A 72,089-nucleotide genomic window follows, 5' to 3' on the forward strand; every position below is an offset into this window, starting at 1 on the left:
AGAAACCGGGACTAGAAGAAATTTAATGGTAGGAGAAGACTGGTTTACCTAAGATCAGAAGGAAAAGTTAAATTGAAGAAGTTCTAGGAAGTTCAGAAAGTTCAAATTATTGAATGCTTGCAATTAGCTAGAAATTAAACAACAGTTCTGTAACGAGCACACCTGTGTAACAGAAAATTGAAATGGGAAGAAAAACCAAGTCTTGCATTAAAAACCACCAAAATATCCTGCCATAGCTCAAAGGTAATATTCAGGTTTAGCAAACTAAGAAATGAGACAGTAAAAAAAACAGTAAAAGCAGCAAGAAAATGTGAATGGGAAGATATACAACAATAGGCTTCTCCTTCAGCTGGTTTCACAAGGTAACAAATTCAACAGGCCTGTTTCGGTGATTAACATTCATTCCAGTGTGCAAATCAGAAGGGCAGGGACTCTGCTCTGTTAAGCACTACAATGCAGTTTCACTCCTCACAGTATCATTCAAACATTCCTATAAATAGGAATATATATCACAGATTAGAGACAAAGCTGCTTCCAACACATAAAACTAGTAACTATAAATAATAGTTCGCAGGACTATTTTACAGAGAGCTATTTGTCCGGAATTCTAGACCAAATAATCATCCTGGACAAAGAAAAGTGAGACTTTCGCAAACTGCTATCATTAATTAAAAAAAAAAAATTAAAATCCCCAAATTGGTGCTCACACAATAAGCAGAATGTTTTATTTTAGCAAATGATAAATGACATCATTTGAGTTGTCAAGCAGAAGCAGTGACCCTTACTTTACCTTTTTTCTGTCAACCTTCCCAGCTCTTCACTTAGAAACATGAAAGCAGTGAAGACTAATTTTTTTCTGCCTAAAAGGTGGGCAAATATTTAATTAGCAAATCTTAAAAGTCAGCTTGCTGAAAACAGAAATTATTGTAGAAAAGTGGGACAAAACCCTCGTGTTGTAAGAAGGCTGATGGAATTCCAAATCCGCTATGACTTAAAAAACCATTTTCATGCATGTAGATGAAATGTTTGATTAAAAAAAAAAAAAAAAGCTAAAATATATTACTGGCAAACACTTCTGCCTCCTTGTTGGCTGCATCTCAGAGACTCTAAGACTAGTCATTACTACAGCCCATGATCCTACTCAAAACAGCAGGAGATGGTGAAGCGCCATATCATCAGCAATTTAATATTATTAGGGAGAGTGAAAGCTCTTAATGACAAAATCATGCCACAGTTGCCCAGGAAAAACACCTCTACTAGACTAAGCAAGACAAGAAGCAAAGCACTTTGGATAAAAGTCCATTTGGTCATATGCTTTACCATTTTGGAAGCACCAAAATAATTGTCTTGCTGAGAAAACAAAAAATAACAATTTTTTCTCTTTTTTTCAGGTATCAAGTGCACACAAAACAGCAAAAGGAAAAAAATATTTCCAGCAAAGGGAAAAATAACCAGTTACTCTTCTGATTGCAGCTGATTGCCATGCAAGAAATTCACACCCTCCTAGACCAAGCTGCTAGGAGGAAGATAAGCTTGGTTTTCTGTTCACCTTAATTGTATACCATTTCCCACATCCACTCTCAAGCTACACTGCATGATGTTTCCAGCAGTTCAGAAAAAAAGTTCAACATACCTGGAAACCATTAATCATACTTCTGAGTTTATTAATCCTAAAATTCCATCTGTTATTCTACATGAAAAATGGCTAAGTATGGCTAACTTTAGTTCCCTTGTTTTGTATCTAAACAACACTGTCATGCTAGAAGGAAGGCTCAGGATTCCAGCCAAAAGTCTATTTTGAACTTGCTTAAAAGAGAAGTGCTCAAAGGCCAAAATTAGTCTGCGTGACAGAAGGAAGAATTCATTCACTGAAGGTGAAAGACAGAACTCTGAGGCATCTTTCAACTGAAGTGACAAAGTAAGTGAATAAAAATGGGTTTAGAGGGAGAAAACGTAAGAAAGATGTTTATGTCTTCACTCACAAGGAGCAAAGATTGTTCCAAGAGCTTCATTTAGATCCAAAGAGGAGAGAAAGGCTTCGTATTAAAATCAAGGTCACAATCATTTAGGGGACAGTGTCTCCACGAAAGACATGAAACACAATCTCTACCAGAACACATTATGCAATCATACTGCAAGACTGATTTAATTTATTGGTTAAATAATTCCCTACAACTTCCTATTTCTTCATCTCTCCAAAGTTCAACTTTCTGGCATATAGCTTTGGCACTGAAAAGCTCTGTTCAATCAAGTTCATAGTTACAGATGTATTCACACATTTTGAAGCACTAAGCTTTAATAACTCAATAATGCAGTAATATACTGGATATCATATTTGTAATTCTCATAATTAAGCCATTTTAAAACCATTGTTTTGTTGAGAGCCTTTTTAGTGTCTCACTTGAGGACAGGCATATGGCTTTGGAGGATTTTCAACTGTGGATGCTCTGCTGAAAGCTTCAAGCTGTAAAGATGAGAATGTCAAAGAAATAAGCATGAAACAAAAATACCAAACCAGTTTCCCAAATATGCAAGCCATAAGCAAACACTGAAACATATTCTAAAGGCAAATTAGGTCAGTAACATGCCATACCTTCTCACGGTTCTCAAGCAGCAAAACATTTCAGCAACTTAATGGTGGAGCCAAATTTCAGCCATCCACTAACTCACTTTAAAAAGAAACGGAAAAAAAAAAATCTCTTTTAGAAGTGGACATGAATATCTTCCCCTGTTACTTGCCAGTACATTTTCTAAACCTTAGGTGATAACTTTTAAAGTCATAACAGTAATATAAAATTGAGCAACCACATACAAAATCTAAAGCTTTGTGTAAGAATGCTTTCATTTTCCTTCACTAACAGTGAGTCTTGACAGCATTAGGAGTTGTTAAAGTATCTTGATTTGAGAATGAACATTTAAAGGTACTCCAGTTATGGAAAAAGAATTCCTAAGAATTTAAAAAGCAAACAAATAGAAGCTTTGTTTAAACACTAACACATGGAATTCTGTGTAAACTTTTAATAAATCCTACATTCAAATATTGATACTTTAAAACACATGTGCCAACTACTTCATGGGAGGGTAATACACAACCAGAGGAAAAATCACTGCCATACAACAATGCCTGGGAATCTTTATCAAAGGTTTGCTGACATTCATAAAATTGAATTAGCAATTCTTACCAGTAACTTCTGCACTAGGCAACTGTAGGCTAGAATTTGCCAACAGGAGACAAACCACTTTGCATGTCAGAGTGCGAATAAAGATACACCTAATTATTAGGGATTATGAGGTAAGCTCCCTATTTGCAATGTTTTCAAGCTTTTTTTTTTAAAATACACTTTGCACTTATCAAAATAACATGCCTACTACATACACTGTTTTAAAGAGCCTGAGATGAACAGCTACCAGAGAAACATCATCTGTGTTCCAATACAGTCAGTACCCTTCCTATACCTACTTTGCAGAACACCTGAAGCTTCAGAATTATGTATTACTAATACAAATATACTTAATCAAGGACCTAAACTTTAACTAGAGGTAGATAGTGGGAGGGAAAAAATACACTGAGCTAAAAAATCCACAAAACATTTGATAGTTTTTGTCTTCTGATTTTCAGGTAGGTGAGCAAAACATGTCGTTTTCACCGTCTGTAACAACAGACCTAACCATAAATTAAATACATTAACAAGCTCTCCGGTCATAAAAGAGTTTTTCCTCACTGTAATTTTAGCTTCAGGCATTTGGGTAGAGGATGGAAAAAACTCAACAATCTCACTTAATCCGCGGTGACACTTTATATAACCAGACAAAAGCATCATTGTTTCTTGCTTTAAATGCTCTATTAACTGCTTGGAAATTAGTACACTGCTTAGCTGAAAAACAAAACCTCCTGGGTTTGACTAAGTTTCACCTGCACCCCACCTCAAAGCCAAACCCGCTGAAACATAACAAAATATGAATTATGTTGCAGAAGCCTCTGGCACCACGGGTCGCACATCGCTGCCACCCCACCCCCGCTCAGACCGCTCTTGTCCGTTTCAGGTGTTTACCTACACTTGAGGCAGCACGGAGAAAACAGCGTGAAAATCAATAAGATGACAGCGCTCAGAAAATAAGCTCGGGCGAACGTGACTCTCTCACTGCTTGAAAGGAAACCAGCTGCAGTGGTCCGACCACTAATAATTTTAACTACTGAACACAGAGCCCCGATAGAATTCGGTTTAAGATCCACTAAAGACAAGGTCCTCCCAGAAGGCGGCGGAGCTGACCGCGAACGGCTCACGGGCCTTTCGCACCCTCAGGATTAAATCGCGGGAGAAGGAGCGGCCGATGCCGGGCCGGGCCGAACCGAGCTCGGCCGAGCGCCGGGGCCGCGCGTGCCCGCGCGCACGTACCGCCGCGCGCCTGCCAGCGCACGGGCAGCCCCCGGCCCCCGCCCCACCGGCGGGCTCCGAGCGACGCGGCCCGGCCCGGTTTCAAAGCAGACGCCCCCACACACCGCCCGGGCTCGGCTTCGCACTGTCCTCCAGCTGCCGTCCGAGCGGACCCCCGCGCAGGTGAACGGTGGGCGGCGCTGCCTTCCCTCATACCCTCCCCTCGCGGAGAGGCACGCCGAGGGCCCCCGCCCGGCCCCGCTTACCGACGCGGCCGGACGGCGCCCGCCGGGGCTCGGCCCCATCGCCCCCGCCGAGGGCCCCGGAGGGGGCGGGCCCGGGGGATTCCCGCCGGGGGCGGGGCCGGCGCGCGCCTGCGCTCCCGCCCCCTGGCGGCTCCTCCGCTGAGCAATCGCCTGGGGGGGCGGGGCTCCTCCGCCCCGGCCCCGCCCCCGGCGTCAGGCGCGCGCCCTGCGGTCCCCGCCCCTCGCCTGAGGGAAGCGACCCCTTCCCACTCCAGAGGCTGCTGTGCCCGTCGGTCCGGCTATGCCTGCAGCGGTTCCTCACGGATTCAGAAGGGGAAAACCTCGACAGAAGGAATGCGTGCTCCTTTGCTGAGGGGATGGGTGCATTTTAGCCAAGTACTGCGTGCGCTTCACGTCACCTTTTGTTCTGCAGAAAGAAAACACCAAGTAGGCGAAGAACCAGGCGAGAGCTTTGCAGTGCCGAGGGGAATGCAAGAGCTGCTTTCCTGCAGTTACATATCATCTGTTAGATTGCAAAAGACCTCTGAGATCATCGAGTCCAACCTGTGACCGAACACCATCCCGCCACTAGACCGACACTGAGTGCCACGTCCAGTCTTCCCTTAAACACCTCCGGGGTGGTGACTCCACCACCTCCTCGGGCATCCTATCCCAGCGTCTAATCACCCTTTCTGTGAAGAAATTCCTCCTAATGTCCAACCTAAACCTTCCCTGGCACAGCTTAAGACTATGTCTTAACGTTAATAATGCTCGATGTACACATTTACTGCATACATTTATACATCTATTTTTCTTCCAAGGTAGTTGGCGTCAAAATGCAGCTGATACAGGGACATGGACCCTTATAGCAAAAATGTCTATTGCTGCCAGTGTACGAGAACAAAGGGATGTTAACTGTTAGGGACTGGCGTTATTTGCATGCAATCTACTGCATTTCCAGGCAGAAAAGGTTAAAAAGAGAACTGCCAAGGTTCTGTAGTTCAGTGAAGCTTTAAATCAAGTTAACAGTCTCACAGCCCTTGGGGGATTTTCATAATTTCCATAATGTGCAGTGTGTTCTTCACTTCCCAATAGAAGCCAATCAGTTATGTAAGCAAATTGGCTGGACAATTATGCAAATGAAAAAATAAATTTCATCAATTCAACAGAAAAGCATGATGCTTGTTTCACCTGGAATTAATTTTAACTCACTGAGGAATAAACTGGGAGAGGTCATCAGCAAGTGTCAGTGCCAGATACCAGCTCCACTGCTTAGGGTACACATTTTCAAACAGAACACCCCCATCCTACCCCAGCACAGGAAGTAATTCCTGCTTTTTAGCTAAGACTCAACATTTATTGTGCCGGTGGGAGTCCTACTGTGACTTTATCTCGACACGATATTCCCTATCCATACCCAGGACACATCCCACTAGCTTAGCAAGAGCTGCACAGATTTCCAAATGGAAAGCTTGTTTTATACCAGATAAAATTACCACCTGAAAAAGTTTGTATTTAGACTTCTTGAGCCCTAACAGAGAACTTTAAACAGTCTTGCTTCTTAATTATAAGTTGCTACAAGTGGCAGATGGAACTGTTATGTCCTTGCTTCTTTGTTTCTGTTTTGGTCCTTTGTCTGTGGAAGGTCAAAAAATAGCATCAGTTTCTCCAATCCCATCACATAAAAAGAAGTTATGTAGGAGTCAAGACTGAAAATATAGAGCTGGATTTGCAAAAACAAAGCCTCCAATAAAACCACAAAGATGCAAGACTGGAGAATGCAATAGGACAAGAAATGTGAATAATGGCTTTTACTGTAGCTAAATTTCACTAAGCTGAGGAGTATGACATTGAGACATGAGTAATTAAACTTCTACTACTATAGCAGAGACATTTAATTTTACTATTTCTCCGCAAGTGAAACTCTCACGAACATCAATTTGAATTCTTCAGTGAACTGAGCACTGTAACCCTGGCTGTAGCCTCCACTTCCAGTTAAAGCTGGAAGCTGGCCATCTCCACAGCTGGGAGTTTCAACCCAATTTATTCACAAACATTTGCTACATTGTGTGCTCTGGTGTGGTGAAGAACTGCATAGTCTGACTGATTTCACACTTAACCTGCCCATGCCATGTATCATTCTCCAGTGGTTACAAGATACTAAACTCTCCACCTCTGCTGCTTGCCTATCTTGCTGCATATCTAAGAGGGTTCATTACAGGAATCTGAAGAGAATTAAATTATTCAATGAAAGTACAGACTCAAATATTTTGAATGTTTTATATAAATATTAATAAACTTTTATTAACAACTTAACAACTCCTCCAAAATGCTCTCTCTCCCTCCCCCACTGCTCTTTATAAAACACCATGAAACGATCAAGGTCCTATTTCCAGCTTCTCACCTCCATCCCACATTTTGAAACTCTCAAAATTATCAATATTGTGAAGTAAAATTGTGGTAGGTCTTCCAAACCACATTATTCTGTTTTAGTTACAAGAAACTGTCCATACCCAATAAAAATAATCCTTCCAAGAGCATAGTGTGTAATCAGTGAAAACTGAAGAAAGATTTTCAGAAGGAATTTCTCACACATCTAACAACATACTGAAGGAGCACACCAAGCTACTGAGCTACTGAGCACAGCACAGGGAAGGTTTTATTTGCACATTTTTCTGTCTCTCTCTGCAAACAGGTAAGCATACATTTTATTTCCTATATGAAAAATTATACCAAATAAGGTGCTTAATGTGAAACATATAAGTTCTTTCAGCTTAACTTATACTGGGAGAAAGCAAAAGTGTGGCTATTGTCTACTGAGGGGCTAGCTCTGCAAAACTGCATTGCCTCTGTTGTACTTAACTTTATTCTTCAGGATATTTTTTCCATCTTTGCAGGCTTGTTTCCATTCCACAGTGGAGTTTTGTCCTGTTTGGCACATGGAATTTCTGTTACCAAAATACCGAGAATGTTACTCAAGAAACCTTTCTGGTCCTCTGATACACATCAAAATGATGATATTTGCACTGTATTTCATGTGGACCCAGACAGAACAAAAATGTGAAATACAGGACTTAACAGCAACTTAAAGTTGTTTCAACTGCATACTGGGTTATCATGGTGATACAGGGAGAAACCCTGTATTGAAACAAACACCGGAAGCCTCGCTTGTAATAAAACTTCTGAGCAAGGATGTGGGAAGCTCGCTTTGCTTGTTAATATAAAACATGACTGAGATTGCATCCTATCAGCTGAAGATGATACTCAGGAGATGGAGCCAAAACATTGCAAAAATTTTACACGGTTCCAAGTTAAGCTTGAGGGTCAATGATTAACCTCTGTCTGAAAAATAAAGCAACATTTGGAGTTTTGTTCTGGGGAAGGTTGCTTACAGAGGAAAAAATTCCGCTGTCTCTAGAACATCCCAAGTTTTGAAGCCATACAAATTACAAAGAGAATTTTGTCCTTCTGTGTCTGTCAAACACACTATTAGCCACATTGGATACCTCTCACAGAAACATGGGATTTAGCTGAGGGTCAGATAGCCTCTGTCTAATTCCAATGAAGATTAAGACACAAAGGATCTTAGAAGAACTAATTATCAAAAATTTCTCTGTTTCTTACTACCAGTTTTAGTTTGTTGGAATCTTCTAAAATCACTTTTTTCACTAATGCTGGAGTGGTTGCAAGAGCATCAGTTCAGATCCCTCACCTGAAACCTGATTACTACTTACCCAGTCTTTCAGCTACTGAGAAGCAAAATCAGCAGAATCCAGTTGGATTTGATCAGGTGGATACCCTTATAAATGGCAGAACCATCTTCATGAATGTGAAGGGGCAGAACCCAAAGTTTGTTTGGATCAGTGCCAACTGTACACTAAGACTGAGGTGAATGGCTCCTAAAGAAATGCCATATAGTATCACTGGTAGTGGATTTACCATTTTTTACAAGGCAGGCAAGATGATCTCTACAAAAGAATGATACCCTGTGAGAAGACAACAGCCTCTGTCCTAGCATTTTTCTGTACAGGTGGCACAGGAGCAAAGTAGTAATCTTGGTGTTCATCAGATTCAATCCCCTCTCTTCCAGCAGCAACATCCTAACAGATTGGATGAGAAAAAGTATTGAAAAAGGTAAGGACCTGGCCCTGAGGAGGTCAGGAATCCAACAACTGATGATCAGATTCATGACATCAGATTAATGGCATAAAGCCCCAAGACTGGAGTGGCAACCTTCCCCAAAGAGAAAAACCCTGACACCAAAACCCTCCACACAACCATCCAGAACTAAGGTCATGATGGCTTTCATGATTTAGAGCTGCAAAGGACACCTGCAATAATGCTGCAGGAACTGGGAAGAGACTTACGCTACCCCAAAGCAGAGATATTTTTCAAACATTGAGGTCCTGTGCCACCATCTTAATCTCATTTATGATGGAACAACCTAAAAACTCATGAACTTTATACCCAAAAGAGCTTAAGAACAAAAGGCTTTAAAATGGATGGAGAGCAGGGCCACAAGAGCTGTATTATTGGCAAGTTTGTGAAGGTTGGTGCCAGAGAACTAAACTAACAACACTACAAAAGTGGCAAGTACATTAAGTATCAATTTTGTACTGCTGCTGTATTGTTTCACCATGAGAGATTTGCTGGTATTAAATGTTTGGTTCTTCTTACTCAGGCTGTAGAGTTTGACTCAAGCAATTCATGCTTTGAATGTGATTCAGGATTTTCAGGTGGAAAAAAGCAGAAATCCTGAAGATCCAGAAATGGTGGAACAAGCTTGCTAGAAGTCTCCATCTCATCATGAAGTTGGCAGAACCTAAAAGATGGGCAAACCCACCTCTCTCTAAGAGCACAATCAAGGGAGAAAGCAAGTTTTCCTTTCCAGTGGAAGTATCCATATATAGAAATGTGAAACCATACACAAGCTATTACCTATATCAAATAAATATCTAATTAAATTATCAACTAAACCTTCGGCTGTGAGCAACATGTAGGCTCTCAGTTCTGTGAAGAAAGGTATCCTAAGTCAGGCATGTCTCAAGGAATTTTGAAGTTATTTTATTCTCAGTGCTTTTTATTGGGCTTTTGGAGAAAAAAAATAAGATCTAAGGTGCGAACAGTTGGGACAGTGACCTCACAAGTTACTGTAAGGCAGACAACAGGAAACAGGTATTACTTCTACAGACTATGAATGAATGTGGAAAATGTCTCACTCAAGAACAGTAGATGCACTCAACCAATGCACTTACCTACACTTGTACCTATGCTTATACTACACTTACAGAATTACCTGCTGGGAGAAACAACCTAAGTGTTAATTCTTTGTAAGAATGGTGAATGTAGGTTCTGAGGCTGCAGCTTCTTCGTTATCTGGTGATGCCATTGTCAAACATCTATACAGGTCAGTGTGACAGTTTATAAAAAAACAATTACTCTTTCTGTGCTACTATCTTCATTATCATCAATATAGTATTTAAAACCATAACTTGAGTTTGAAACCTTGCTGTAAATCAGTAAGGCACAATCCGAACAGAGTGGAAACTATTCAGTAACTACTGAAACAGCCAGACCTTCTCAGCCCATTTCATATTCTCTTGAAGCCATTTGAAAGCAGATGAGTGCTCCAGGCTGTAAACTTCTTCCATATTAACGTTCATGGTCATATGCTTAAGAAAAAGCTTTGGATCAGATAAACGAGCTGCCTGGATCAGCCTCTCCACTGCCTCATGATAGGCATTGTTATTCTGAACTGTATCTTCATATCTGTAAGAGAATTTAAATGAATATAAAATTAGGTACCATACAGGCTCAGTGTCATTTACCTAACACTTTATACTGGCAAGAAAATTACAAAAACATTAAAAACATGCCTTGTATTTTTCACTGATAAATATGCTAATTTATAGACAAATTATATTATTGTTCTGAAGAATTAAAAAGTTATACAAAGTGTATTTTTAACATATTTAATTGCAATGAAAAGTAATAGGTTTTAATGTTGGTGTAAAGCAGCTCTGCAATATTCACAGTACATTTCAGGAAAAATGTCTCTGGGCTGGAAAACTCAGTAAAGGAATGCAAATCATTTAATAAACTGGATATAGCAGAAATTCATGTACATGCTTGAATCCATAAGGTTTACTCAGTTTTGGCATGTAAACACTTCTGGAACAAGGCTGTGCCTAAGTGACATGACTACATTTTTAGCAAGAGGAGAACCTCCTCTTTAAAAAAACAAACAGATATACAGTAGCATATACATGGAAACAAGAGATAAAAAAACTTCTCACTTATCTAATGAACAAAATGAAGAGATGTATTCTTTGAAAAAGATAAGGAAAACAAGATCTATTACTTACATGATGACATGAAATACAATCAAAATGGTACATATCTGACAAACTTACCTTTTCAGTATTATTTGAAGAGTCTGACTAGTATTCCTTGAACTTTGAATATCACTAGCATTTGAAACAAGAAATACTTCAATGGTCAACAGCATCTCAACTTCAGATAGGTATGATGGAATCTTCAGAACTTTGTGATAAAAATTTCCCTGCAGCTCTGGGTAGCAACCCAGTGATAAAGCATCTGAGAGTAAATGCAGAAACACAAGGAATTAGAATTACCAATACTAAAGATAGATCTGTTTTCTTCTGTGTGATTAAATGTGGAAAAACCCCAACCCCTTAATGGATTTTACTACTTCACCTATGAAATGGCCTGATTTGAGAACACAGCACACAGCATTCACACGTAAATTCACAGTTGTAATATGGTTAAATTTTCTTTTTCAATGAGTTTCATCAGCTATGATTAAAAAGTTCTGTCAGAAGTCTGGGGACACCAAGTGTGTGATAAAGTGCAATTTAGGCAGGTCAGACAGGTGTAAACCATGGTCAAAGTGAGGGAACATTTGAACAGCATCTCCCGCTTTGTTCCCATGTCTTCTGCCAAGTGATCCCAGCAACCCAATATATACAGCATTTCTAAAAAATAATAAAAAAAGAAAAAGAAAAAAAAAAGAAGATGAGGAAGAGCAGTCATTTCAATGTTAACAAAACCAAGTACCTATCCCAGAAAGGATGGACACTTAAAGCAGTCTGCTAACCTCAAAAATTCTAAGACAGAATCAAATAGTAAATAATGTGACAATATGGAGAGATTCTAAGCAGAGTGGCACACCTAGTATAATCTTAGCTCACAAATAGGGAGTTATAAACAATTACAGACTATTAGCTTTTTGTTGAAAGGAATTTTCTTATAGTTAGGATAAACTAATTAGCCAGACTTCTCAAATCTTAAATATTAATAATTTTACCACCACAGAGACGGTGGTACACTTCTAGACAGAATTGTCAGGAAATCTAATTTGCCTAGATGAAAAAGTGAACATGATGCACTTTTCAACCATTTCAGGGCTCACATATCTGAAATTCTGAAACTGAATGTAAAGAATTAATTTCATCACAATTACATTGATGTCATGCCAGGTAGTATGCACTGATTCTTATTTTCAGCTCACCATTTCCTAATAAATATTTTGGTTACAAATAAATTCCTGAGAGTGACACAGAAAGTACTGTTTTACTTTTTACTCATACTGAAATGTTATGAGCTCATTATCCAAAGAATGGAAGGGGAGGATATTGTTTAAGAAGTAACTTACTTTTGTAATAGGTCCTAGCTTTGGACCATAGAGAACTTCTTCCCAAAGCTGTGATTAATCCTCTAAGTAAAGCAAAATCAATAGCAATCTTTTTGGAAAGCATGAAGTCTACTGCAGAAGACGAGACCCCAAGGTTCTTGTTTTCAAAACAGGCATTTATCAGCTTGTTAAAAAGGCAGCTGTATTGAGAAGCATTTACAATATCTGAAATGAAATCAAGAATATTAACTAGTGAATTAATTCAAACGTAAATCTAGTTGAAGGATCATTTCTCAATCAGTACCTAAATCAGAACTCTTGCCTCTATCAGCAAGATGGAACAAGTTTGGGATAATATAAATACTTCATTCATCAAAAGTCTTTCCATACAGTAGTTCATTCATATTGTGAAGGAGAAGTGTTAAGGTTCAAGTAATAATTTGCTGCCAAAACCAATAGAATCAGATAAAAATACATTCACTTGCTCAAGCCTATAAATACAATCTTCACCTGATCTCTTAGAGTTAACATTTCCAGCAATAAAAATCCCCTTGGTTTTCTGCTTCTACTCTTACTCTGAACTGTCTCCTTACTGGCAGGACTGAGCAGCCTCGTTGTATTCACCTCATAACTCAAATAAGTAGATCCTTTCAGTACTCTCTAAAGTAGATGGACTTCCAACCAATCTCTCCTAACATATCTAAAAGCATACAGTGGTAGTAGACTGAGACTTACACTCAGGAATCAGTGGAGCCTAAGTAAAGTAGTTATCTCATTCTGAAGTACTCATTCAAAATTTGTCAGATAAATTGAGACTGAAAGAGCACTTGGTTCTTAACATGGTATGTAAGCAATGTTAGGTTAGCTCAGTTGAAGAAAAAAAGAAAACCTCATTAATTTGAAATTAAGATTAAATGAAATTAAAATATCCCTGTTTTATCACACTGTATAGACTGTGTATGATCCTTAAAAACTGTTGCCCTGTCTAACTGAGCAAAAGAGGACGGGTGTATGTGCACATCCAATGTGCATGCACAAGTGCAACAAGAGCTGCAGAGCACAACACATTTTAACTGACATTATACTCTTTGGAAATTAGAAACATTAGATGTATAAAACCATCTTACCTCTTCAACCAAGTTTAGCTAGAAAACACTACTGTTACACCACAGAATCACCTGTTATATTTTTAGCTCTTAACACAGTATCCTTATCTTTACTTACCAGAATGTTTCTGCAAACCCGGTAAGTTCTGCAGAACTTCAAATGCTTGCCTGTACAAACTCTTCCTCAAGTATTTATGCACTATTGCACATAACAGATTATGTCGATTGAGGATGTCCATTTTATTACAGGGCCACAACGGTGCATCTGTGATCCACTCTGACTCTGTGGCAAACAACAGTTCAGTGTTATATCTAGGAAATGGAACTTCTGTATGTTGAGACTTTGGGCCATTAAAAATTTACCGTAAACTGTACCATGACACAAACTTCAGAATTGGACAGAAAGTGCAGCTCAACTAATTAATAATTCATTCCTTATAACCAATACTCCTTAGACTGATTCTCTGAACCTTTACATTGTAAATCACCCCTTTTGTGAAATATAACTGCAGTAAAATAGACTATCAATGGCATATATAGATATGCATCTATGTATAGCTATGTAACTAAACAGCAAATTTACATCCTGAATATCACTTTACAGCATACATTCTGTTCTTTATACTTCTGAATTTCTTCTCTTTTCAGCAGAATTCCAAAAAGCCATATGTAATATTTGCAGAAATATGGTACTGTTTTAAAGCAATTATATTAAATGTGGATACTGTGAAGGGCAAAGGAACACTGCATTGACCCAAGCCAGAAATGTGACACTGAATGTCCCCTGGTTCAAAGGAAAACTACAAGGGATAGCGTCATTTTCCAAGCTGCACTCCTCCCTCATTATGGCAGATTTTCATGTTGACAACAGAACACTGTGAAAAACTTCTGAAAAATGAGGCATTGATTATTGTATTTCTTACACATATCAAGAGGAATACTAACCAGTAAGATGGATCACATTTTCTTTGCTGCCCCAGTATTATTAATGGTATTTGGTAATACAGATCAGCTTGTAACTTTTATCTGAAATTTGTCATAGAAGTGAATTGTTCAAATTTAAGTCAAAATTAAGGTAATTAGTAATGTAGTAAAGTAATCAGTAATTAGTAATGCAAGATAGGCTTACCTCTCAATACCCTTGTTGCTCCATCCAAATTTCCAGAATGAAGAAAGATTTCTGCAGCTTTATTAACAATCTGACATCTGGATGCTGACCTCCCTGCACCTACAAGTCCTTTCAAGAGTGTAAAATCTATCTGTAGCTCATGCAGTTTATCCAAAACCTTCCTTCCCTAGTGTAAGAGGGAAAAGGGAAAGGGGAAGGGTCAGAGAAAGCAACAGTATCAGTGAACACAGTGTGTATTTATATATAAAATAGAACAGATTTAGTTTAGTGACACAGATTCATAGGCATTGATGCAGTTATCCAAACTGAATCAGGGGTGAAGTACAGTAAAATGTCTAATGAAGAGTTTAGGTTTTTTTTACTATGTAGGCAAAAAAACTCTATCAACCTACTGTCAAAGTGCTCCCAATACACTATTACCTATAACATTGTTTCTATTTTATAATGTTCAATTTAGTATTTTTAATATACTTTGTAATTAATTTGTATTTACTTATTTTATTAATATTTTTGTGATTCCATTCAGCACTACACAATCTACAAAATTCTAAAAGATTATACAGAGAGTTTTCATTTTGCAACAGAGACGTAATTCTTAAACTGAAGTAATTACTCCAGCGTAAGTCAAAGAAAACAGTGATGATTGTATGCAGCAGGATAATAAACTGGAAGAAGTTGAGCCTATCTGGCCAACACTGTAACAACCAACAATTCCATCAGATTCCAGATTGATATTTAGACTGGTTTTCTACAGAAACTTCATATTGAAAACTTTTTGGTTGTCCCTTGCAATCAAAAATGGAAGAAAAGTAGCAGTCTCAAAGACAATTAAACTCTGAATCTAGAAGAGAGGATGATCGAGTCAAGGTGAGATATCAAAATCATGTCCCCCAGCAAGGCAGGGCCAGGCAGAATTCAGTATTTGTCTCACCTGGCTGCACCTTGCTAGTCAAGCAACAAAGACAAAACTTCAAACCAGATGTGTTTCAGCTCTTGCTTGCTTGGGTGCATTCAATGATGAAGTGGCTTATTAAAAACTGTGGTTGTGTGTAAGCATGCATTGTGGTGGTAGAACAAGGCCCATGGAGGCAGAAGGAAAGAGAGCTTTAGGAGAACAGGGAAGTTGAAAGAAAGTCACTTATTAAGAAGCTCATTTTTTAACAAAACGCTTTATGCATATTTACAGATACACTGTGGACTGGTATGTGCTCAGAATTGGACACTTTTGAAGGCCAATAGGCATCTGCAATCTTTTATTTCAGCATAACCCATAAAATATGCTAACATTAACTGCATTTAACATTTAAGCTGTAAAGAACCCATTCAACTGTAGATTTATGTGGCTTAAGGGGAAAATTACAAACCAGAAAAACTTAGGTGAAACTTGAAATCTAAGTGCAAACCAGAAATGAAATACAAAATTAAGGAGGATCTCCATCTACTCCACCCTTCTGGCAAAAGAAGGACCCACTAGGTAGTGGTCTTTATAGGAAGATGAAAAGTATGCAGCTGTAAGTAGAAAAATTATCCTTAAAGGAAGGGCACTCAATTAAAATGCAGTTGTGGAATGAGATCCTTAATTGGACTAGAATCTCTGTGACCAGTTCTCTGAAACATTAAAAAGCTGAGTGAAAAATAAACCATAGCAATGCCTTTCAAGAAAAGGATGAAACAGCTGCCAAAGGAGCACTGATGTTACAGAATTCTCTGCAAGTAAATATCCAGAAAGCAGTCTAGTGTTGCTTGAAGATCTGTCTCCATGCAAGACATACTCATGTTGCATGTTTTTTTGAAGTGCATCTGTTTTATAAACTTTTCTTACCTCTTACAAACAATATTCTCTTCAGGACGAGAAAGCATACATATTTTACCCCCAAGAGCCACCAAAGCTCTGCAATAAAGGAGTTTGATGTTCTACAAGGAAAAATTATATGAAAAGCACATTTCAAGTTTAGGGTAGTCTGACATACTCATAAAACAGCACAGGGCATGTCCTAAAGCCAAAATTGATTTGGGCAGAGCAGGAAGAGCAAATCCATTACTACCTTATTTTCAGGACTACCTTTTGGGCAAAAACGACATGGTATCAAGTAGATACCACAGGATTAGGGATTTATCTGATACATGTAACGGGGTGAAACTGGTAGAGAGAGGTAAGAATGACAGCTTCCTGAAGCAGAGATAAATTTGGGATCTGCCAGTTCTGATAAAAATAATTCAGAGCAGAACCTCATCCATACTCTGATATGGTCAACACAGGTTGTCTACAAAGCTGTTTGAGGATCTTGGTCAATAATCTCTTGAGAAGCAGGTTTGATACCTAACACACTCTCAAAGAAACAAAGATATTTTTCTCTAGACATGAAAGAAATCATAGCATTGTAAGAAGCATCTACTTTTAGTAGCTCATGTTGTACAAGAATAACACTACATATGCTTTTAACATCTTGCACCTCTGAAATTAGGACATGAAGATGAATCTGCTGGAAATACCACGTGTTGTGCAATCCAAGATCAAGCTCTCCCTTAAGATGGATCTGGAAAACAGCTAAAACATGTGAAGGCACAAACATTGTATTCTGAAGAAGACAGCCAAAACCCAAGCCAAACTAAACCCTTCAGTGGGCATGTGAGCACTACCACTCCTCAACGCCAAGAACTTAGATTCTCTCTTCTGTGGTCAGAAGTACTTAACTGTTCTAACTGCAAAGTACTGTCGAATAAAAATGCCTGAAAACTTCTAGTGCAGTATTGTTCAATTGCTAGTGGAAAGACCCTTCCTCCTTCCCTTTACTCTTCAGCAGTACCAAATTGTGCTGCAGCTTGAAAGGGACCTGCTGAAGGTCACTGCCATTCAACTCAAGAAGCCGATGCTACGAAACTAATGAATCATGAGAACAGGTATCCTGCCTCTAGACTGATGCCTTAAGATCAGACTAAGCACCTCTATCAAGTATCTCCTGGGACTTGGCTTGACCCTAGAAACAGACTGAACAGTACACAGGATTTTTACCTAACAGAATTCCTGAAGGTCATCCCTTAGAGACAATCGTACAAAAGACAACTTAAGTCCTCAAAGTGAACCAGAAAGGGTTCTGTGATGGTAATTTGCAAAAAAAGCCAAACCAAAACCTCAAGAGACAAAAGAGAGTATTTGCTTCTGTTCATAAAAGTGCATGCTCGAAATCATCTTGAATGGGATGAGAGGAACATCCACATACACCATAATTATTAGTTGAAAGGATCAGGCCCAAGTTCAGAATGTGATCACTGACCAAAACACACTCTAAAATCACTAGGCGTTTATATTACTTTGTATGCTATCACTTTTTATATTGCTTTCTATAAGAAATCTGGTTTGGTATGCCTTGGTTCCTTCCAGGATATAAAAGACAAATTTAACACTGAAATGGATCTTCCTGCTGTGAAATTATGACTAATACTGCCTGAGGCCTAAGTAAAACATCCAGTCAAAAATGTAGTCTCTTAGCCCTGGCCCTGTGTAATATTTGACAGCAAAAGTATGATTGTAAAGGTATTTCTTTGTGATGTCTGAGTTTTGCAAGATTCACAGAACTTAGATTCAGTGGAATAAGAGCATTTCCAGCAGTGTTCTGGGGAACAGGCAGTTCACCAAGTGCAGCCTTGCTACGCTGCTTTTCTGTCTTTCTGGTCTTACTCCATTTGAGGTCAGATGCAGAAACACCAGTGCAGCAAATTGCCCAAACTTCTCTAAATATCACTTGAGTTGGGAGGTCTCAGAATGCAGCATGATTGCCAGTAGGTGTGAGTAAGTGATGTTTCTGTAAAACAATCCCATCAGCACCTCACCCCAGAATTTCAGGAAGACCTGTCTCTTAGTTCAGATTCAACCTCAGCTCAGAAAAATCACAAGATGAACACGAGCAACCAGTTTCAAGGTTGCAACCCAAGATGGGCTCCACAGAAGACTACTGCTCAGAAAAGCACAATAAAATGCTTTGGTCCAGCTGGACAGTTAGGAAGTACTAAGATAGCAGAGAGGCAGGTAGCACACCAGTCATTCCATTAGAGAAACACAGTTTAATATCCAGAAGAGAAATTACTAATACTTTTTTTCTTCCAGTCAGGTTCCTGTAGCTCTGCATACCTTTATCCACTGCAGTACTTTGTGATACGAATACATTACACTTATCCCAGTCCTTCCAATGAAAAGTCTGTCTGCTTTATTATGGTGTGAATTTTTCACTACTGGAAAGAAAAAGAAAAAGGCTTTTAAGTTTTGGGTTTTTTTATTATTTTACATGTAAATGCAGATTTAAAGAAATTACACATTTCAAAAACACAATAATTGTGAAAATGCTAAATACAATTTCTAAAATACTTGCCATTGAAAGTAGCAACTTCCTCAGTCTTAACACCAGAAGTAGGGTAAATCACTGTAGTTTATTCAGACAATATTTCATAGCAGTCTAAGTCATCCACAAAATGCTTGGACATGTAATGGCATAATTTAGTAACACCATTATTTGTAAAATAAGAATTACATGTTTTGACACCAAAAAGAAATTTTGGTAATCGCAGAACTGAGTAATTACAATCTCTTTGGAAGCACTGTGAGACTTTCAGAACAGTGCTCTCAAAGCAGGGTAAGAGCACAACAATCCATTCAGATGTGGGAAGAAAATAATTTTTGCACAGTTCCAAAATAAAAATTAAGTAAAATACTTTAAAATATCGTGTTTGCTTCATATTGATCTCATATTTGTGATTCCTCTTTTTGTGTATGGTTTACAGTGAATTTAATATATTGGTGTAATAGCACATATATACAATATATAAATAAATAAACTGTGGGTGACTGCTCAAAAATTTTTTACTAGTGGAGGTGCCTATCAGCTGGGAGACCACCGCTCCAGGGAAGACAGACTAGGTTCCAAGCTCTGACAAAATCTCCTCCCGGTGTCACAACTGGAAGCTCTAACAGCTTTTTTATAATATAGAAGTCTGCAGTCAGAAAGGATATGTCACATATCTGGAATAAATATGCATTATGTTTTAGTAGATAACACAGGTTGAAAAATATCTAAGTAATCCTTTATAAAATGATTTAATATCCCACTGATACTTCACCAAGCCTCGGTAATCTGCAAACTTATTAGGGAGAATGATACAGATATGCAAATGAAAGGGCATAGGAAAGAAAGAGGCAAGAAAACCTGCCAGAACTATTAAAACATTAGGTTCTGGAGCACCACCAGCCCTTGCAGAAACCATTGGTTCTTTAGAGGAAAAAATAATTCTAAAAATCCAACTTACTTAAAAAAAAAGGTGCATATTATATATATGATATAACCTGTTCAAAGTATTTTAAAATACACAACTATTTACATATATGTATTTACAGCACTAAAGCTTATTTATGCTATTAACAGTGTGACACTTCACATGACAATACTTAAATACATTTGCCATTGTCCTGAGCATAGGTCATTTTTCTCGAAAGATCATGAATTCTGGGTTCTCTTTTTGATTTCACAAAACTCTACTGTTCTTCCTTCAGAATCTTCCTTGACTTTAAGTGTAAGCAACTGTGCATTTTACAACTACTGGAAAATAACTTTTACTGAACATTACAGTTGATTGTATTTGCACTACAAAAAATTCAGAATATCGTAACACAAAATTAACTAACAATTAGAAAACGATATTTATTTTTTATCTCTTTTAAAAACTCCACAAAGAACACTTCTTGCATCTCAATTTTACCTGTATCAGCAAAATCACAAAAAGGAACTCCTGGTCTGTCTGTTTCAGAATCTTTGGCTAGAATTTCAGCAATAGATACAAACAATTTCTGAAGATCATCAAAATGTTCACATCCAGTTCTTGCATTAAGATACAAAGCTCCTAGCTTGGTCCAGTCCCTTTTTTCCTTGCAATGCTGTAAAGAAGGCAAAGGATAAATATAAGCAAACTTGCTTCCAGACAACCAAACAGAAAATATACTGAAATTTGAGATATGTACTTGTGATAGACTTAAAGGAGAAAAAAAAAAAAGGAAATTAAATGCTACTGCCAAGAACCTTCATGTTCATATGGCAGTTACGTGTTGGCAAACTTGCATGGACTGCTAATTACTTTTATCCCTCAAGAAATTAAATTCATTTTTTTTATGTCATCACCCCAATCGAGAAATCTCAGAACTTATTAATCCTATTTAGGAACTGTCATTTATTAGGGTTTTTTTTCCATGATGCATGCTGAATTTATGGTTATCTTCTATATGAATTAGTCTTTTGCTTGCCAGATCACTTGATGACTTTGGTGTTAAAGGAGTAAAAAAATCAGTAGTGCTTTTTCCCTTTTTGTGGTTCAATCTCTGAATCTGCACAGGATGTGTGATAATATGTAAACTATATAATATTTATGCATAATGAGTAATCTGACCTTGAATATGAAAGACACAAATGTCCAAATAAAGAATGTTTTACAATATTTTCTTATTCTTTAAAATACTGCTTAATGTTGTCAATTACAGCTTTTGCAATTGTGTGTTTTTATATTAGATATGAATTCTATCTGCTAAATAATGTATTAAATAAATTTTTGGTGAGGAATGATGTACCACTACCAATCACAAGCACAACAAATGTAAAGCAGAGGAAATAACTGGTTAAAGTTACAAAATCTTTGAATTTATGCAAAACTACAAGTATGTAAATTAAAATACTGACATTAGAGAAAGGCCAAAGATAGTTTTCTCCTGCATTTAAGCCTTACCAAACATGTTTTTGCATAAAAGTATTTTATCAAAAGCTCACTATACTTAATAATAAAGCTCACTAATTAAAAAATATCTAGAAATTGCTATCTCATGCAGGTTTAAAAGAAATCATGAAGAATGCACATACTGTACCTGAATTTCAGCCACAGCCAAGTTGAAGTCAAAAATCCATGTCTTTTCAAAATACCTTTCCTCAAATCTTCCATATGAAAAAAAAATGAATACTTAAATTTTAACACATCCTACTGAACTAGCAGAAGGTGAACAACGAATTATCATATATGAACATTAAACTGATGTGATTTTTGATGCTATTTGCATCATATTTGCTATTCACATTACTCATACTGCACACTGAAAACACTCATTTAAAATCATGCCAAGGGAAGTTAGCACACGTATTAAATAATTGAGCAAAGATATTTTCACAGATGCTGTGTATTTGGTTTCCACTAAGAATCAAAGGTATATTTATGAATCACAAATTTAGTTTCTCAATGTGTGTGTGTGTGTGTGTGTGTGTATGATGCAGGTCATACAAAAATGAAAAAGGATCACAATCTTGTTCAAGAGATGGGGAAGTATCAGCAGTTTTTGAACAGATTTGACATTCTGCCCAGCAAATCCCAGCAGTACTCAAAAAATGACCCACTCCTCCCTAGCAGTATTGGCACAAACGTTTATGTAGTCACACTGTAAAGGAAACTAGAAAACTACTTCAGATTATAACTAATCCTAGAAGGGTTGTTTATTGCAGAAGTACTGTTTGCTTATGTGGGCCTAAGTGATATATTAAACCATGATGTTTCTAATTTGGCTAGCTATAAAAACTTCTGTCAAAGTTGGCAGTAGATTGTACAATGTACAGATGATTGATATGGAAAAAAATAGTAATTGTGGTTAGAATCTAAGTTTTAATTTAACCATGTTTGATCTTTGAAACATGGTAGATTGACAGAACTTTGAAATAAAATTAGGCATGATATGATAGTAATTTCATCCAACACATCTTTTAAATATTCCACATAAATATGTAAAAATAGATGCTGAAGAAGGAACTAGGCATCTATAGTTAGAAAACAGCTCCTTAAGGAGATACCTGGATTTTATGTTCAAAACAGTAGTCATTTCCCAACTAGAAACTTGCAATTGCTGAAGTAACTTAATAATGTAGTCAAAGTGTTCCAACTCAAGGAACATACCAGCACCAATGAGCTGCAATAACAAAGGTACAAAAAGTGAGCACACAAAAAGTTGTGATGACTCAACACATCTTCAGAGGAAAGTGGCAAACAACACATCACAGTGAGTATTAGTCAAAAATGAAGGAATAAATGAAAACATATACAACAAATTCAGATTTTAGTATTATTATTTACATAATATCTGTATTATTATTAAATAACTTTAGTATCATTATTTAGTATTATTTAAAACTTTTAGTATTATTTCAGTACTGTTTTTAAATTGATACATTAGAGTTTTAAAACAGGCAATGTTTTTCAGGAATTCCAACAAGCAGCAATAGTACAAAAACGAAACATACCTTACAGAAGGTATTGATTAATGTAGGCACAGCATTTCTTATATTCAAAGAAGCCACATGCTCAAAAACTTTCAGAAGAACATCTACAGCTGGCTAATATAGACAAAAAACCCACAATCAGTTTTGCAACTCAGTTCAATTAGAAAGGTAAGATATTTTATAATAGGGTATTCCGAATTACTCCCCTCACCCAAGATTTGAGTACCAGAGTGAAAACAAGCCTAGTACTATAAATGGCATAATATTCAAAAAACTAAAACTATGAAAATAAGATTTAAAAATAGTACAAAGTCACCTACCAGTATCTTGATTTGTACAATTACATTCAATATTTGGAATACTTCCTGCAACAAACAGTTGTTGAGCAATGAAACAAGAAGATCATTCAGCACTTCAGAAGCAAAATCCATACCAGGAGTAACTTCTTTGTAATACTGCACAAATATTTGAACTGAAAAAGCAATTAAACTGAGTATCACTTTGGGGTTAAATGATGATACCTATTTAAACAAGTTATTTCCTTATATTTTAGACAAAATGTAACAACGCTTAATTGTCCAAGATATTATGAGACAGGGATATGGAGAAATATGGATGAAAGGATCCAGTCTGAATACAGTGTTAACCTTACCAGAACCAGACTGACTGTTCTGAAATATATTGTATCATTGAGCTGAGCACTGTAAGCCCTGTAGGTTCCCAGAAAGTTTAGTTGATTTGGTGCAGCACAAGAAGAATGCACAAACCCAGGTCAGATTTGGTACATGCATCAAGGTATTAAGGCCTTTCCAGACAGGAAGCTCTAGGAAGGACTGTGTTAAAGTGGATAGTCTTACAACTTGTTCCAGTGCCACCCTTCCTTGATAAACTGGCCATGTACTGTGGCCTGCTAGTATCCAGCATTACCCACATGAAAACTCACATGTTCAGCACGGGAACATTGCAGCATACGGTGCAACTGAATTCCCCGTTCTCATTCTGCTACACTCTAGGAAGCTCTCAGAAACTTAAAGACTGCTCAGGACCAGTATAAAAGGAATCACTCTCCAGATGATTAAAAATTTAAAAAAAAAACAGAAGCCCTTTCTGACTGAACTCAAAAGGTCAGATGGATCTGAATGCAGTCCCTGAAGTGTATTAATCATAATTGTTTGCATATACGGTGTAAGGACTAAACTAAAGGTGTTGGGAGTGGGTGCAGTAGCAACACTTAATTTCAAGAGCTTCCATTCTCAAGTTTTTGGGTTCTTGACGTTTGGCCAGGGTGCTGAAAAGCATCTTAATAAAATTTGGGTTCTGTTAAACCTCCTTCCTGCCCTATTTACATATTTCTACTCCCAAGTCTAGTCATAGTCAGGTTAAGATCATTTTATGTGGAAGTATGATTTCTAAGAACCTCCTGAGGTAAGTGTGAATCTAAATTTCTAGCCTCATTGGGAAACTGAACAAAGAAAACCCAGGGATTGAATGTATTCCTTCATTTGAAGTAGAACTCTGTATTCACTGTTGAAGTGGCAACCGTTTCTCTCTTAACAGCCTATTTAATTTGCTTTAAATAAGCTAAGTAACAAAGATTCATCAACAGCAACTACTATACCATACCTGCACGTCTTAGGAGGCCTGATTCTTTGATACTAATGTATGTCCTAAGAATTGCCATGCAAATCTGTAAAAAAAGAAAAAAATTGCAGTAAAATGTAACTTCTGTTTGTGCCAAACAATAAAATTACTCACAAACATGAGTTGTATTACATAATGAGCTTTACACTGCTTCCATGTAAGCCATACATACTGATAAATTATGTAAGAAGGTAATGGGGTCTGTAGGCAAAGGCTCTGTCAAAAGGCCAGCAAATCAAACAGAAAAATAATGCAGATAAAATGTTTGGGAAAGAGGCTGCTAGGACCACAAATGTTTGCATATACTCATAGCACACAAACAAAAACAAACAAACAAGATAATTTGAAAATGCAGTTACTTCAGAATTAGTATAAATGTGGCAGACTGTAAACATAGAAAGGGAAGCAAAAATGTGAAAGTGAAACGTGGGAAGCAAAAATTACATGAATGTACCAACTAAGAAGGAAAAAAATCATCCAGAAATGAAGCTGGTAAGACCTATTGTCACAAAGAATAATTTAAAAGCATACAGAACAAAAAATTCAGAACTAACTTGACTTAAAGAGCTATTTCACCACGGACTGAATTGCCTAAAAAAAAAAAAAAGAAATCCACACCTACATATTTTAATGCTATTTAGTATTGGAATATTCTTGTCTTAACATCTTAAGCTTTCAGCTTTGTGATACACATTTTGCTCCATCTCTCCAGATGACGAAATAAAGACTATCGATATTATATCTTAGAACTGCAAGATAATGAAAGCCCTCACCCCCTTTCAGAAATTCTCTGTCCCTTCTGGAAATTTACAGTCTTTCTGCACAACAATGTAAATTGGTCATATGCAGTAAGATTTTCTGACATAGTTAAACATCAAAAGACAGAAAATGCCCTAAAATAGTATCCATGGTATTAAAGAACTGAATCAGGTTTATTTTCACATGCAACTTCAAAATGACACAGGATTCACTCATGAAGTTTGTTATATAGGAAATGAATTATTATCAAAGCAGAAGATACTGGTTTATGGCCAAGACATCTTTCTTATTTTAACCATTAACCTGTTTAGATCATCAAGCCAAAGAATACAAAAATTGTACATCTAACTATAAATAAAGCTTATTGTTTTTATTTGGAAGCAGTGTCTCAAAAAATCTCATGAAAAAATGTTGAGCTACACTCTAAGATAGGCCTTTCAAAAAATCATGTCAAAATTTGGATTAATATACGTGAAGTGTCGCTTCAGAACAGGTTAACTCACTTAATCCAAATCTATACTCCCAGGTGGCTGAGGGCATTTCCAGAATAAACTTTAGCACATGCTTACAGTATGGAAATTAGTTTTCTTTCTTTTGGAATCCGTTTTTCTCCTTCTTTGGCCTGACTCCCAAAAAAAGCCAAGATTGCATCTGGGGCTCTGACTGTTCCAAGCATTAGTGAAATCGCTTGGACAACCATTTATAGTATTATTCAATCATGGGACATGCTGTATGACATTAATAAAAGAAACTAAATGTGTTATTCATTTACACCTTCTAGAAAGCTTCAGTTGATTTAGTTCTTCCAACTTTGAAAGGTGTAACTGCACCCACAGACTATGTAAAAATGTGAGAATCTTCAAATTTTGAGTTAGCTGTAATAGATTTTGAATGAAGGTACATGAGAGATTATTCCTATTTTCAAAGGGCAGTATCAATCACACTATTGTATCAGTTGATTCCATGACTCATTTTACATGACAATTTAATAAAAAAACGTAATAAAGGCCTCTGGATCTTATACAATCAACCAACACTCCAGTGAAAACATGGTCCTACTACAATAACACAGAGGTGCATATTCTGAAGAACAAGCACCAGGAATTCACTAAATACTTCAGCATCTCCCAGTCAGTGTCCACTCTATTGCTTAATAAGGGAGAAACTCCCATACTGCAGCCTTTATCTCAGGGAGATCAAAACCAGGATCCTTCTTACAGGAAGTTTCTGTATACCATGGAAGCTTTGAGATGCACAATCCCTATTCAATGTGGCTGAAACTGACCAAAAGGTTCAAAGGTCATTTAGTGATGTTAGAGACAGTAATGAAAAAGCAGTGTAGAATCTCATTTCTTTAGAAAGCCACATTAAAAAAACAAAACCAAAATCCACCATGACAGAAGCATACATCCAAGGCCTTGAAGTTGTAAGAAAACACTAATGAAGGCAGAAATCCTCCTGTTTTATATCCTTTTTGTTTCTAGTTAAGAAGTTCATAGGATCAAGGAAAAGGAGAGTAAAAACTCACAGAAAGTAAAAATTTATTTAATGGATAGGAGTAAAAAAACATTAATGAATAAGGTTCACAAAGCTAAAATAAAATCACAAAGAGAAATACAGCTTGCATAACAACATGTTTTGAAACCACTTATTTAACCATAAAATGATTGCCTGTTCTACACTCTGAAGTGTCATTTGAGCAAAACAATTCACTGTAATTAGCTCACTGTCACTTTCCCTGAGGACCACCGAGACAAGTCCAGCATCACCTCCTTTACCCTCTTCTCCATCACATATTGTTAATGCATGCAATGCATATTGTTGATGTCCACCCTCCCTTTAAATACTTTGGCAAGTATTTGAAACAGTCTTTTGTTCACTTTACCTAGTACAAAACAGATTTCACTGCTTGAAAACAAAAGGCATCTTTTTAAAAAAAAGCAAAAACTGGTAACTGGTACAACTTGCTGAGCTCAAGTGTATGCTGATTTTCAAAACATATGATGTTTTTATGAACTCAAGCACTACTGTGTTGTGTGATCAACTACAACTTAAAGTGTTAAATACTAGGAAGTTATGCCTTAAAACATCAACCAGTTACTTAATGATAAAGAAAAAATATAATTATGGGGAAAGATATCTCTCTTCAAAAACTCTGGTAACTATTATCACAGTTCTAAGCAAGTGAACTATCAGTCTGCATAACAGCTCTCCTGAAGAGATTTATTCCTCCTGTATAAGATTAGATGCCTTTATCACTTCTTTACCTGTTTTTAATTTATGTACTTTGGTGCCACCATGAGGTGCTTGACCTATTAGAATTTTTAAATGGACAGCTCTAAAAACATAAATACATACAAAAACAAAACTGAAATATACTTTCAGACTATCAAGAAAATTTGGCTAGGTTTGGTGGGTAGAACAGTTAAAGTGTGCTGGAGTGCTGCACCACAAGTAAAATCAAGTGGAATGGATTTTTAATAGTTTTAGGCAAATAATTCTTTAATGCGCCTAATATAATGAAGCACTACAAACTACAATAATTCAGATAAACTAGCTGAAAATTACAAATATTCACTACAGACTGCTAAAGATCCATTACACTTGAGAAGAAAGGAAAAATGTTCCATACAAAACTATTCTCAAATTATCTTAGTATTTTTAAGATGTCGTATAAATTTTCAAAGGGGTTAGAAAGCATTAACAAAAATATAAAGCAGCTTTTTTATATATATATATAAAGGAAAAGAGAAAACATTAAGAAAAATAAAACCAAATTACACTGATGGATTTTTTAAATTATGATGCAATATATTTAAGATATCAGGAAGATGGTCAAGTTCCTTTAGATGTTAACTTTTTTTAGCAATTATGTGCAACAGGGTAACTGCAAGTTATTTTTTACATTTTGATTCTGAATATTTTTTCCTTACTGACATCAATGATAAAATTGCACTCATACCAGTAAGATGGTAGGTAAGAAATAAATCTCGTAAGACCTGATGAGGGCAAGTTTAGGCATTTGTTATTGGTTACTTGCCTTGATGCTTTTGTTTGTTTCCAGTTAACTTACAAAACTTTCATACAGCTGATTTCAAAATCTTATTACATGTCAGTGCAATTAGCCTGCCTTGCACAGTTCTTGGAAGCATTAAACTCATAATGACTCTGTTAAATGGTTTGAAAACATATTTACTTTGCTGATCATTGGAAAATCATTCTTGCTTGCAAATACTATGAGAATTGTTGCTCCATTTAAGGAGATTAAGGAATCTTAGAACAAACACACCCACTGTTGCACAAAACATGGAGAAGGTAATATACCACAGATGTCTTTTGGTTTTAACAATACACATAAAGTCTTTGCAAAGGTTTGGTTAAAGTCTCTGATGTTCAGGATAGAAATGTCTCAGAATCTGCCCACTCTGCTACTCTGTATTTGTACAGCCTAATTGTTGATGTGTGTTCTCTTAAAGGATCTACTAGTTCAAAATCACACCATATTTAAAAAAAACTTTGGAAGACTTTGAGAGAAAGAATTTCTGAACAATTTTTTCATCCATCAATCTCTGATTATTCACTTCCCATATATAAATGAACAAAGGAGATGATGATTTGGTTTTAGAAAGTTCACACTTACAATCTTTTCTGTACTTCAATAAATCAATTTACCTTTTCATCCCCTTGTACTGGAACATGAGAGAACCAACACTTTGTTCTTTCACAGCCACGTGAAGTCATGAAATAGTATCTGCAGTATTTACGGGGCAAGTTAAGTGCATCAAGGATCTGCTGGACTGAATGAGAAGCCTGGAATAAAATAAAATTACAACAAGCAGAAAAAGCCAAATAATATTTGTTGAAAGTAAACATGGTCTTTGCTTTTTTAGAATTTCAAAATATCTACAAACCATAAACAAAAGTGATCTATAATTAAGCCTCTGAAACAACCCTCATCTCTATACTGTACTTGAAGCATTTCAAAGGACACGAAGACCAATCCCTTCTCATGTCACATTAGTGTTTAAAACAACAAAAGCCTGTCTTGAAGACCACAAACAGGGATAATGCAAGAACTGCTAAATGAGACGGACAATGAGTATAGAGGGGGGAGTAAGGCGGCAAGTTCCTGCACAGCTCTGAGTAACGACCTGAGAACTCTGGGTATCAGTTTCCTTGACCCTTTATCAGTGCCCAGAATCATGGATAAAGCAGACTGTCCTAAACATGTGAAACCTTGTCTGTTTTTTAGTTCTACGAACACCAACAAACAAAAAACATGATTTGATTTCACTTAGGCTGAAAACAGAAATCAAGAAAACTTCACTGTGAATAGCAGTCCCTTCATCGTTGATTTTGTTCTCAAAAATTATACTTAGTGATAACATCTTTACAGGTGTAGAAACACAAACATGTACAGATTCACAGTTTCTAACTTGATACATGGGGAACTTTTAGAGTATCTATGAAGAATTTTGTGCCAAATGATCAGAAATCAAAGATTCAACAACTCACAACTGCACTTTTCTCCATCTTCCACGGCTCAAAAACTCCACAATCCTTCAATGGCAGTAAAGTACTTCTTCCTGAAGATTTGTAACCTAAAAATTGGGATGAGGGTAGCAAATCACATAATGAAAACGAGTCATACTGAAACCACTCTCATTTATCTTATTTTCCTTTATATTTATAGTTCCTTCAAGTCACAGCAATGATTAATGAAAATTTGATTAACGCAGTCTAAAGCCAGTAATTTAAATTACAGTTTTCTTAATTATCCTAAAAGTGAGACCTTACACAAACTTCAAGAGTAAGCACATTTAAATTAAAATCTTCACTACTTTATCCAAGGTTCCTGCTCTAACTTACAGAGATAAGGAATAAAAATATCTGTAAGTTTTAATTTCAAAAACTATTCATGTTATCAGTAATCTTTGCATTCCAACATCACTAGCCCTAAATTTAAGCTATTTTCTCAGAACTGACAGAAAACCTTTTATACTCTTATGTTTTAAGCAGTGCAAGTAGCAAGTTTAAGCCCAGTGTTACTGGTGTCTTAATCATGAAACTTGGTTTTAGAACTTCATTACTGAATGACAGTTTTATTTCTTGGAAAAATGAATAATGATAACTAAAGATAAAAGTTCAAATTTTCAACTCCATATCTAAAGACAAATGAGAGCTTTTGAATGAAAGCATTCTAGGATTCCCATCTGGCCCCTTCAAAGAACGGAGTGTTCAAAAGACAGGGTGCTTAGCCCTTTCTGGCAAACTATAGTTACTAAAGAGCATCCAATAATGAATGTTCCACTGGAGACTGGCACTAGGTACATGGTTCTTAATCTCCATGTTTTCCTAACAGACAGGACCACCACAGGATAGGAAGGAAGAGCATAATGTACAACAGTGAGTATTTAATATTATGTATTGTCATATTGCAAAAACTTGTGAAGTGATAGTGGACCACTCAATAAATTCAGGATTGGATGCATTTAGTGACAAGAAAAAGACTGAGGAAACAGCCAACTGCTAGCTACAGAAAACTGCCACTGGGAATTTGATCTTTCCTCCAGATTCCTGCCATCCCAAAGCATAGAGTTTCTGACCAGGTCCTTTCAAGAGTTTGTACTCTCCCTTGTTGACTGTAGGTCAGACTTGTAGGGAAGCAGGCACTAAAGTGAAACAACCAATCCTGCCTGCACAGTTCTGGGAATAAAAGCTGTTTTGCCTTGTGCTAGCACAGAAACCCTTGCTTTGGCAACTTTCAAATGACTTTAAGAAGAAAGACTTAAAAGTACTCTTCAGAAGTCTATGTATATGCTTTGAAGGCCAAAGACATGAACAGTTTCAAACAACTGGAGTCTGAAGACATATTCAAAATTGCTTTTTGCAGCATGTATTTCTTGCACTACCTGCAAATATTGTTTTATGATTTTAAAAATGTTCTACAAGCTCACACTGACAGTACAATTTGAAACTAAATGAGAACCCGTCACTCATCTTAATTCAAGAAATCCATGTTTATAAACGTCCATATTAATCAATAATTCTAAAAACATTGATTTCCAAAGCACCTGTTGCAAAGAAACAGCACAGTATCTATCCACAAGTCATCAATCCCTGTTTTCCCTATCTTGTATGTCAAATAAACCATGCATTTATGCAAGGCTAATGTCATATTTGTTATGTGCAAATATACTGCAGTTCCATTGTGATTTCTCTGGTAGCATAGACACCATAGAGGTATCTGTCCCATGTGTTAAGTATACTGGGTCAACGTGAAGTGCTACTTATTAAACCTATATAATTATTTGATGCAGTCAAAACCATTTGAACTGACATAAACATAAAGTTCTGACCTTCAGCAAGGTGGGCAAACCATTCTGGCAAGTTTTATAAAGAACCATCAACCAACCAAATCTGCAAGCACATTCTCTGACCACAAATAAAGGAAAACATTTCCTTTATTTACTTGCTAATAACATGTTTCAAACACAGTATGTCAGACTACTAAGAATGCAGGCACTGCTGTACCATTAAAGCATCTGAGAGGCATAAATATCAGACAGAATTACTTCTATTTGACCCTATTGAATAGAATTCTGGTAAAACCCCAACCCCAAACCTCTCACTAACCTACCAGACGAGAGCTTGCAGTTTTCTTTTCAGATATGCAAAGTAAAATTCCAAGCAATATCTTCAGGAACTGAAGATAATTCTTAAGATTTCATAGGCAAATAAAGCACCAAAGAAACCAAAACAACCAAACAAACACAAAAAAAACAACCCAAAAAATTCCGAAGGGTTCACCAACACAGCATACAATACCATTTGCCCATGATTTCATCTCTGAAGCTTCACTGAAGAGATTTGCTTTTTGGTCATTCAGTGGCAATTCTGATAGCAATTCACTGTTCACTTTGCATTTACAGTCACTGTTGAGTATTAAAATACAAAAATTTGTTAAAATTAGTTTCTTTAACCCAATTAAACAGGGGTTTCTTTCATGTACTGCATACCTAAAAAGAGAAATTAAGTGCATAAAAGATGAGAATTTCTTCAACACTTTACACAACACTTCAAAACTTGCCATAAATTTAAATAGCGAGCAGTCCCAACAATTTCACTTTCATTACTCTCATTTGCCTGGTCCAATGTGATTACGATTTTAGCTGAGATTACTCTGTCCTAACACATAACTATATGAAATTCAGTAAGTAGAAAAACCACCTGTGAACCACTTCTTCCCTCCCACCCCCATGCCGACAAGAAGACTGAGACGACTTCTGTCACCTCTGAAGAAGCATCTACTTTATGTTTGTCTATTATGTACTATCTGCCAAAGGAGTAAACCTCAAGGCTTTTCAAATTACATCTGAAGAGTCAACTGTTTTCTTTCCTAAAAACTGACTACTGGACAGAAGATTTAGGAGATTTCAAAGGGATCTCCAATTAAAGACTGTTCTGCTTTTATTCCCAAATATATATTCTCCAGAAAATTAAACTACTAAAATATGGTGCTTTCAAAAATAAGCTAAAAATATTGCTAGCAAAACACTTGGTAATCTCTTTGGTATTTGTAAACAAAGCCACAGGAAAAACATGATCCCCTTTCATGAGATCTTGGTCCCCTTCCCCCTTTCAGTTAAGAATCCTGGTTCAGCACAAAGGACATTTTAACTTGCTTGCTCCTCTACAGACAGAAGCAGAGTTGCTACCTCCTATAAGGGATTCAAGATATTGAATACTTCTCATAGCCAGGATAATTCAAATAGTTCCTCAACTTCAGGATGTTTCAATACAATTTGAAATAAAAATGCTACACTAGAGAGGAAAAAATTCCATCTAACAAACCCAAATTTTTCAAGATCAATCTTTATTCTCATCAATGTATTTGGGTTGGTTTCCAGAGGGAACAAAAGATCCGCAATTTTAGTTACTCAGAAATGTCAAATTACCACATAAAATCTTCTTATGCTTTCTCATGATGCCAGCCTCAGTTCTGACACAACAGGCTTTTCAAAACAGTTTTCCTTCATATTTCTTTAATCTAGACATGAAACTACACACAATTTTGCCAGGATCTGTAAACTACACAGTTCTATTAGTATTTTTTTTTAATAACAGCATCACTAGAAGTGGAGTTTGCTAAATAAGAACAGCAACTTTGTTTTCTTCCAGACAAAACTTCGTAATTGCAACATTTTTCAGTAAAACTAGAGAAAATAGTTCAACTCCAAATGGAGGCCTCTTCTCTAACCACAGAGTACTGCATTGCACAAACATATTTTATTCAGTACAATCTACTTATTCAATAATATAAAGAAACTAGAGAAAATAGTTCAACTCCAAATGGAGGCCTCGTCTCTAACCACAGAGTACTGCATTGCACAAACATATTTTATTCAGTACAATCTACTTATTCAATAATATAAAGAATTATTTATGCTACTAAGGCAAACTTAAATGGGTATTTTATAGCAGAAGGAGGAGCTTGGAGCTCTCTAGTGGATTAACAAAAAGATGCAGTATTCTCTACTAACAGAATTCTGGCACACTGAAGTCTGTCACAGAAATATGAGCAGTGTTGGAAAAAAAGCAGTACTCTCTACTATGCCAGATAAGGTTTCTTGGTTATTTTGAGATTACTGTGTCCTAGTTCCAGCCAGGACAGGGTTAATTTTTGAAGTAGCTAATTGGTGATTACTGCTCCTAAACCATAACATTCTGAAATATGTTTTCTCTTCTAATTACTTAAGAGTTCCACCTTAACTGTACCTTTCCTACAAAAACTAATTCTCCGTCATTTCTGGACTGCTGATGAATGAAAATTTCTCAGTTTGACACTAATTCAGGCTTGGACAACCACCCACCATATGAAGTTCATCAAGGGAAAGTGACAGATTCTGCACCCGGGATTGGGCAACCCTGGAAGTACAGACAGACTGGGAAATGACAGGTTGGAGAGCAGCACTGTGGAAAGGGACCTGGGGTTCCTGCTTGATGTCAAGTTGAACATGAGTCAGCAGTGCCCGGGCAGCCAGGAGGGACAAGCATCTCCCGGGGGCATCAGGCACAGCATTGCCAGCTGGCCAAGGGACAGGACTGTCCCACTCTGCTCTGCACTGACCTGGCCTCACCTTGAATATTTTGTGCAGTTTTGGGTGCCACAACGTAAGAAAGGTATTAAACTATTAGAGAGTGTCCAGAGGAGGGAAATTAAGATGGTGAAGGGCCTCAAGGGGAAGCCTGGTGAGGAGTGCCTGAGGTCACTTGGTCTGTTCAGTCTGGAGATGAGACTGAGGGGAGACCTCACTACAGTATGAAACTTCCTTGTGAGGGGAAGAGGAGGGGCAGGCACTGATCTCTTCTTTCTGGTGACAGGACCCGAGGGAATGGCCTGAAGATGTCAAGGGAGGCTTACATTGAGTATTAGAAAAAGGTTCTTCACCCAGAGGGTGGTCAGGCACTGGAACAGGCTCTCCAGGGAAGGGGTTACAGTACCAAGCCTCACAGAGCTCAAGAAGCATTTGGACAGTGCTCTCAGTCACATGGTGCTACTCTTGGGAATAGCACTGTGGAGGGCCAGGAGTAGGACTTGATCCTTATGGATCCCTTCCAACTCAGCTTACTCAGTGATTCTGTAAATCAGACTAAGAAATTATGTATACAATAAACACTGCAAACACAGCTTGAAGCTAGAAGAACAGTAAAGTATGTCCTTAACTGCATGTGACATGTTTTTAAGCACCTTTTTCTACTGCTTCACAAATATTTGTCAGCCTGAATTTGAATGAGATCTTTCAATTCTTTCATAAGGAGAAAAGAAAAATGAAAGCTTCATGATTTATTTATTACAATCTTTTGGTTTTGTTAAGTTCTGGTAAGTGCTGTTGCGGTAAGAAATGCATCTTATGCCACACTCACATTGAGATGCAAAAGTGAGACACTGTCATGAAGTTAATATATCTTGCCACCAGACAAAATAAGCCCTATTGTCCTGTCAGGCTATGACTATACTTGTTCAGTACTTTGTAGAGTGAAATCATATTATTTCACATATTTATGTTCTTCATCACATAGTTACAGTAACATGGAAAATTGAATACTGGTGGTGTTCAGGTAACAACATCATGTTTTATTTATATAGTAACTAGGGAACACCACAGGTTACATGAAGGACAGACTATACGTACCTTTTTTCACCTTCACTCTTGTTTTCATCTTCAGCATCAGGCATTCCATCTGCAAGCTTGAACTGTAATGATATTTAGAAATTATTTTCAGGTACAGCAAAACACTACTAAGCCTGTTATGCTTTACTCTACGGACTTAAAACTGTTAGTGATCATTGCAAGGTGTGATGAAACAGTCTTAACTGTAGAAACTAATTCAGTGTGCAGGATTACTCTTACAACATCTTTTTTAATGGACATACTGCCTTTATACCCTGAGTTCTTTAAAACAGTGATTTTTAATTGGAAAAAAGGTCATGTGACTGTCCTCACTTCTCTTTGCTCCCATAATAATCTCAGCAATTTTTAGGCCCACTGCCTAATTTTAACTGTGCCTGACAGATGTGTGGAATACCACAAAAGTAATTCCATCAAGTTTACTGAAATTTAAAACTGCACTGAGGAGGAATTTAGGCCTTTTGCTCAGCTCTACACAATCGTGAACAGTTAAAAAATCCCCAATGATATGGACAAAAAGGACAGCACAAAACATATTTGGAGGTGAGAATCTGAAAAGACTAATACAGAATGAAGTCACAGAATCCTGACTTTGTTTCATCCATTATTTATGAAGTAACTTAGGACTTCATATTCCATCACAAATTTATTATAGCCAAAGAATTAGAGATGCATATCCTTGCAGTAGATTTCCAAACTTTATTTTACCACTTCCTGAATACTTGTAGCATTTTCTCTATGGTTACTTTTTGCCCTTCTCACAGGATTATTAACTGGGAAAACCATCATAAAAGCAAAATCTGAAAAATCTCCCCGAATGGTAGAGTACCTGCAGTAATCCCCCCAGCAGGAGCGCACTGCTGCTCTCTATTCACATACAGAACAGGTTTAGGTAGGGCTTAGTATGCATTTTGTGGTTTTGAGTTTGGGTTGGGTGAGATTATTTGCAAATATTTTCTGCTGTCCAACACAGCACAGAGAAGCAAACACTAGGATACTGATTTTATAAAGCCACAAGGCTATGAAACAACCCAGCTGGGACTGACCTGGTAATATTGCAACAAGTACTTCACCTTCAGCAAACCTTACAATTTGACAGACCCTTTTTATCTCTCCAAAAGATCAGGAAATAAAATGGCACTGTTAACTCTGTGAATTGCATGTTAGCAGGCCCAATTTCATTTGCTGAAGGAAATGTTTCTCTTCTTTTAAACAATTTTGAAAGGGAAACTGATTCTCTGCTGTTTGATTAACTTCTCAATTACTTAGCAACTTTTAACCATGTGAATTTTACAGTTTAACTTATCCAGTTAAAACCATTAGCCACTCCTGAAGTAGTGGAAAACAGTAAATGCTATCAGCAACTATGTATGAGTGGCAGAGAGATATAAATTCCAATTAATTACCAAAAAAGCAAACAGTATAAAACTTCAGCAAATCTTAAAAGACCTAGACTTACTATCTAGAGGAGGGAAGACAGAAGAAGATCAGATAAAGTCAGTGAGCATGAAAATCATTCCCGCTGAACAGCTAGAAATCTGTATTTTAAAGGCCCTTTTTGCCTAACTAATGAAGACCAGAATGATTCTTCTCCAGTACATGAAGGCTGTGCAGCTCCCCAGCTTTCCAACACTGCCCCATCCTTCTGATACTGAGAGGCATTTAACAGCAACATTTAAAATTAGGTATGTTATGTAAAAATGTCATATATTATCTTTATAGTCATACTATAAGCAGTACTCATAGGTGACTGGAACAGTAATTTTCATACCATTGGGAATACAGCATTACTGCAACAACTGATAAAACAATACCCTGTTTCACTTCAAATTTGAAGCTTAAATGTTGGTGACAATTAAAATGAAATCAAGTTCTGTTAAGCAGAGATTATATTGCCAATACACAGTAATCTAGGAAATGCTTGCACTCTCTTCATTGTAGGAAATTTTAAATTTTGTTGATAAAACAGCATAAGTAACTAAAATTATCCAATTATGTGGATTGTAATTGCCCAAACCATTAAAGGAGAGAAAGCATAATTTCTCAGGACCTTTTCATCCATGTCCAAACTCGTCAAAAGTTCATCTAGTTTGCTCTGTTGCCTATCTTTAAGAAATTCCTCAGTAACATCTCCTGAAGGACTGCTTCCTCTGGAAGAATTGTGGGCGTTCACATCTTCAGCTGAAAATGTACAAACACATTGCTTTATATGTTTCACATGCTACAAGACAACAAAGCTTTTATTTCCTAGGTATTACAAAAGCTTAGAACTAACGACATTGAAGCACTCCTAGGACTTCCTAAATGTGAAATTTATATGGAAAAATATTTCATGCTTAAGGCAGGAACCATTTCAAATAAATATTAGGCTGAATATGCAATTAAAATTCTATTCAAGCTGTACGCTCTTTAATTGTCCCTGCAGAAAAGTGCAACAGGTTTACTTACAAGATATTGAATTCAGTATTTTAGAAATAAATTCAGTTAAACTTTTTTATTAAAACACAGCCAAAGATATGTGTGGTAATTTGCTAAGCAAAATGACTTACTATTTGTTAGAAAAGGGTGTAAGCTAATCATACTGACATGACGCAACCCTTAACTAAATATAGAGACCTCTGAGAAACTCCAAATTCCTGTAATATAGTAAATTCAGTAAAAATTCAGAGTCAGGAAATTTCAGCATCTTTTGCAGATGCCACAGGAAATAAACAACACACCTGGCTGCAACTTTCTGAAACAGCTGTTAATATACAACAAAATAGTTCTGCATAGAAAAGAAATTCACTACTGGATCACACAAATTACTTCCAACTGCAGTTGTCCAGATACAGGAAAAAAGAACCAGATTAGTATTAGAAAGGCTTTTCTCCTCCAGTCACTAGTCTCTATGATCACCAAGTACAAGACACAAGTACAAGTATGTTGGCTGAAGACAACATACACAAGATTTCCACTTGAAAGGTGATTGATGTCATCCAGAATATTTTAACTGTGGCACCTTTTCCCCTTCTTAAATGATGTAGCCAATAAGGAAAGCAGCCATGACCTCACTAAATAATACAGGACACCAAAGCAGTAACACGTATTTCTAAATAAATACATAAAAAGTCAATAATTAGCAAAACCAGGCACCTTTCTTTTGTTCTGTAAAGGCCTGTATGAAACATAAGTTACTGCGTGCATATTCATCTTAGATTATGATGTGATCTTGCTTCTGAGATCTGTGAAGAAGGACTTTAGGCACCACAAAAAGAACCAAAGACTTCCAGCATCAAACTTTGCTAGAACATGAAGTAAAGCAACAAACAAAATGCATAAGTTACTGAATAGTACAAAACTTGTTGCCAGGTTTGGCTTCAAACACCTCAAGATTGCAGATTCCATGGCACAGGCCCCAATCTCTTTACAAGACCAGAGGCCTAACTGTGCACTTCTTCCTGACTCCTCCTCAGGGAACTTGTATCTACTTCTTGGTATCTGAGCTCTTAAAAGCTCATTACCTTTTATTTTGCCTTCTAATACCTGAAGCCTGAAATCTTCCTCTTCCCCTAATAGTCTCCAGTCACTCCTTTCCAGGAGGCATTATCTGCTGAAATCACTCTTTCTACATGAACATAACACATAAATGTGGAAAACCAGCACAAGAGGAACTGTCACAGACACCTTTCAAGTCTGAAGCAAAATCAACATGTAAGGTCAGAATATCAGATTAACAAGCTGACAAACAGATACCAGAAGGGAAACACTATGAACCTCCAAAACCAGTCTCAGTACTCTCTGTTCACCACTGTCAGTAACAGGCTTCTAGTCAAAGCCAAAATCCTGCTCCTCCAAGTAGAAACTTCTACACTAGGTATACATCACACAGTAGGTCTGGTATGCAAGCCATAGAAAACCAAACAAATCACATTCATGTGCTGCCTAGCTGGACTGTTCTGCTTTAAATAGGAAGAAAACCCCCACTAAATAAGAAGTAACCTTATTTCATTTAAAAAGAGCATCCTTAAAAACAGCACAGTGCCTCTGGAACCCACAAAAAACCCCAAAAGGACAACCTGGAAATAAACCTGATTACAAAATTTTGTGTGCTGATGAACACAACAGAACAACCACCTCTAACTCTGACCTAAATTCCAAAGCAGTATCACAGGACTCAGAATCTTACTATGATCTCAACAACTAACAGAACTCTTTGACTAAAACTATCAGAAATATCAAAAAAACACAGAATCAAAATCAAACAAAAAACCCCCACTCCAACCCACCAGTACTACCAACAGACTACAGAGAAGTACATGTTCCCTGCATGACTCACGTGTGTGTAGTTTTGAAAGTTACTGACTCAATATGCATTAAGAAACAAATTGGTGTTACAATAGAAAGACAATACAAAACCAGACAAGTTCCCTTTTTTTTTTTCTTTTTCTTTTTTTTTTTTGTGGAAAGCAGAAAGCTTTGGTTTTGCCACAAAGCATCTTTTAGGTCTCTTTCTTCTTTTGATTATATACCAAAACATTTCCAGATAGCCTTACCTTTTAACACCAAATTACAAGAATTTTCAGTATCACTTGACATTCTGGATTCTTGCATGCATCTGTTTTGAACAAAAAGTGTATTTAAGATTTCCATCTTGCACAAAAGCAAAAATAATCCATCAGTTACATAAAATCAAAAATTTTCAGTAATACTTTTAGCTGCAGACAGAATCCTTACATCCAACACACTATTTTAAGACTCTTTTTAACCTTCTCTTTTGGCTTTCTCATGTCCATCCCTTCAGGTATACACCTCAACATATTAAGTAAAACCAAGACATTTCAAACCCAAAATTTTCAGTAAAATCTCATTGTCTCATTTAATCTTTGCCTAAAATACCAGGAAGGGAAATTTTCTCTGTATAGCAAAACAAGAAAATACTGTACTAATGAGCCAATTCATCAGTTTCTAAAAAATGTGATTTATAGTAATTTTATATTCAAGATCATTTGCATAAAAATGAATCTCAGAGAGAGTAACAAAAACAACTGCTCATAGGAAGATACTTCACCTATTCCAAAGATAAGCTGGGGAAAAAAATTCTTAGAAAAGCTCAGGAGGGACAAATATGTATTTAAATCTTACATACAGAATATATAAAACATCATCACGATCATCACAGATTTTAGAAGCTTGTACCTGGTGAGTGGCACCAAGTGTAATGACAGCAAGCTGTCTAGTCAAGGCAACACAAAATGGCAAACAAAAGCATATGTGAAAAATTAGTTTTACTGCCCCATTCAGACTTCAGTCCAGAATGTTTTCCTGATGCCTGGAAGTAACCAGCACTCTTCTTTATGTAAAATGCATGCACCAGAGAAATAAACTGTTGAAGTACCAGTTGTATTTGATAAAACTCGGCAAAATAAAACAAACAAAAAAATAGTATGAACTGGCCATGATCTGGTATTATCTGGTGATATCACCCAATAAAACAGTGGTAAGGTCTATTGTCTTATTTCAATATTCTCATATTCAGTTCATTAATATGCTCCTGACGGCTACCAACTATGGTTAATCACCAGCTAATAATCTTTGCATCAAATTATGGAAGGTAAAAAGCAAAATAAGAAATTTTGCCTTTTTCTTTAGCAAATTAAGAGGAAATTCTAAGAAAGAAGAACCATGCATTTTTATTTTCCTTGGATAATGGCAAACAAATTCAACAGGTATCAGAAAGAAATTAATACTCCCTCTAATAAATATACTATGCTACAGCCTAGCTGCTTCTCAAGAAGTTGGACACTCCTACAGACTTCCCCTGTTCTCTAGAGGCTTGTTTTGGCAGAAATTTTATTCTATTAACATCTGAAAGTTTATTATTCTCATGTTCAAAAACGTGTTCAGCACCTCAAAGAAGATTCCCTTCCTGTTTTCCACATGGGCTTAATGAAAAGGAAAGGATAAGGAGAAAAGTGAGTAAATAAAAAAAAAGAATGCAGTTATAAGGTAGTACAATCCTGAAAATAATTGAATCGTGACTTAAAATACAGGTAACATAAAGCCACCTAGAAAGACTACACAAAGAAAATTAAAACACCCATCCCAATAAAAAAAACTAATCTTCAGAGGAAAATCTTGCGTTATTTCTATCTAAACTTTGTTGTTGTAAAATGAAAAATTCAATCTTAAAACTTTTTCACTGAACACAAGTATCAAAGCTTAAGAGAGAAGGCAGACTAAACAGTAGATGAGTTCATCCATTCCATGAAGAACTATCTCATTTACAAAAGTTAGTTTCTACTTTGAATTTCTTTTCTTCCTCCTGTGACTTTTATTATCATCTCAAAACCCAGTAAAACATTAACACCTAATGATTTACACCAGGAATTTGCTAAATGAAGATGCAGGATCATAAACCTCTACAACACCTTAGCCCAATCACATATCTGAAAAATATTCACACCTGGGGATAGGAGAAAAAGAGGGAAGAAGAATGGCAGAATGGAATACTACTGTAGTGACAACCATCTCCTCTTAAAGATTCAAGATAAGAATAAGCCACATCTAAAAACTGAAAACACTTCTATGTATTATACCACTTTATAACTAAGAAAATTGCTGTCAAAGGGATTTCTGTTATCTTCAATCAGGTCAGATTAAGAATATTATTTTTAATTATCTTTCTTTCTATTTCCGTATTTCACTTCATTTAAACAAGCCCTTTTTGTCTACAATTATCCTACAATTCAGAGTTTATCCCAGCTCTTATGAAGAACAAGTTACCTGCATTCAGAATACTGTCATAGCTCAATCAAACTTAAAACACACAAAATCAAAAAAAGAAATAATTTCAACAGAAATTAGTAAATGTCTCTAAAGAAGCCTGATCACTAAAACCAAAGTATACGGATATGAGATAAAAGTACTTAGGAATATTGTGATAAAAAAAGAATGATAGTCATACCTAAAACTACTCTCTACTGAGTATGTCTTTTCTGAGGTAACTGGAGACTCAGGCTTAATATATTCCTTTGTGTCTTTAATGCTGTTTGCAGGGGACGCTTTCACTGGACAATTTTCACAGCGTGCAGGTGCAAGTGCCTCTTCATTACTGGTTCCAAAAAGGTCAGGGTCATCCTGAATCACATCAATGACAAGAACATCTTGGTTGTAAGCTTCAAGGATATCTGGTAGATTTTGATTTTTGTGTTGTGAAAAATTCCGTCTTGATTTTCTATCATCACTTATTCCTAATCCAACAACGTGGTCGATTGCATTCCAAGAACGATCAGGAAAACTAGATTTCAGCACACATTCAGTACCATAGAAATCAGGTATAGATGGCTCTGGTTCTCCATCAAGAAGAGGATGTGGATATGCAGAAAAACTTTCAGAGAGCACGGACATCTCATCAGAGAGATTCACAGAGGCATTCTGCTGGAAGTCCTTACTGTCGATCTCATCTGCTTTCTTCTGTATGGAAGGTGGAGATGTAGCATCACTCACCACAGGAAGAGGACCCTGCTCTGATTTCACCAAGAAAGTCTCTTCACCTGTCTTCTGCCTTTCTGGACTAGTGCTTTCAAGAAGCTCTAGTGGACTACAAGTTTTGCTTTCAAATGAATGGACAGACTCCAGTTTCTTGGATTCAGGTTTCTTTCTGCATAAAGGAATTTTGAATTTTGTCAGGTTTCCAGAGGTTAATGGTTTAATTAGGTTTAAATCAGGTAATTTCTGGTTCACTACTGATACTTTAGGGCTGAAGTTTATACTGTTTGTGTTACTTGTAGAAGTACCATTCTGGACTGCCTCAGACAGGTTTCTGTTTGTCACCTCTGCTTCATTTTTATCCTTTCGTTTTGTTGTATCATTCTGGACTGCCCCAGACAGATTTCTGTTTGTCACCTCTGCTTCATTTTTACCTTTTCGTTTTGTTGTGTCATTCTGGACTGTTACAGACAGGTTTCTATTTGTCACAACTTCTTCATCTTTATCTTGTTTTATTCTACCATTCTGGACTGTCACAGACAGGTTTCTATTAGTCACAACTCCTTCATCTTTATCTTGTTGTATTGTACCACTCTGGAGTGTCACAGTCAGGTTTCTATTTGTCACATCGCCTTCATTTTTATAGTTTTGTTTTATTGTACCATTCTGGGCTGTCACAGACAGGCTTCTTTCTGTTACATCTCCTTCATCTTCATCTTTTTGTTTTGCTGTAAAATTCAAGGTTGCTTTAACTTCTTGCATTTCATCATGGTTAAAAGCCACGGCACTTCTATCCATATTAACTGGCAATTCCCAGTTCTCATTGTTCATTGTCAAAGTCTCATAAATATCCACAGAAGAGGATCCCCTTGTTTCAAGTGATGCCTGACAGTCAATATTTGGATCAATCTTTTTATGTGTAATTTCTTTTGTAATTTCTGCCAGTGATGTATGCAAATCCAGCTGTCTCACATTCCCAATCACTGCAGCATCTCCTACAGCTTTAACACTGCTTTTATCAGAGGAATCCTCAAAAGCAACCTTTAAAAGTCTTTTTTCTTCTGACCTATGATTTTTAAGAAACCATTCAGAAGTCCTGGCACAAGATTCAACAGGCCAAACTTTTTTACCAGTCATGGGTATTGTTCTTTGACAGGTAAACTGCTGCAATTTCTTATTAACTTTGTTCAAATTTCCTCCTGCCTTGCTTTTGTGACAATCAGAAACATCATGGATCTGAGCTAACACTCTCAGGCTATCTGAGGCAGCTGCACAATCTGCCACACTGCTTGAATTTTCTCCTTTTACCATTGCAGAGAGCACAGATGTCTTCTTAAAGCCAGTTTCAAGTGCAAGTAATTTGCTACTGTTCTTTCTCCAGGCTGATACAGTTTGAAGTTCATGAGTATTTTTTTCTGTATCAAAATCTGATGTATGATCGCATGAAGCTGAGAGAGTACGATTTAGTCCTGAAACTGCAAACGAGTTTGACATGGCAACTGCTGCTTCTGTTTGTAACTCACACTTCTTGCATTTACCAGCCACGTCTGCAGACTTCTCTGTGGTTTTCATCTTTTTTCTATGCTTTCTACCAATATTACAGTTTTTCTCCCTTAAACACTTACTGTTTTCACTCATGCAGCATGAAACACAGCCTTCTTCATTTCCATTCTTTTCTTTATTAGATGATAAACTGCCTTTTATGAATGATGTCTCATTTTGCATTCTACTAGTGCTGCAAATTCTATCATTCAGGTCTCCAGTACCATGGGCTACATGGAAGAATCCATTCAATTTATAACTGTTGGTAGTTCCAACAGCTGAAGGCTTCACTAATGTATTGATATAACTACAGTCCTCTAATCTGACAAATGGATTCTTTTCGGCTGCACAGAGCAAGCCACTGCAATGGTGTAGGGCATTACTGCCATGTTCAGCATCACATTTTGCAGATGTACTCATCACCTTTTCAGCTGCAGTCCCACTTAAACTTTGCAAGTGCTTCATTTCACCAGATCTGTGTTGCCTTTTTCTACACTGTGCACTGGGCTCTTCTGTTACAGGATGGCATATAAAGCTCTTGTTTTCAGTATCACCTGAAGTAGAAACTGTGGAAGTTCCAGAATAGTGAGATTCCTTTTCCTTAGAATCTTCCACCCTGTTTTGCTTTGGCTTTGTCTTAACCTTCTTCACAGCCTGTGAAGTACCAGAGTCTTGCTCAGTTGCTTTTAATTGTTCCTCTGCTGATTAAAAAAAAATCAAAGGAATGTCATTAAAGAAAACTCTTAAAGAAAAAGACAAGCCTATAAAGAGAACAAAAAACCCCGAACATTCAAGTCTGCTGAAGAACATGACACTGCATAAGGCTAAAATATTTATGGGAAGTTTTATTATTTTTTTTTTAAATAAACACTATTGGGACACTTAAGAGTAGAAAAGGATGTATTGTCTACAGAAACAGATGTGAAGAGGAACAGAACCTTATGGTGTCATAAGGACATTGGCAGTCGTGTATTTGTTGTATATTCCACGTGGGTGGAAAACAAATTAGGGCAAATCTGGCAAGAAAATGAAGATGCTGCCTGCACGTCCAGCCTTAAAATTTTTTGTTTACACAGCAGATTCTCTGTAGGATGAACACTTATTCATAAGAATATCTTTCAGAAAAACAGTCCAACCAAATGAATTAGACTGACCAAGAAGATCCAGAAAAATTGAAGGACTTGCATTTTTAGAGACTACTACTTTTTATCCGAAAGCAAATACTGATAATGTAAAAAACTGTGTATCTGAAAATTTAGACATGAGAATGGACTCAAGAGCATACTAGGATAATGCTGGGGTTTTTTAGACCTTTGTTTTCAAGGTAAAACACAATGTTAATACTTCAATTTTTCAGAATATGGTTTTTACATAAAATATTAATAATCTATAGTATTTATAATTTGAATGTATCCACTTAAAAAGTAAGAAGAATGTTTTTAGACAATCATCCTGAAATAAAGACTTTTAACACTCCTCTTTCAGAATTGTTCCAGTTTGACTCAACATTCTCTTAAAACATCAGAACACAATAATTTTGCTTCTACGTCTTTGGGGATTTTGCAGAAAACAGCAACTAAAAAGTTCTGAGAGCAAATCCCAGCATTCTATAAAGGCAGACACAGAAACAAGACAGCACCATATATAATCAAAAATAAACAGACAATAGACAGATGAATGAAGAACTGACTGTCTCTTATTCTGGCACTGCTGAAACTACTGCCCCCTTTCTTGCTTGTGGCAGAAACGAGGAATACTTTTGAGGGAAACTCCAAGCACTTCCTACCAGAGGCTTGCCTGTTTCTGTCCACACCCCTCCCTCCCTCCCTCCCTCTCTTTACCCCCTCAAATGACTAACTGGTCTCCTCTCCCTGGTGTTAAATATACTGCTTTTCTCCTTCAAAAAAAGCCTTTACTCTTTCTGACAATCTGTCTCCTTCTAAGACTCGTGGTACTCACAGTATGGGAAGTACACCCTAGCTTTTCTCAAACTAAATCAGCAGCCAGTTTTTAAAGGGGTGTTACTGCAGGACCAAGCTGGGAGCCCAAATTCTACACCTGTACATCTACACTGGAGCTCTACCAGTGCTTACCACTTTCCCCTGGGCTGTCTGGTCCTTTCTGATGGCTTGAGCTCTGCTGCTCTTCTTTCCTGCAACGCTTCTTTTTCCTGGTTGTTGGTTGTTCTTGTCCACTCAGATCCTGCAGCTTCTGTGACAGCAATGCATTTCTGTTCCTCATACTCAGAGCTCCTTTCCTGGACTCTGGACATGGTGTATGCTGTTCCAGCAAGGCAGAACTATTCCTCTCCCTGGGACCATGTACTTTTGGTTTCACCACTGATTTGCTTTCCTTGCCCAAGCATCTCCTTCCTTTTTCCTGTGTCCCTAGTGTTCTCGATCCAACTAATGGACACCCATTCAACTTCTCTGTTATATCAACCTCTTCCTGAGGTTTTGGTTCAGGCATGGCTTCCTGAGCACCCAAATTCTTCCAAAGATCTGGGATTTGCATATTCTGCGATATTATGGAGTCAATGCATTTCACTTCAGTACTGTGTGTGACCTTTTTGGATTGAAGACCTGGCTCTGGAAAACCACGTCTCTCTGTGCTCTCAATTTCCTCCTTTAAGGATGGGACTTGTAATTTTATTTTCACACAGGAATGTTTACGTTCTCTTCCTGAGCTCTTTGAACCCTTGTGGAAACCTGAGTAGCTCAGCTCTTCTGAGAAATGTTCATTCCTTTCAATCCCTGCTAGGAATTTATTCTGCAAAGCAGTCCCTGAGGAAAGTAACTGTTGGCTTTGACCTGTCCCTCTTAGAGTCTCTTCCCAGCACATTTCTGCAGCCGTGGCTGCTGCTTGCCAATCTTCACACTCAGCTGTGTCTGAAACTGAAGCTATACCCTTCTTTCTTCTAGACTTCCTGTGCTGGATTCCCTTGTTTTTTTTACCTGGGAATTTCTGTCTGTTTTCACCTTGCTCCTTCTGCACAGGCACAGGAAGAGCAAAACACTTAAAGGAAGGGCCAGAGAGCCTAGCACGTTGTGGAAGGGAAGGAAAGAGGTGCTCAGGCTTCCTCTTCGGTGCCAGGCAAGGAATCTGCTTGACTAACAGATTTTCCCCTAGCTCACACCCTGCCCCCGAAGAGCCGGGGCTGCTGACCTCCGAGTCAACCTGCTTCACTTCGCTGGCTGTCACCACTTTCCCTGACCTCAACTGCGGCATCTCGGTCCCAGAGCAGCAGAGCCCACAAAACCCACTGGCCAGCGCACCTTTCGCTGCAACCTCGCTAGCCCGGCACCCACGATGGGTGCAGGCCCGACCTAGAGCGAGGAACAATCCCTCCTAGGCTACCGCCTCAGGGGACTCCTGGGGGAGCCCAGACCGACAGAAAGGACACCCAGGCCGCCCTGAGAAAAAACACGGCCACCGACAAGCCCTACCTGACACCGACACCCTCACTGCCGCCCCCGCACACACACCCGGAGCAACCTGCACAGAGCAAGGCGGGGAAGGAAGTAGCCCCGCACCTCTCCAGACTCAAGAAGGCCGCTGCCTGCAGTCTCCCGCTCCACTTTCCCACCCTCTCTCTCTCTCTCCTTCACTCCCTGGCCTCGTCTACCGATCCGTCCCTCGACGCCTCGTCCAAAGCGCGGACCCGCCGCCGCGCCGGCGGGCAATGGTGGAGCGGCGGCGTGAGGGCGGCTCCGCGGCGCGGCGGGCGAGGCGGGGCCCGGCGGGAACACCCGCCCGGCTGCGCTCACCCGGTCGCTGCAGCGGTGCCGCCTGCGCGGTTAAAACCCAGCGCTGGGGGTGGCGAGCGCGCCTTCTCCGGGCGGCCCTGTTCCGGTGTTGGCAGCCCCCAGGCAGGCGGGCGTGTCTTGCCTTGTGCTGCGCAGCCGTCGTGCTGCCCCATGGCGCCCGAAGCGGCGTGCGGAGCTGCGGGGCCCGGCCACTGTCACAGTCGGGGGCTCATGGGGTACTGGGCTTCGCTGTGGAACTGGCAGAGCCTGAGAGCAAACGCCCAACTCGCCCCGAGCTCGGAGTCGCGTGGGCAAACGGCCAGGCTCGAACATTTCGTCGGGTGTTCCATCCCCCTCAGTATTTACTCCTTCGAGCACAGCGCTTCAGAAGCCCGCCAACACTGAGGGACTATGCAGTTTCACAGAATCTCCGAATGGGTCAGGTTGGAAGGGACCACAGTGGGGTCACCTGCTCCAACCTCCCTGCTCAAGCAGAGCCATTCCAGAGCACGTGGCACAGGGTCGCCTCCAGGCACTTCTTGAGTATCTCCAGTGAGGGAGACTCCACAATTTCTCTGGGCAATCTGTTCAGTGCACAGTCACCTGCACAGTAAAATTCTTCCTCCCATTCCAGCAGAGTTTCCTGTGCATCACCTGGCTGTTGCCTCTTGCCCTGTTGCTGGGCACCACCAAGAACAGTCTGGCTCCATTGTCACCCCCCTTTAGATACTGGCAGACATTGATGAGGTCCCCTCTCAGGCATCTCTTCTGGAGGCTGAACAGGCCCAGCTCCCTCAGCCTTTCCTTGTGAGAGAGATGCTCCTTTCCCTTAATCATCTTTGTTACCCACACTGGACTTGCTCCAGGAGCTCCATGTCTCTCTTGTGCTGAGAAATGCATCAACTTTGTATTTAAATAACACAGATTCTTAGGACTTGAGTTAGGGGGAGAAAATCACTCAAATAGATTATATAGTCAGAAAACAATAGAAGTTGGTGTTTGGGCTTTGAATGGGGTGATAGTTTCAACACCAAAGCTTCAGGACCATCCACTGCGTGACAATGTGAACATGTAGAAGTTAGCTTTAAAAAAGCCTATGTTGTACAAAGACTGAATCTAAGTGGCAGGTGTTACGAAAATCCTGAATTATTAAACTTAATAAGATGGTACTCTAATGCCAATAATGCCGTCAGCAAAATTGCACATGGTTGGGAAATGACCGTGTCCTACATGCAGTCTCTTTGTGTTTGCCTCAGGTGGTCTCTGAGGGATGAAATACCTTGCTCAAATTCATTTCACCATGGCTTAGTGCTTTCTGGTGTTCACATTTCATACATCCTAGTCTGAGATCCATGTAAAAGAAATAAGGCGCTTTATGTCACAACTTGCTAGAAGTGCAGTACCATGAATGTAAAACAGTAGTTGGAAAGGTGTATTTTACTAATTGGCATTGGCTCACTATATGACTTCAGCCCACATAGCTCACTCTATCTCTGTTTCTCCATCCAGAGGTAGAGATAATGCATTTCAGTTCAAATAAAGACAGAGAACATTGAATTTTTGCTAAAATCACTCCACAGATGAAGAAAGAACAACAGGGAAGCTGGGAAACTGTTCACTTTCATTTGCTTATCATCTTTTTAGATTGCACATACATGCTTAAGTACAAAAAGTCAGCAAATGGCTAACTAAAGCTAATCAAAGCAGAAAATACAGATTTCTTAGGCAGCTTCTCCCATGGCTCAGTATTGTCCTTCTGGTCTTTGGGACAGAAAGGACGCAAGAAAAGGGGTTAACTGCACAATATTTGTCATTTATCAGTGTTCTGCAAGGCTGGTATTACATAAAACATTCAGCTCTGGTGAAATTTATCCATTTACCCTTTCACTTCAAACCCTCTTCATTGTGTAACAGATTCTTTTAAGTTTTATAGCAAGACGAAGAAGATATGCTGAAAAGCAGTAGTAAGGGAAATCTGGAAAAATGACATGTGAATTATCTTACTGCTAACTCTAATTTTTAGAATTTTAGTATTTAGTCAGTTATTTGCAGTGATGAGAACTCTCCTCAGACCAGATTTTTTGTGAAATGAATAAAAATCTACTTGAAATGAATACTAATTAAAGGCATTCTTCATTAAAGTACTTTGAAAAAAGCACTTGAGCTTCAGAAATGACATTTTGAAGCAGCTGTGGATTATGTTAAAAAACAGATTTCATTCAGTTTACAATACTGCTAAAAAGAGGTAGTATAAACATTGTCTTGCAAAGTGGATCAATTTAACCATCTTTTAAAAATACTTGAAAGATAAGAGAATTTTAATATATAGGCATATTTAAAGAAATCCTGTGTCAAGTGTTTATTAAAACTGTAGGTTATTAAAGTGGAAAAAAACTTCTAAAAATCATATCAACAGCTTCAGGATGAAAAATTAGTTATTTTCACATTCCAACAACATTTGAATTAGTAATACTGTAAGGAAATATTTAAACTTTATTTTAAAATTATATCTTGTTTAGAAAGAAAGATAAATGCTTTTTCTTCTTGAATTTTATAGTTATCTATCTCAATGCCATATCTAAATTTTAGAACTAATTCAACTTTTACTGATCCTTTTCTTTATTTCACTGATTTCTTGTTCATTCTAGACACTTCAAGACAGTAATAGAAAGATGAGGTACCAGGTGTCTGAAAGTAAAAAGAGAATTGTGGTGCCCAAAATATTTTTTCTCCCAGAATTACCAGTATACTTAGAGATGCCTGGTAATTTTCCAGTGGGAAAAAGAAACTTGTGTGACTACATTTATGTAAAGTCCATAAAATTTTTCTTTTTTTTCTTTTTTTTTTTTTTCCTCAGAGGAGTGTGTGTACTTATCTCCCCAACAGATGTAATTTACATGGCTACTTTGGATAAATTGTGGCTGCAGATCTAACCATATATTTGAGCAATCTTCCAAAAGTTTTTGAAAGATTGAAATATATAAATACATAATCCAGCTAAGTAGGTGACCAAATCATATAAATTTTTTATTGAGCTATATTTTAGACTTTGCTAATATACTCACCTAGCAACAGGAATTAAGCTGTCTTTTTTTCAGCTAGGGAACTGGAAAAAATTACTTTGAAAATGAACCTCTTTTTTTTAGTGAAGCAATATGAAAAATGTCCCCTTGGAACCCTTCTTTTTACACTGCTTGCATCTTTGTGCTTGGCTGAGGGATAGATTTGTTATCTCTAGCAAACCATGGTGAAAAGAGTTTGGTAGTGCTGTAATAACTGAGTCTGAGCTCTGAAGAGTATGTCTAGTCTGTTAAATTCTTAAAACACAGCAAATTAAGCCCTTAAGTGATAGAAATAAAAAGAAACAGAAGAGAGTTTCAGTCCAGTATGTCTAAGAAACTATGCTTTTATAACTCCAAGGATTTATTAACAATTCTGAGCTATTGGTTTTGCAAAGTTAGAACCCAAGATAGTAAATATTCATATGTTTTTAAACTAACTTCTTTATCCCCTGCTTTCTGTTCAAATGCATGGGTGCTTTGGAAATAGGTATATTGCTAATCTTTTGAAGTAAGAAGTTGTTTTTTCCCTCAAGCCATTCATGTATATCCCTCCAAAATTGCTTTTGCTTTTCACTTCCAGGCTCTTGAGTCAAGAGCCACCTTTGACATGGCATCTAATGAGAATGCTACTAACTGCCCTCGTATTGGGCTTGAGGTACAATGTTCGTGGTCAGCTCATGTCCTTGGTAGCTCCCCTGTGTAGGTGTTCATACTGACAGCTGTTTGCTTGTCTGCCCTGACACTGTGAACTCTGTTACACAAGGACCAGTAGAGTGGTGTGAGGAAAGATACCTCAGTGAAAATACGTGATCTGTTTTGTGAAACTGCTGAGTGATTACACTGCGTGGCAGACTAGGTGGATCCAGTGAGTAGCTGGACACCTCAACCTTTATTTTCCTGTCTGTTTTTATTATAGAGCTGTACAGGGCAGATTAAAGTAAGTTGATTTTCCACCAGTTTAAAATGAGTCATTGGAGGAAAATGGACAGCTGCTGTATTTTGCAATGAACCATCTGGCATTTCTTGGTAGATCCTCTGATTCCTAATTTACTACTGAATTGTGACAGCATGAAAATCAAAATTACTGATTGTATGGAATCAGTGTTTCCCTCTGCCAATTCTGTTTCTGTTGAAGGATAGTCATAGAAGGCGTAAGGATCTCTCACACTGGGTTTTGCAATTATAGAAAGTAGTCTGTATAATTTGCTTTTCTTTTTGTAATTATGCTGCTTGAAATTTATTCTGGAAGACTGACTTTCCAGATGATCACATCTGATCTGAACTTTACTGAAAGTGGCACTAATCGGTTTTAAGGTTCCACAAGGGAACTCCTGTGTAAAGTTTGTATTCTGTTTTACTCCCCTTCATTCATGTATCTTTAGAAGTTTAAGAATAAACTAGCTAGCTAACTGGAATTAGAAATTTAAAAAATACACAAGCAATAGAGTATTAACTAGTGAAGCAGAGGACTACACATTCAGTCTCAATTTATTTTTAAAATTCTCTAAATAAAACATATGTTTGCTTTCACATAGATAATACATACCATGTACCTACCACTAATTCTGCCTTCAGAGTCAACACCTAGTGGCTGGATGAAAAAGATGGGAGTTAGGACAAAAGCATCTGCACACCAGCAAGTGTGTGACACCTCCATCTTGCTGCCAAAGTAAGATTATAAAACGTGATTTCTAGACGAGAAAGTTGAAAGGAAAAGAGGAAATTAAAGCTGGGTAAATCAGAGCTAGATAGATAGGGGTGCAGTAAGGTATAGATAGAATGCAGTAAACCACAAGATAATCAGGGAAAACAGTGCCAGACAGAACTCAGACAAAAAAAAACCCCAAATGGCTTCAGAAAACCACTCTTAAAAACCAGAAAGAAGTGGTGAAGACCGAACGCAGTAATAGAAAACTTTCCTGTGGTTTAGACTGACTGAAGAAACAGTGGGGGATCGTTTTTAGCGGTGCTCCTAGAAAAAGTAAAGAGAGCCTGAACTTTGAATAGTGACAGTGATCAATCGCAAACTGGGACCCCAATCTGAGACCTAATTCATCTTGCTGTTAGGCATTGAGAGTGACTGGCTTCTACATTCAATTTCTTGTGCATGGTCATCCATTAAGGCCTTACATCTTTGTCTGCTTAGTAGTGTCAAGGTGGCTGACATACTGAGTGTGAAGCCTCAGAACAACCTGCTGTGTCTTTTCTTCCTTGGGTGATTCATCCATAAGCATCAGGTCACTCCACATCTCCCAGTATGTCACATAGTTTGTATATATAGTTTTGAACCTGAGGAGTGTATTTGCAGTTACTCTGTTTTTTTAGAGCTGCAGATCTAGGAAATGTCTGCTACTTACATATTTATAATTTTTTTGAGACAGTATTATTCTTTACTAATGGAAGTACCTTCTGCAGTTGATGAAACCATGCTGACTGTTGTGCAGTGCACTAATTATATAGCTTCTCTTAACCAAAGCAGCATGCAACCATTTTGGAATGTATACTGACTTAACCACTGAACATTTTCCCACTGACATATCCAGGGTAATCTATGGGAGGAGTTGCATGAAAGCCGACATTAGTGGTTCACATAAACAAGAGTGCAACAGCTTGCTGTGTAGTAAAGAGCAGAGTAGAACAGAGATTTACCTACATTTGTATTCATCTGCTTACTTCTTCACATGTTATTAATTATGCCATTTGAAAACAACAGAAAATGATCTTCAGGTAAACCAGGACATACTAGGTGCTGTAGTGAGGGTTGGAGGTAAAATTCTTTGATTCTAAGTCAAACCAAGGCACCCATTCAGCATAGAGTTGCATCCCGCATAATTTATTTGCTTAATATTGACATCACTTGCATATCTTCATGCTTTGGTGGGCTGAGTGGCTGGGTCATAACCTCTGAGTGGTACCTCAGCTATTTGCATTCTGTGTATGAGAAGACAGTTTCATTTAAAATCTAAATACTCCTTGCCTGTGTGTCCTACTGCTTAGCCAGCATTTGGGGACAGACAATTTCTTTTTCACCTCTTCACCTAGATAAATATTTTTCTAATCAGCATGTGGATTGTTGATGTGTTTATGATGGCCCAGGTTGCATGCTGTGCTAACTGCACAACTGTTCACTCTTTGGCTTGGCTGTCATTTGGTGGGTCAGACTGAGCATATAAGTAATTGTGGAAAGTGTGATTTCTGGAGTAATTGCCTCACAAACAGCTACTCTGTTACTGTAGAGAGCTGATCAGAATGTCTTTGTGTTTGCTGGTGTAGACAAATATGTAATTAGTGAAGAAATTAAATGTTTCACTGTTATAGGAGGAATTATTTGCTGGTCTGCCCTTTCAGCCTTGCCACTTTCTGGAGCAATTCCTTTGACAGAACATATAGAAAACATTCTTTAATAATATAACACAACAGCTCTGAAACCCCATTACAAGTCATGACCCCACTGTAGGTTTTCAGTGTAATATTACTGTTACTATACTATTATGTTGGTAGAATTCTTAAGTGAGTCGTTATATTCCTGATCCCCAGGTCAATCAGCTGAGGACAAATGAATGAGCCATCTCAAGTGCTAGTTTCATGGAGATGTGAAGACTTTCTGAGCAGACACTGTACATGGATGGTTTAAAGACTTTAATTCATGATGATAATTAAAACTGTAGTTTCACATTCACAACATTTGGCATGTTGCTCAAGATGAGAACTGGGGTGCTCTGCATTAATCATAGGGTGATGATCAGGTAGGAAATGAGGTTGTGTGTTCACAGAGCACAGGGTACAGAAATGAAGAAGAGTAGATCTTCTCTAATGTTACAGTATCTATGGAGAAGTACCTTCCTTGCACCTCAGGAGTCTTTCTTTTAAATGCTGTAATCTCTTTCACCTGCAAGAAGGCTGGCAATAAGCGATAATTCTCAATGAATAGCAATATTGCTGTCACCGTCCAACACACCAGTCAGAACAGCAAGGCAGTCAATTTCTTTCTTGGCTGCAGCAATTGTGTTGCATTCACTATTTGTGTGCCTGCTTATGTCAGTCTTTCCTTCCTGGTCTCTGAGTAAGTACTGGAGAATTTTGTCTAAATTTGGCTGATGGGATAGAGACCAGGGCTGTTAAGTTCTTGCATATTTCGGGAAGATGAACATACATGTGGATGAGAAATCATCCACGGAAAGAAAGGCTCACCCTTTATTAAACATGAGTGAATCCACAGAAAAGAGATGACAGATACCAGGTCTTGTCCCACTGCTTGGGACATATAAATGCTTGGGACATAAATACAGAGCTATGGATTATAGGATCTTAAACAGGGTTTCAGGCAAGACTGAGTGTCAGGGGGCATCTTGCTTGTGAGGGGAGAGAGTTTCCAAGGGAGTTAAAATTGCTGGCAGAGCTTTATGACCAGAAGGCCCTAAATGTTGCTCCTGAGAGAACAACTTCTTAAAGTTGGGGCACACAAGCTGTAAAGCAGTATTAACCCCTCTGTAGAATAATATGTTTCCATACATGGCACACCCTAATGTTATTCAGGACTGCTCCTTAGTCCATGGGAATTTAAAGGAAAATAATTTATATATGTAGTTTATGTTGTGTAGTGAAATTTCAAATAAATGTAAACAATATATTTATTTACATTAGAATGATATAAATTGATTTTGTAAACATGCAAATAGGTATTTATTTTTGCAGCTTATGCTTGAGTTTTCTACTCTGCTTTGAACCGTGAAAAAAACCAGGTATTTGTATTCATTTTGCATGCTCAACAGTCTGAAAAGAGACAACTGAAATCAGTCAGTTGCCTTATGTGGGCTAAGAATGATGCTGGCAGGGATTCAGATGCTTAGGGCTGGGCAAATGCTGAATTGAAACCTCTTCTTGTGCTACAGGATACACTCAGTACCTTGTCTTTTCCCCACCCACCCGTAACATTTGCACTTCATCTTCAGGTAGTAGTTTGTCACATAAATCTGCATTGTGGTCTTGCTGGGGGCTGTTAGCTTGTTTTTTCTGTCTGCTGATGAAATTAGTATGTATAGTCAAAGAGTCATTTCCAATCAGGAATCTGTTTGGATGTTCTTAACTAACATCTTTTCTTTGGAGGAGTTACAGGCTTCTGTGCATACAGTTCCTTACTTTATAGGCTGTACTTATTAAAATAGAAAGGTGAATTAACAAATTGCTGCCTCATTAAAAAAGTGAGGCACTATATACAGCATTTGCTTTTTCAGAGACCTGTTTTCTGATACCCTCATCCTGCTCTTTCTCTAAATGAATGTTTTCTGTGGAGATGGGAAAGTTACTGTAAACAGTTCAGGGGCTGCACCGAGTCCTTAAGTCCTGCACTTTGGAATAACTGCACTGCCAAGAGGCTACACATGGGGTTGTATAGAACACTGTGATGGGTTTTCTTGGTCTTGCCTTTTTATGTGTGAGTAGATGCTAAGGGCACACCCCAATGTGAATGAAAACTGGTATTCAAACAACAAATCTCTCCATGCTATAACCTCACCTTCTGCATGCTTGAACATTCAGCTTGTGTTTTGTGTCTGTTTTTCACTTTCAGGGTGACAGGTAAACATGCTTGACCAGCGTGTGCTGGCCCCATGGGCTGAAAAGTGTGCTCTGCCATCACAGCCAGGCTTCACACATGTACACACTTCTGCATTTTGGAAGAAGAAAAAGAAACAGGAGAAGCAGGAGACTAAGGAAAGAGAAATCCTGGCATGCTCTGTGAGGACACTACCATTTCTTTTCCCTTGTTTTCTTGCTGCTCTACCATATGCATGAAAGCTTCAAGCCATATAATATGAATTAGTACACAGCCTATAAAAAGGCTATAGTATATAGCCTGTTTTTGCTATAAAAACAAAACTAAACCAGCATGCCTCATTAGTCAAATGGAGACGAAGAGGTACTGTTCTGAAAAGGAATTATATACACTGCAATAGTATTCACTAGGACACACAACCTATACATTTTTATTATCTCCTTCCAGATAACCCTTCATGTCATATTTTTGGGGAGGCCTGCCATTTAAACTGTAGGCTTTTGGGTCAGGGACAATTATTTTGGGTGTCGTTGATTCTCAGGATGAGGCATCAGCTGATAGAGCCTGAAAGTTGCTGCTGTGCCCTGTACATGTGAGATGACAGTGGTAACATTTGCAGGGGCAACTGAACAAAGAATTTTATCATATATGGCCTTTAAATATTGACTAATTGATTTAGCACTTGAGAAATATTTGTGCTTGTGGATTTGTCTACTGGAACTATAAATAGATTCTGTGAGCAGTCTCCAGCTGGATTCAGAGAATGCTGGTCACAGTGACCTTCCCTCCTGTTCATTTTTTGTTACTGAAAATAGCTGGAAAAAATAATTAATCAGGACTGTTGGGACTGTGAATTTGGATAATTCACATTATCCAAACTCTATTAATTCCTATGTTAAAATGTACCATTTATGCAATTAAACCATTTTTATAAGAAGGAAACTAAACTGTGTTGAATTAAAATGCCAGAGGTTGTTACAGTTAGGTATTCATATAGATTTATACAATCAATTTTCCCTGCTGTTTTATGAAATCCTCATGATAGAAATTGTTTTCCAGAATCATAAAATGTTTTAGGAGAAATAGAAGCTGTGGGTAGTAGATTGGATTTTTCAGGAATGAATGGCTCTCCTGCTTGCAAGTTCAGTCGTGGAGCAAATGACATAGTGGTGTAGTGAATTTGCAAAGCTGTGGCCAGGTAGTGATGAAAACCTAGTACTATTTTGATTCATTGATAAACAGGAGCATTTATTTGAAAAACATGATGTATGACCCTTTTTTGATTGCTAATCCATGATGGCATTCTCAGTGAATAAAAAGTTACTTCTCACCGAAAGTCTGAACACACAAGCAGACTTGTCTGTGCTGACTCAGTCCATGTGGTTACCAAAAGAAGTGGAAGAGTTTTTCAAGCAAACTAGATGAATTGTCTCTCCTAAGATAATAAATTAAGATAATATCATTTAGTTCAACTCACTCTAAGCTACATCATACCAAGGGATCCTTAGCTTTGTGTTGCTTTTGAAGGAGATCCAAGAATCAAGGTTTCGCAAAAAATGTTCCACCCCAAAACTGTGGAACCTCCAGGAATATCACTCTGTATTTCCTTCTGTAAGCAAAAAGTTTGGACATTTTTCATTAAAGCCTTTCTGGCTGTGCCTGTGCCACTCAACAGGATGGGATGAGGAGATCCCTGAGGAAGGACAAATTAAGGCATTTCCAACAGCAGGAGTATGGTTGTCTCAGTGTGTTGCCCATACCCTTAACCAGGCCTTCTGAGGCTGCAGAAATTCTGTCCTGCAGTATCCTTTCAGAGTAAAAGTTTTCTAATTTCTGTCAAAGGTTCAGACTCCTCCAGTGGATGCATTTCTGAGAGAAAAAATAAAAGCCTGCCAAAATTTTTCAGCTGGCTCTTGTTGTTAATGTAGGGAGGATGCATGGTGTTTTTCATAGCTAATAAAGATGTTGATGTCCTACTTTATAACGAAGCTTAGTTTTGACTGTGGAAATGTGACTGATTCTTGCACAGATTTAACACTGACATTATAACTCAGCAAGTGCTGTGCTCACTAGCTTAGATCTCTCACCTAGCAGCACCTTTAGCTGAATTAACCCTCACTCTTTCTGTCTCAATTTTGAATGTCTGAAACCAGTCTCCTTGCAAGGGTTAAACACCCAAAAACTTTTCTCAGTCCACAGGGCCCTGCCTCCCGTTCCTGGCTTCATTTTGGCATCACTAACCTGTAACTGTATTGAAATGACTTATTGAATAGGACCTTAAAATGCCAGCTTTCTGCATATCCTATTGCTTTCTGCACAGTCCTCTGAACTGTCAGTTGCTCAAGTAATAGTCTGATTAGCCTGTGGTGGTTAATCCCTTCATATTTGCTGAGAAGAAGGGCAAGAAAGCAGGGAGGTGGAAATTTTCTGTGTTTGTCACATTTAGGACAGGTGGTGGCAAACGCTGGTGTTGGAAGGATTTGTCCAAAGTGTTTGTGTTCCCAGCAGATGGTGCTGCACTGGTGGCCACGAGCGAGGGATGTGTCCGGGACTGACAGCTCCTTGTTCCAGTACCATCCCTTCCCCAGCCCTTTGTGAAATGCAACTTAAGATGCAAAGTTTATTGAGGGAAAGGGATCCAGAGGATGCTGGATGTTGCCACTGTGCAGTGTGGAAGTGGCCTGTTTACACATGTGTATAGGTGCTGCGCAATCTGAATTTCCCCTTGTGGTGTTTCATTATGTTTGTGTTAATCTTTAGTTCATTTGCACTACTGGCTTTGTACTGTATTCCCTCAAGGTCTGCATAAATTGTATAAATATACAACTTACTTCTGGGGCTAGAAATTATGTGCACCTTCATTTTGATGGGTCAGGGCAGTGCTACTCTTTCATTCTTGACTAAAGAGTTACAGAACCTTTTGGTAAAGAAAGAAAGAAAGAAAAAATCATTGTCTCACTTCCTTCTCTCTGTTTTGGAGTGATTTGTAAATGTGAGAAGCACTTAGCAGGTAGGTAAGTAAAACTGCAATTTTTATAGTTTGCATTATAAAAATCACATTTTTGCCACTATAACCACAAGCACTGTAATCAGGAATTAACTAAAAATGGGGAGTTTTCACTAAGCTCTGGTTTCTGCTTCTTGAACAGGAAGAGACTGGCAACAATCAGAAATTATTTTGGAGATATCTTCCTGCCATGTGGAGGACCATTTGCCTGTGTCCCATGTAGTGACTAAAAGGGGGCCAAAGGTCCTGAGCAGTGGGCAAGGGACCTCATAAGTGACCTCATGGCTGATAAGACCAGCCCTAGCAAAAGTAGCTTTTTACTATTAAAATCTTCTCATAGATTCTGTCTAATAGTCTGAACAGACTAACTTTTCAGAGCAGCCTTCATACCATTGGCATGTTTTCTGCTGCATCTAAATATGTTTCATAGTGTTTAAATGCTGTATTTTAAGTATATGGGAGGAAGAAAAGGTATGTGCAAAGTGCTGTGAATTATCCTGTGCTGAGGAATATGACTTGATTTTTAAAGACCTTACTACAAAGGTCATAGTAACAATATATTAGAATCCCTAGCATTATTTAGTAGTAATTTTTTATTGATCATGGAGTCAAAAAAACTGATTGTTGATGTTGAATGTAATCAGGTAGAATGAGCATATAAGGAGTCTTCACAAGCAACAAAACAAACCAGCTCAATGTTTTTTCCTTTGCAAGGCCATGGCCTTTTCATCACATTGACCACATAGATATAGCAGGGCTTGCAGTATTTTCTTCTTTGCCTTTGTGATTATCACTAAGCAACTGGCCCCTCACTGTTTCTATGCTCAGATCTGGTTTAGAGAGATTTGTCTAATTTTGAACTTTTTCTCTTTTAGAAACTGCATTAGGAATTAATGGACTAAAAGGAAAGTGCCTTGGATGAGTGACATTTCTTTGCTGAAGAATTAGAAATTACATTATCTTCTCCAGCCATCTATGGAGAGAACATGGAAAGTGTCTCTGCCACCCCCACAGCATCCTACTGTTGTTGAAATTTAGCAGGTTTGGAGAAGGTGAATTTTGGAGGTGCCTACATTATAGCAAATGTATGTGCTTGCACATAAATGTCCTAGTTCAGCACTTGAGTAAATCATATGCTGTCAGTGCAGTTCAGATGGTTTGCTATACTGCAGCACAAGACAGAAGATACTTCTGTGCAGAAATCCAATTTATATAACCTGTTTCCCCCTGAGGATGAAATCTACTGAAAAAAAAATCTTTCAGTACTGCTTCTTTTAGGTCATTTCCTTGGGGGAGGGAATCTCTGTATAATCACAGAGTTTGAACTGCACTGCTGGATAGAATCACAGAATCTTAGAATGTTAAGAGCTTGGAATGGACCTTAAAGGCCATCTAGTCCCAGTGCTCCTGCCATAGCCAATAAACCTTTCTGTCCTGCTCCAACGTATGTGTTGGAGACAGTGGGACATCACACGTTAGCTATGGGAGAAATAATTTTTAGATTTATGTCTAAGTTTTTCTTTCTAAGCACTGGGCATAAAAATGAGTGCATGCAACAAGAAGTGCATGTCCTATGCTAGCTCTATTCTCTGCTCACTGAATCTGCTTAAAAAGAGTGGTAGCTTTTTTTCCAGAGATGCTGAGCTCTTATATACTGCATCACAAAATTTTCAGGGTATCAGCTGAGTAAAGCCTTTTGTTAGCCTCTATTTAGTATCAACAAAGAGAGATAAAAGAAAAGGATGTCCTGGAGATTTTCCTAGGGCAGACTTCATCCCTTTTTATTCCACCACAAAATGAAGAGACATCCCTGAAGGTACCACACATTTATGATACAAGAAGCACAGACATGCTTTGTAGTAAAGCAGCAAGATGCAAAAAATTATGTGCAACCCCATCATTATGAAAAGGCATACATGTCATGTTTGTAAAATGGCTGTTGCTGACATGAGTTACTTGGTTAGTTCCTGGGTGAAGCTGACCACCTTCAGTGTCAAATATCTTCAGGGAATAAAAGAAAATCAAGTGACTCTTGGCTCCTTCCTTTTTTTTTGTGTGTTTTAATCCACTTCTAAATGTCATGGAAATATGTGCTGCTGTGTAGCAAAAATCTGTATTTTTAATTCAAGTTTCAATTCCATAAATGATCATGTTCTTCAGTTCGTCCTTATACCAGACTTTCATTAATAAATAGTAGGAAATTATCTGAGAAACTTCATTGCTTGATACAGATGATTGTGGCAAGTTAATTGCTGGTTCAAAATCCCCCCCTATGATTAAAGTTTCGGAGAGCTTCATGACACAGTTATGGGACAGTGCTTTTCTTTGAGATTAGTTGTCTTTCATTAAAGACTAGTTTTACAGCTTCTGGTATTGGGTATTTCATTTGAAGAAATCTAATTTTTTTCCAAGCAGATAAGAGCCATTCTTCTCTCTCTGGTGAGACTGAATTAAAGGGGGGCATACAGTCTTGTGAAGATGGTATGAAAAATCCCATTTCTGGAAGACATATGTAATAGTAAATGCCATTCCCACATTCCACAGACACACAAGGGAAAGCATGCTATGGCCCCAGCATTTAATTGTAAAGCTAATGCTGATTTATTGCAGACTACAGAGTAATTTTTTATTTTTTTTTTCCCCTTGGCACTTACTCAGAATAGCCAGGTCTCTCCCCTTTCCCTTGTGCCATTCCCCATGAATGGCATACGCCATGGACTAAGGTAGGCTCGTGCCTGGAGTCGCAAAACTTCCCCTTACAGCAGCACAGCAAGCTACCATTTATTTTTAATTGCTCCCCACCGTGTAGGCCAATTAAGGATGAAGCCAGCAGGGCAAGGATCACTGGCAAAGCCTTTGAAGGGAGCAGACCCAGCATTTGCTTTGCCGGAAGGCTGCCATTCACACATTTGTGCAAGAATGCAAACAATTGGGCTCACTCAGTGGGATCAAGTGCTATCTAGTTCAGTCTGAACCACTTTCTAGTGCAGATGGCAGTGAGAGTGGCAGCACCACTGAATATTATCCTCAGGGTTAGAAACTTTCCAAATGAGATTTCCATTCGTGACCCTCCCCATTTCAGCAGGAAACACCTGCTAAAGCAGCTTTAGGAAATGCCTCTCATTAGCAGCTTCTGTTTGAGCTCAGGTTTTCCTAGCCATCCGAGTTCAGCAGGCTTAAGAACTTGATCTTTTGATAATATGAAAGGGAAAATATTAGAGGTACAGCCAGCATTTTCGGCTCATGTTTTCTACCACCTTAGTTATTCCTTTAAAATCCTTGTTTGACATATTTATTTTTCCTAGCTTTTGAATCTCCTAGAAAAGAGGATTGCTGGGCAACCTAAACCGCTTGGGCATTCCCAGGAAATCCTGGATGAAAGGTTTGCTGGTTGGATTGGAATTAGCAACCCACTATATTTAATGGTTTGGGGAAAGAGTGAGTCTGCAAATTTGGTCATGAGTGTTGTGAGCAGTCTATGCTTTCCTGCTTCTGCAGAAAAGACCCAGGATTTATGTCCAGTTTCACACAGGTCTGGGAAATACCAACCAGCATGCACAAACCCCAAAAATTGCTGCAGAAAAGTAGGAAACTCAGTTTTATCCTGGGAAAACCTTTTCGGGAGGGTTTGCTGTTCATTGCAGTGGGCTTTTACAAGCTGTCAGTTGTGGCTCGCACATCAAGGTTGTGTCTGCTCGGTGTTAGGGACACAGAAACACTGGGCTCAGGAGGGGTTTGGCGTCCCTTCATGTCTGAATGCACAACATGCAGGTAAATGTTAGTCAAAAGAAGCCCAAATTCTCTTTGTTCTTCTTCTGTTCATTGCATGAGGAACCTGCTGGTGTCTCCGTGAGCTGGTTTCCCAAAGAAGCTTTCCAGTTACCTGCTGGTTGGGACGGTGAAAGCAGGGAGTGCAGACAGTGCTTCTGGCTAATCACAGTGACCTGCCCTGCTGATCATCTGCACATCTCAGTAATGCCAACTCCACAGTTTTCAAACTTCAAAAAAATTATTTCATTTATAAATGCCTCCATGTTTTCCAGTAGAGGAGAAGAAGACCCTGTATGAGAAATCTTAGATTATTAACAGCCAGCCTTTTAAGAACCACTTAAAATTCTGGTCAAAGCTTATATATATGCATAGGAATCTTTTCTAGATGAAGATAGCCTTCAAAGTGCTCATTAAACCTCTGACCTGGGTGATTGTTTAGTCATCAGTCTGGGGAGGCCCTGTATGACTGAAAGGGCTGATGCCAGTTTTTAAATGCTATTCTTTATACAACAGCAATGGAAAATGATGCAGCTGAACAGTGACTGCAGTTCCATCATGAGCAGGCAGGTTTCATTTCACATGTATACCATGCAGCCTGGTTTTGCATGTCTTAGAAAATAGCCACTCCTTTGTTTGTATATTGGATTTCCCCACAGAAACTCCTGCGAACATCTATGAGGCAGGAGGCCAATGTGGCTTGGGTAATTCCCAGCTGCTTCCCACCTCTCCAGGCCCCTGTAGCACATCTCCCTCCTCCCTTCCCTGTCCTGCTCCTACTTCCAGCGCAGCCACTGCAGCCCAGCCAGTGGAAAAGAGGAGGAATTTCCTGACACATGCCAAGCCCCAGGAGCATCGGCTCCCAGGGCTGCTGGGCTCTCACTGACATGGCATTGATGCTGAAGATGAGAGGACTAGAATGTCTCTAGGGCTGGAAAAGAAATGGAGCTTCTGCAATTACTTCTGTTCTGATCCTAGTTTCTCTCTCCCTGTGTGACTGCTTTTTAAGATTTGCCTGCATGTAGACTTCTGGGGATACTGCAGCTTTCAGTGCCACATGAAGTCATTGTGAGGATCACTTACTGATGGCTGTTAAATCAAGCCAGCTATTAACATTGCTGTTTTCCTTGTTGTTGTTACATTCAATGTATTTCAGCAGTAATGTAAGATTTAAATTATATTTTGTCTTTCATGACACCAAAAAAGCACTGTTGTTTCACAAATTGTTCACATATCTGATGGGTGTAACTTTGACCTAAATTTGAAAAGGTTACTAATTATATACAAAATATGTATAAAATAATTGCCGCATTTATGGGTTTTTCTACTTTAGATACCTGTAACATTACTATGTTGTAAGGATGAAAATTCTCAAGCATTCCTTTCTGGAAAGAAATTCAGCTTCTTAAAACTGTATAAATAATAACTGAAAGAAGATATATTTGTGCTTTGCTGATAATGGAGTAATCTGGTGCCTCTGTACACTTTAATCTGGCATTCGGCAATTGCACAGCATGGTGATCTAACAGCCTTCAGATTTCAGAGCCTGGATTCAGCAGTACATGCAAAATTGTTTTCAGCATGGTAGAGAATTGTAGCAAGGGAAGAGACAAAGCTGTTCAGTGTTAGACAAGGGTTTATCACACCTATTGCCAGTAGTGTATGTTTTGTAAGTTAGGATATGACTGAATGTCTATTTATATGGTTGTTATAGAAATATATGTGTGTGTGTGTGTTTGGAATGTGATTTTTCAAAAGCAAGCTGGATGTGCACTCCTGTATGTAGTTAATCATTTTGCTGTGATGCTTATATCATGAAAGCTCAATAACTGTGTTACAACCCCCCCCAATATTGCAATGGTTTGTCTTGTTTTCTCCACAGTTGCTAAGTTCTATGTTACATCAATACATCAAAACCAGGTTTATATACTAAAATAGGAACCTGTCATTTCAGAGGAAAAAAAATCCGTTACTTTTATCTGTTAGATAAAAGTAAACTGCTAACTTATATTCATGAGCACCTATCAGCTTTTAATAAAATAGCATCCAGTTCACACCAAAAGCCATATCCTGCCTTGTGTTGACAATGCTATCTCAGCTTGGGGATTTGACTTGTTATATTTGCTTCCCATGTTTTTGTAGTCAGAAAGTCTTTGAAAGAAAGCTTTTGTTCTGATTTCTTACTGAGATGAGAATCACATTTCCATCGACAGGGAGTGGCTGGGTCTGCAGGTGCTGCTGTAGTTTTGGGTATTTTTTTTGTGCCTGTGATCTGGAAAGTGGTCTCTTGCATCTCCAGAGCCTTAATATTTGTTAGGGCAGCTGAGATGAGAAGACAGAGAGTCAGTCTACCATGACTCTCCATTCTGCTAAAACAGAGTGTAGGAAACATTGCAGGTGTTGGAGGCTTCAGGTATCACACCCATTGCGACTGAGTCCTGGCGTGCTGGGGAGGGAAGATGGCCATGGCAGTACAGGCAGGGATGGTTGGGGAGAGAGGATGGCCAAGCCACAGGAAACCAAGTACAGATGGAAAGAACAATCACACTTTGGAAACAAGAGATGGGAAGAAAAGCTGGATTTGGCTGTGATTTTGGGTGAGACCCCCCCAGGACCTGGGTTCACTATTTCCTTTGGCTGGGGCTCCCTGTGTCAGTGGGCAAAACAAGTGCAGTATTTCTGTCTTTCAGTCACCCATGTGCATCCAAGGAGTTCCTCGAGGCTTAAGAGGATAATATTGTAGAAAAACCTCTGGTCAGCAAGCTCCAAACGCCTTCGCAGTGTTCTTTGTTTGAAGGAATTTCCTTGCTGGGATTCTGTATGGTTCAAGCCTCTACCACTTTTCCCAGGAGCTGTCTGTTGCTTTCAAAAGACAGGTTTGTCCTATCTGGGTACAAATATTTGCCTTTCAGTTTTCATCTGATTTCAGTAGATGGGCAACACCCACTATTCAAGAAATGTATGTTTTCTCTTCCTAGAGGGATTGCTTTTCTTTCCCCTGTTGACACCAATCACAGGATCAAATATGTTCCTGAACCCTTGCTCGGGTCACAGAGCTGTAAAACCAGCACTGCAAAGGAGCTAGCAGGAACCTAAGCCTGTGCTGGCTCAAAAAAACCAGACACGCTCTCCAACCTCCCTTTTACATGCACAGTGAGGGAAGCAAGCACAAAACTGGAATTACTGCATGTCAGTAAGTATCTGGAAAAGAACAAATGAGAATGTGTGTTTCGAAGAGTACCTGAACATCTAAATCTCCAGTTTGTTTGAGGTTTATTGATCTTTCATGGTTATACAGAGAAGCAGTTGTATAGGGGATGGTCAGTGGTATGCTACAGGAACAGTCCAGTTAGACTTTTTTTTATCTGTGCATTTCATATCCCCTCTTTTATCACATAAACACTAAAACTAGAAATGTCTTCTCAAAAATCATTATGCCCAAAATGTTCGCAAAAATTACTTTTGCTAACAGCGGTGCGTTTAATTCTCCTAGTGCAGCCCAGCATCTATCTTACTAGCCCAAATTTGCATTTGATGTAACTGCATGCCATGGATTTTGTCACCAATTATCATTCTTTTCAAGGGAGGATGTTTGTGATTTGGGCTGAAATATGCTAATTACCGAAAACCACCGACACGTGAAGAACTCAGTATTTCAGCCTACTCCCGATACCAGCGAGAGCGGTGATTGTGAAATACCACCTGTCAAGTACTTGCGGCAGATACAGCACACATTCCGCAGTGTCCTACGGAGCAAGACATGCGGGAAATAAAAGTGCTGGAGAGGGCGATGCTGCTGCTCGCCTCTACGATCCGTGCTCGGAGCAGCCCGGCAGTGTGGCATGCCAGGAATTCCTCCGCTGAGTGGGAAAGGCAGCATCGCAGCGAGCTGCTGAGCTCGGCAATGCTTCCCGCTCCAAAGGGGGAAAAGTTTGCGTGGGGATGGTTTTTTTTTTTTCTTTAAAAATCCATACTTGCAAACCAGCGACTTACACACTAGAATAACACCGAGGATTATTTTGAAAGTGCTTTAAAAAGATTGCAAGGGAAGGGGACTGCTGATTGTTCAGAGCCACGCAAAGCTGTTGCTGCCTATTCATTTCATTCATCCTAAATACCCAGTCGCAGTTTAATTCCTAGATGTACTGTATGCCCTTTCGTGTATAATCAGCCTAATTTGTCTTCAGCTGCAAGCAAGTGAACCAAGATTCATTTAGTTAAGCAAGCTAAGCAAAAACATTCTTTGCTCACAGATGGGTAAGCCAGCCGATATCTTAAGATAAATGAAGGGAATTTTGTTTTCTTTTCTTAGCTACTGTAAGGACTCCTACGGACGGAAGAATGACAAAACAAATTTTGTCCCTCCATGTTTTTAATTAGTTAAACAGGGAAAGTCTAATAGATCTCATCCTGGAATCTGGAATCCTAATTTGCAATATTGGATGTTGTTTTGACTTCAACTGGCACTTTTAACAAATAGACTTTTCACTAGAGGTTTTCAGAAAGACCGCATGTAATATTAGATGAGAGGTACTTAATTAATGTAGGAAAGCGCCAACAAACTATCAGCCAGCACTGACTTGTCTTGGATTTGAAATAAAAGGTATTTGCTCTGTGCTGCCTGCCTAGCAATTACCATTAAATGTGTGTGGATTTAGGCCAATTCTTAATGAAAAAGGGGCCAGCTCACAATAAATGTCACTCGTGTTGTCTTGGGTTATCCTGATAGCGTGGTGAATGAGTCAAACAAAATGCAAACGTTAATCTGGCTGACCCCAAGGCAACCAGTGGGAGGCAGAGATCAGCTATGACCCCTCCTTATCCCTGTGCCCTGTCTGAGGGCACAAGGCAAGAGCCAAATCTGCCCATCACACCTCCCACATGAAGAGCAAAAAGATTTGCAGAATAGCTTCAATAGGACATCATGTTGTCAAAAGAGAGTGTATACAGAGCAAAGTGCTGGGAATTGAAACACTTTTAATCCCAGCGATCAATTTGCATATTAGCAGGACTTCCTACCAAGAGAACTGCACAACCATTTTTTCTTCCATATCCTTCCTCCTGACTGCATGAAGGTGCAAAGCAGGCGGGGAGGGGAAAAAGGTGCATCTTTCCAGGCACTGACATTTTTTTTTGGTAGAGGAGCAAAGTCCAGGACAATTTGGAAGTGTCTCAGCCCTTAATCTGTGTCACATCCTAACAGGGTCAGAGAATAAGTGAACATGAACAGCTCTTTCTGCTCATCTCTGTCTTCCTGGAACAAATCTTAGAAGGTGCAGGAGCAAGGGAGGACATATCCTGTTTTGCCCCCTGGAACCAAGGAGCCCCTCTAACTGGGGATGCAGGGAAAAGAGTAATGGTTTGCCCTAGAGTCGATGGATAAGGAGGCCTTGCAGTAAAGAGGTTAGTTTAGGAAAGAAGAGATGTATCTCCCCAAGACTATAGAGGGAACCCAAAGATTGTGAAAACTGCAGAAATTCTGAGAGCTCTTGTTGAATGGATTTTGCCTGTTAGAGAGCAGGGTGGTTGCCTTGGGACCAGTAAGAAACAAGGGATCTGGATACCCTTTTCTGTCTTTCACTCTCTGTAGTCATGAACAGCCACCATGAAGGTCCACTCCCTGATTTCTCACCCTCCCAATGAGCAGCAGGGAGCAGCTCCCTGGAGCTTCAACATGCAGCAGAGGTAAAAAACCTGCTGACTCCCTAGCCTGAGGTCTCTTGTCATCATCATTACCTTCCTTCTCTTCTTTTAGAACAGTTTGTAAATGCATCTTAAGGTGAAGAGTTTCTTTGCCACTGTCCTCTCCTTGTCTTCACCTGCTCCTGGCCAATCTCTACAATAGGCACTACAAGAGACACTTTTTGCATATGAATATTTTTCTAATTCCAGCACTATGCAAAAGGGAGTTCAGCCCTGCCTGGGGCCAGGTTTCTGCATGTCCTGCTGCTGGATAGAGCCTCTTCTCCATTTCAAGCTCCTTCAGGTCTTTCAGCTCCTCCTGGAGCACCTGAAAGCCAAAGCACGCCCTGTGTATTGCTCCCCCTGGCAAAAGTGGGCTCATCCTGAAGCAGGTCAAGGTAATTACTTGGAAAATAAATTCTGTTTAGAGAACTTGTTATTTCTTCGGGTTAGTCAGGCACAGCAGTCAAATGGGGATTTTCTTCATAATCTTCAGATCAGAAATACGGGATACGCTGCAATTATCTCGGAAGGTACAGTTATATTTTGCAGTGGCCACTAACCGGTGTAATTACGCCTTCAGTCTCACAGCCTCAGCTTTTCTGTAGTAGTGGTGCTCAGCAAGCCTTTCTCTTCTGAGCCAACTTCAGATGCACCAAAGGAGTAACCTTTGGTATCCACCTGCAGCCCTGGTTGCCTCCCATTAATTCCCTTTGTCCCCCTGCCATTTGGATGAGTTCTTTCTGCTATTACCTCTTTTCTTTTAATCTCAGAAAGCAATCACATTTGTAATAAATTGAATTACTTTTTCAGTTACCTGGTTGTTTGTGTAATTGAAGGAAGTGGTTAATTTTTGAGCACAGTGGGTTATTCACAGCACTAAAATTAGTTTTTCTTTTGTTAGACCAGAGATACATTTGCCGCTAACACAGCTGAGCCACAAACCAGTATTTAGATGAGAGGTGAGAAATGAAAAATGCATTGATTGACCAAAACCTTCTGTGCCACTGAACACTGTGCAGTGATCTAACTAGTGGTGAAACAAATAACTTATCACAGCATTGGAATTACATTCACGTATTGGGAAATTCTCTTTTTTTTTTGTTCACAAAAGGACTTGATCACATGCCATTATTCAGAGACTAGCTGAAATCTCTGCAGACCTTTGCTCTGTAATCTAAAAAGCCCTTTGCTTTTACTATGGTAGGCTTTGGCAGCTACAAGAAAATGCAAAATGATGGCTGTGCTTGTATCGATTATCATCCTAATTCTGCTCTCAGTGAAGTCCATCACAAACCTGCCACAGCCTCCCATGGGAGTGAGTGCAGGCTGTGTATAATTGCAGTTACTTTAATACAAATTTACTTACTTGACACTTGAAATTCTGCATTCTTGCTGCAGTAATGCTGTGAACAGCATTAAATGAACTGTCTCCCAGAAACAGGCTGAGAGCACTCATACTCACCTATGGCCCTGTTTTCCTCACCTATAGTGCTATTTTCTGCTGGAGGAGTGACCATCCCTTGCCTGGAGCAGGTCCTGTAGCAGTGCAAGGCTTTCTTCTGCTTCCCCATGTCACCTGTGAGATCCCTGCGACGTACCGTGTCTTTGTGATGGATGCACTGCCCACTGGCAATCGCTCATTTTGATGCTCTGCGTGATGTCTCTGCTTCACGTCTGGTCCTTATCTCCTTATTTATTTTATGACCTCTCTATCCACTCTGATTTTCAGTCACTCCACATTCTCTTTGTTGCCTAATTCTCCTGTTTGGTTTGCTCAGTAAGTAGCCTGCATCTGGTTTTTGGGTCACAGGGAATGAACAGGTTCAGGATGAATGCCTCCTTCTTCAGCTGGCACGTATCTATAGTTTTAAAGCTGTTCAGTGCCTTTTATGAGTTCTTTGCATTGTCCAAACGCAGTATGTATAGACATTTAACTTTGCCAATGGGGCACCTTCAATGATATCTTTAATTCAGTCTGCACAAGAGGGAGTCACGAGGCTTTTTGCAGAGTCTATTTTAGGTTTGTGGGTTGGGCAGAGCAACAGAAATTGAGCAGTTTCTACCATCTCTTTACAAGGTACAGTGTAAACCTGAACAGCCCTGATGCTGTGTTACACTGGGGAGGATTCACCTGCTCTCTAAGCTCACAGCTGCTCTCTAAGTGTGTCACTGGAGCAAAGCCTCTTGACAATAACCCATGAATTACCTGCTTCTGCTGTGTGCCAGAGCAAGGTCAGGACCTGGTTTTAACCTCCTCTTACATGTTAGGTGCCTCCATGCACCCACTTTCTGCATACAAGAATCAGCAACTTAAAAACTGGTTGTTCTTTCTGCCTGCAGTTCACCAGCTGCCTGTCAGTGCAATATCCAGGTTCTATGGAGAGCTGCTGAGGGAGGAGGCAGAGCAGTGTATCACAGCCTACTTGGTTTGCCTTTCAGAGGAATCTCTCTGCCCTAAAAGATCTGAAATACCTCAAAGCATCATTTGCAAATGTTAATATGGAGAGTGCTGGGTACCCAGGGGGTACAGGCATCCAATTAAGTCTTAAGAAAATGTCTGTCCCAAAGCTGGAGAAGTCTCAGATTTGTGTTCCTTATTGAACTTAGGACCCGTTGCAAAGAAATAAATACTTTAAAGATCTCCAGCCTGTCCTGATTTCAGCAGAGATAGAGTTCATTTTCTTCTTCGTAGCTGGTACAGTGCTGTGTTTTGAACTCAGTATGACAATAAAGTTGATAACAAGCTGATGCTTTGGTTGTTGTTGAGCAGTGCTTACACTAAGTCAAGGACTTTTCAGTTTTCCTTTCTCTGCCAGTGAGGAGGTGCTCAAGAAGCTGGGAAGGAGCATAGCCTGGTCTGT

General features: G+C 38.6%; 2 protein-coding genes across 5 annotated transcripts in view; both read right to left on the bottom strand.

Annotated features, from left to right (window-relative positions):
- The window catches only part of TCAIM (T cell activation inhibitor, mitochondrial), a 20,357-nt gene extending 15,632 nt beyond the window's left edge, over window positions 1-4,725 (bottom strand). Inside the window, exons 1-2 of one of the 3 annotated variants that reach the window (XM_015619313.2) lie at window positions 4,643-4,725; window positions 2,594-2,669 (exon numbers count right to left, since the gene is read on the bottom strand). In XM_015619313.2, coding sequence (XP_015474799.1) covers window positions 2,594-2,622 — 29 coding nt within the window. In that variant the 5' untranslated portion in view covers window positions 2,623-2,669; window positions 4,643-4,725. Of the gene's footprint in view, window positions 1-790; window positions 861-2,593; window positions 2,670-4,052; window positions 4,243-4,642 lie in introns of those variants that run through there. The other 2 variants (XM_015619314.3, XM_015619312.3) reach the window with 2 other exon arrangements.
- A 4,939-nt stretch (window positions 4,726-9,664) lies between these two features.
- TOPAZ1 (testis and ovary specific PAZ domain containing 1) lies at window positions 9,665-48,120 on the bottom strand. Of its 2 annotated transcripts, none has more exons than XM_015620156.1 (20): window positions 46,500-48,120; window positions 42,341-45,104; window positions 39,930-39,991; window positions 37,445-37,575; window positions 35,398-35,459; window positions 32,030-32,136; window positions 29,717-29,802; window positions 28,874-29,011; window positions 24,425-24,488; window positions 23,122-23,273; window positions 22,823-22,915; window positions 22,376-22,491; window positions 21,409-21,475; window positions 20,259-20,433; window positions 18,640-18,740; window positions 14,511-14,676; window positions 13,500-13,664; window positions 12,297-12,500; window positions 11,035-11,218; window positions 9,665-10,390 (listed from the first exon to the last, which is right to left on the bottom strand). In XM_015620156.1, the coding sequence occupies exons 1-20, from the start codon at window positions 47,632-47,634 to the stop codon at window positions 10,180-10,182; spliced, it is 6,183 nt and encodes a 2,060-aa protein (XP_015475642.1). In that variant the 5' UTR covers window positions 47,635-48,120; the 3' UTR covers window positions 9,665-10,179. The 2 variants fall into 2 exon arrangements, with proteins under 2 accessions (XP_015475642.1, XP_015475641.1); XM_015620155.1 differs by having other exon boundaries at window positions 42,341-45,107.
- Window positions 48,121-72,089: the final 23,969 nt, after the last annotated feature.

The sequence above is a fragment of the Parus major genome, chromosome 2 (assembly GCF_001522545.3).
Source record: "Parus major isolate Abel chromosome 2, Parus_major1.1, whole genome shotgun sequence".
Taxonomy (NCBI): domain Eukaryota; kingdom Metazoa; phylum Chordata; class Aves; order Passeriformes; family Paridae; genus Parus; species Parus major.

What these genes read in the sequence shown, in the direction of transcription:
- TOPAZ1 (XM_015620155.1), bottom strand. Translation starts at nt 47,634, where the DNA reads ATGCCGCAGTTGAGGTCAGGGAAAGTGGTGACAGCCAGCGAAGTGAAG. An exon ending in TTGTGATTTTGCTGATACAG is followed by an intron (nt 18,741 to 20,258) that starts GTAAAATTGAGA and finishes TTTTCTTTCCAG; the next exon opens with TAGTGAAAAATTCACACCAT. An exon ending in AGCTAGGACCTATTACAAAA is followed by an intron (nt 11,219 to 12,296) that starts GTAAGTTACTTC and finishes ATTTACTCTCAG; the next exon opens with ATGCTTTATCACTGGGTTGC.